Genomic DNA, 58,500 nt, shown 5'->3' on the forward strand with positions numbered 1-58,500 from the left:
TTACGAGCCAGGGTTCTTCGCAAAAAATCTCAATTTGCGCACGTTGAAGTACTCGACTTCTTTTTGCTCTTCATCTAGTGCCAAACGTTACCTGTGCCAAGTCGACTCGAGAAGGGGGGGGGAATATAAATATATTTCAACTGCTCCTTTTTTTTTTTTTTTTCAAATATTTCTCAATCCAACCCTTTTTAATCTTACCTTCAACATGAACTTACACATGAAGTGCTTTAATCAGGAGTGACTGTTAGCTGTGCAATTAACCTCATTCAGACTGGTTGGAATTCGTCCTTAATTGAGCGACCAAAAAACAACAACAACAAAAAAAACGGTTCGACAGAAGCTTCCCTAATTCCCACAAAGTGACCTGCTGCTAATTTTTGTCCTTGGCATGTTTCCGCTTCATCAATCAACCTGTGAGCCATTCTGTGCTTCGGCATTTACTTCAATTCTTCCCTGATTCCTGCCTGTGCACTAGAGATTTGTCTTCGTAAAAAAAAGAACTTTTCAAGCCATAGCTTGTATAGCCATCCTTGTCATGACAGTTAATGAGATTAAAATATTTTTACGAATTTGATTTATAAAAAAAAAAAAAACAGGTTCAAAAGTATATTCAGGGATACTCTTGAAGCCAGTGACAAGAGTGCGTTCTGCCATGTTCACCAGCATATAATGAGCCATTAGTAAGTTTACATGAGTTTTCCACTAAAGCCGGACACGTTAGAAGTAAAAATACTAATCAGTACTGTAAATCCGGAGGAGAAAATCACTTGTCGCCCTAAACGTTTTTTTTTCTTCTTCTTTGTTTTTCCCCCACATCTGGATAAATGACTCGTATACGGACAGACCTGCATATTTCCCGACTTGTTTATCAAGTCACCATTAACACATGCTGCTTGATAGCTTTCAGATGCTTCTAAAGTCTTCGGGATGAGCTATCTTCTTGTATAAAAAAAAAAAAGACAAGCACTTCCTCAGTGCTTCATTTGTCAATCACATTTTTTGATCTGAATTATTTTAATAGTCATACCGTGTCGTCTCAAGAACTTCCTAAAGACGCTGTATTCACGTATGCAAAAAACAAAACAACAGTTTTTCCAAGCTCTTTGTGTGTTTCACGCTTTTATTACCGTTGCCACAACCACAAAAAAAAAAAACACAAAAAAACTGCCCCGCGGATTTCTTTACATGATGTCATTTTACACGCGTGCCATAAATTTAAACTGTTAGCTAAGAAGAGACTGTCATTTTTTTCTTACTTTTTTTCTTGAAAGAATTTTTCACTTTAAACAGTGCCATGTTATAGAAGCAAGAACGTTTTTTTTAACCCATTTAATAAAAATACACTGAATATAGAGATTATAGAAATATAACCTTACAGTAGACTTCAATATACAAGTTTACACTGGAAGAGAGAAGTTTACACGTTCCCGCCCTTAAGGTGGACTAATTGGGCGTCCAGACAGTTTGTTGGAATGTGATGGTTCATTTAGACAAGCGTAAAATATATACATACGTATTAAAAGAAACAATAGTTTAAAGTGTGTTAGTGATTATTATAATATTATATATATATATATATATATATATATACATATATGGTTAAGATTTTCATTGAAATTCGTGTCACGAATTTCTAATAACAAACCGTTTGCACAGCTAAATTTATTTTTTACAATTTAAACTTTTACATATGGTCTATCATATTCAGATGCAAAAGTTTTTTTTTGTTTTTGTTTTAGATTAAAATGAAATCCGTAAAACATTCATTTTTTATGTATAAATGGAATAAGTGATGTTTTTTTATTGTTACAGGAAACGTTGATATTCTTGTAGTATACAGACATCATGCCGTATAATTCCATGTATTCTTCAAATTTCAACTTGAAATTTTTTTAAATTAGCAAAATTTGTTAGCTTAAAAAAGTTAGGCGTGCATTTTGCATGGCATTTGAGGATAAGCTAACGAATTGAAGGAAAGAAGCTACCGTCTTGTATATGTTACATGTTGTCAGCGTGCCATACAGCTTTCTTTCCCGACACACCAGCATTTTGTATAATTAAGAACTGATTTGTTCAAAGTGCTACTTTGTTCTTGAGAAGCCCGCGTCGTCAAGATGCCGTTTGCTGCCATTTTGTGTTTTTTTCTTTTTTTGGACCATGTGCTATTCACAGTGGCGGTTAGTTCGGAACGCCACTCGGCCAATGGCAGGCCACTGTTGCTTCTGTTGCGAGGTTGGGGCAAAGGAAGCCCGCCCCCTATACTGAAAGGGAAGGCGAAGGAGGCGGCGGCCATTGCAGTGGAACCAGACGTAGCTGAGATCCCTGCAAAGCCTCTTCCTCAGATCATGCTCCCTCGCAATATGACAGCCGATGCCCTGAAACCGCCGCTAGGGGCTGCGCAGGTGGCACCGCCGCCGCGCCGTCTGGTGGATGTCGACGTATGCAGGGGATACTACGATGTAATGGGACAGTTTGACAACACCTTTAACTGCACGAAGGGCACTTACATCTACTGCTGCGGCACTTGCTACTACCGCTTCTGCTGTGAGCATCAGCGCAACCGGCTGAACCAGGACGGATGCACCAATTACAACTCGCCCATCTGGGCCAACACACAGGTGCCTGCCACTCAGCCCCCAAGCCGTTCGGATCCAGACTTTGACCCTTTGCAGCAGCAGAGCAACAATACAGTTTATGTCATTGGTGGGGTCATCTCTTTCACGTTGGTCGTGGCCATCGGGGTGAAGGTGGCTTTTCGCAAGGTCTCCCGTAGACCCAGGAACCGAGACCTCAACATGCCCAGGTGAGTAAAACATTTTTTACATATACTGTCTATAAACAGAATTCTTTGTGTCAGTTTCTGTATGGTAGACTTCGCCGTTCTTCTATTAAGCCTTTTTTTTACTCTTTTTGTCAGGGCACTCGTTGATATATTGCGTCATCAGTCCAGCCCGGTACAGCAGAGTGAGAGGAACAACAGCACCACCATCACCTCCAGCAAAGCCGCTCTGGGCCGGCAGGCTAAAAACCATTACACACCCGTCATCCAGAGCAAAGACAACCGGAGTAAGTATTGTGCATATAATGCAGAGTTTAAATAACATACATACAGTGGCTTCAAAAGTACTGGAATAGCAAGGTTAATTGTTTTGTTTTTGCTGAACACTAAAGTCATTGAAGTTGAGATCTGAAGATAAGTAGAAGATGATGGATCAGATTTTAAGGTTCTATGTCCTGATATTTACAACTAGATATGTTAAACAACTTGGAACATGGAACGTTAGCTTGAACCCATGCATTTTTAGGTGATCAGAAATATCGGAACATACAGTATGATCTGGTATCACCGTGACGTCACAGTGGCTTAGGGGTTACCACTGTCACCTTGCACCTCCAGCGTCTGGGTTGGCCTATACCACTTATATCCCATATACAGGGTCGTGGGGAGCCTGGAGGCTATCCCAGGAGACTTATGGTACAAGGCGGGCTACATCCTGGACAGGGTGATTTGGAAACGCCAGTTAACCTAATCTGCATGTCTTTGGAACGTGAGAGGAACCCGAGTACCTGGGAAAACCCACCAAGCACGAGGAGAACATGCAAACTCCAAGCACACAGACTCCGAGGCAGGAATCCCGAACCCCCAACCCTGTGAGAAGAGACACCTGTAAGAAGCTGCATTACAAGCCTGGAAGAACATCATACGCAAGAAGAATACAACAGTTGTCCTATTTAATTAACTTCAAGACGATCAAGACTTCCAAGACTTTTCCTTACATAAACATAGTGTGTGATCTGCCACCAAAAGTTCTGTTTACAATGTTGTTTAACACACATAGATCTAAATATCAGAAAATGAAAGCTGAAATTGTGACTTACAATTTGTAATAATAATAGTTGACTTACATAACACATGTAAGTATCAGACCATCACACCCATATTGGGTTCTTCCACCCAAACTGCTCTAACAAAGTTGAAAGTATAGGATGTCTATACTTTCCCTTCGCTTGAACTAAGAGGGCCAAACTTGCTCCAGCATGACGATTTTCCCCGTGTACAAACCGAGCTCCAGGAAGACAGGGTTTGCCCTGAACTTAAGCATCCTGCACTGAGATCTTGACAGATCTCCACCCCACTAGACACATTTAGGACGAACTAGAGCACAGAGACCTCCTGTCCCACCATCACCACCCAACCTTACGAATCCTCTCGCAACTGAATGAACACAACTCCCACAGCTACACTCCAAAATCTAGAGCAAGGGCTTCCCAGAAGAGTTCAGGTTATTACAGTAGAGAGCGACCGAATTTGAAATGGAATGTTTAATAAGCACATATGGGTGTGATGGTTAGATGTCCATATATGGTTTGTCATCATATAATTTGTTCAGAACCCAGATTTATTAGAAGCTGGACTAATTATTATCAGTCCAGTTTTTTCTGTTTAAGTTTAAGGAAGCAAAAACTTTAACACATACTCAGATTAGTGACATTATGATCACCTGCCTAATATTGTAAACATTAAAGCACTTTTTGTAAGTCGCTCTGGATAAGAGCGTCTGCCAAATGCCTAAATGTAAATGTAAATGTAATATTTAGTAGGTCTCACCTTTCTACTGGAACCAGCTTTATGCTTTTCATCCATTTGATCTACACTAACTCTTCCACACGGGCCAGCCTTGTGCATCGAAGAGTCCTTGGCCACCCATGATCCTGTCGTAAGTTCAACGGTTTCCCTTCATTGGATCAGTTTTGGTATGACTTGACCACTGCAGTCCACAAGGTCTGCAGTTTCGGAGTTTCTCTGACCCAGTTGTCTAGCCTGCTCATTTATTCTTCTTCCAACACATCAACTTCAGGAACGAGGGTTTACTTGCTGCCTAATATATCCAACACACTTCCAGCTGATATTGTAACAAGACATTAGGGCAGGTGTAGCTCAGTGGTTAAGGCATTGGACTACGGTTCGGAAGATCCCAGGTTTAAACCTGTTGGGCCCTTGAGCAAGGCCCTTAACCTTTAAATAACTCAGATGTATAATGAAATAAAAAATGTAAGAGCGTCTGCCAAATGCCTAAATGTAGAATGTTTTAAAAATGTGAGAAGGGCCACATTGTAATGGTTAGAAAACTGGGTCAGAGCACCTCCAAAACTGCAGCTCTTATGGGATGTTCCTGGTCTGCGGTGGTTGGGAAAACCAAAAGTCACCCAAGGAAGGAAAACCGGTGAGCTGGAGATGGAGTCATGTGTGGCCAACGCTCACTAATGCAAATGGAGAGTAAAGGCTGGCACGTGTAGTCCGATCCAATAGAAGAGCTAGTGTATATCAAATTGGTAAAAAGCTTAATGCTGGTTCCAGTAGAAAGGTATCAGAACACACTGTGCATTACTATTTTGGTGGCAAAGGGGGAACCTACTCAAAATTAAAGCTAGTGGTTATGACGTTATGGTTGATCAGTGTAAATGCATAAATACATGCATGAGTTTGGAGGAGTAGAAACATTAAGATCTGGTTTTGCATTGCTTTTTTGCAGTTGGGAAACACAACATAATCCAGTCTGGGTCTAGCCCCAAACACACAGCTACTATAGGTAAGTCAAAGAGTAGAAGCTGTGTGTCTATCTATTTTGTCTCTCTTTAACTGTGAAATTAAATAATACAGAGATGATATTGCTTAATAACAGACAAGGCTGTGTGAATGGGAAAATCTTTTTTATTATTCTGTCATTTCTAAGTATGACATGACCCAACTCAAACCAGAGAGACACAAACATGATGGAGAGAAAAAAAAGAGAGAAATGTTTCAGTTTAAAAGAAAAAAAAAGCACTTACACAGCAGTTAGTAAAGTCACCAGAGAAGTTACAGTAATAGTAATTAGCCAACAGTGAAGTAAAGCTGCCAGCGGCTTTATAACTCTATTTCCCTAATGAGGTTTTTTTCTCCTGTTTCAACTCAGCATGATCAAACTGTTACATATGCAGTTTGCATTTAAATGTTTTCTATATATAAAAATAATTCACATTTACCTCCGTTATACATTGACAGGTCAGTATTCACCAACATTGCTGATGCATACTGTAGCTGATATGTTACTTTGATAGAACCAACATTTGTTCCTGAAGTTTTGCCTAGTTTTTGTAGTGTGGATGGTGTTTAGCTTCAATCCCATCTCCTCTGTTTCATCAGAGCGTGTACCACGGATGAACAACGCCCAGCTGACCTCACCAGGACCGCTGATGTCCAGCAAGACCAACAACACGGGCCATCATTTAACCTTCTCTCATTCCTTTCACGACCTGGCCCAGCTCCCTCCGGCATATGAAGCTGTTATGAAGCCTGATATTAATCGTTATTCCTCCCTCAAGAGACTAGGTGAGTTGTGTGAATGTATTTAAATAAATTTGGACATTAATGGCCCGATTGCAAAACTGTACCTAATTTGTCTCCCGACTTGACGCAGAAAAAGATCTGGACGATTACACAAGTTATTATACCTCAAAAAGACGAGCCAACGACACGCCACCTTCCTTCCACTCCTCCCAGCATCAACTGCATTGGGGCGGTGATTACACTTTAGGGGCAAGGGGTACGCTGCCTTTACACACATCCCGACCCCAAGTACATGTACCTACCTCTGCGTGCACACCAAATCCTTACCCTTTACCCCAGTCACCGTACAGTCCTACCTTTACGACAGTAAGCCAGCCTCCACGCCGAGTGATGTCTCAAGACCAACTGCTGGCCTTGGGGGAGGGAAACACCCTGTCTTACTTGTCGAAGAACCAGCAGCACCAGTATTACAAAGCCATGGCCACCAGCAAGAGTTCCAACTCAAAGGCACTGAGGAAGTCCCACGAACGCCTCCTGTTGTCGCCTGAGGAAGGAATGATGGGAAGCGCATTGGGTGACTACGGAGGGATGATGTCTCACCTCAGCCACCAAAAGAAAACGCAGTCCCAGCAGAACGTCTGCGTGACCCCGTTACTTGACCGACACCACATGATCAAGATGAATTCGCACCCGACATCCGGCTGTGAACCGGAGTTCACATCCATTGTCGGGCATGGCCATGGAACCGGCACTCTGGGGGGTTGGGGGGACGGTCATGGTTCTGGCGGCGCTGCCGGATCGATAGGCCAAAGTACCCGCAGGATGGCGTTTGCTGCAAAGCGGCAGAACACCATCGAACAGCTGCACTTTCTCCCCGGGGCGGGCGGAGGAAGTCAGGCACTTTGGACAGGAAGTAAAAATGAAGTCACGGTGTGAGAACAGGGGTGAGACATAAGAAGGAAGAAGAAGAAGAAGAAGAAGAAGACAGAAAATGAGGGATCAGAGAAAGATTATACATATTCGCTTGAATGGACGAAAGGACAAACACACGATGGGAGCGTATAAGTTCGAAAGACGTGATGAGATGTGCAAAACAGGTAGGATGGAGGAAGGGGGAAAAAAAGCATTCGATTGAGGAGCAACGCAGTACTCGTGCTAGGAGAACTCTGTATACTGCTAGAACAGATGGGAGGTAATTCATGGTTCTGGAGATCCGTTTATGCCCCTTGCTGCTTGTTGCTAAGAAACAGGATAAAATACACCCTTGTTATATGGAGGTATTTTTAGGAGGAAACCATGTGGATAGTTAAGATTCCTAGTTTTAACTCATCTGAATGTGTATACAGTATATACATGTTCTTAGACCCATTGCATCTGCAACTATTGAGCCATACCTTTAGTTAAAAAAAAATGTAATAAGATAATAATAATAATAATAATATATACAACAAGAATGAAAAACATGTTGGAGGTTCTCTCCAACACGAATCGTCTCATATGATTTTATATGATGTAAAGCTTAATAGTACTGAGGAAAGGACTTAATACGTTAAATACAGACTGGTGTATTTATGACGATTGCGCTTTTACAGTATGAACTTTCCAGATGTGATCATGGCTTCACAAATAAATATTGATGTGCAGTTTTAAGTGAGCGATGAGGACCGAAAAAAAAAAATTTAAAACAAATCGAACATTTAAACGATTTAAATAGCGGTCCAGCAGATGAACTAATTAAGAAGCTGTTCAGCTTGACTCTTTTTTTGTAATCCAGCTTGGGGTAGATCTGGATGAAACGTTTGACTAGAAGCCTCCAGTCACATTGTTTTTTTAAGAAAAGGAAAAAAAAAATTTGCGATACCATGGCTTTATCGTGGTACTTTTTAAAAGGTGCCTCTGAGAGCAATATGCGCTGGCCCATGAAAGAATCTAAAGGCCTTGTGGTCTGCAGTTAGACTTTTATTTATTTAATTTTTTTTAAAGTGTGGCAAAATTTTTTAAAAATCTATTTAAAAATAAAACAGCCGCGCCCTGATTTATCAGGTCTGACCATTTAAAGGAATCCTACATACTACATACCGTATGACCTCCCTAGTCCTGATTCCTGACCTTCGGTCTGTTATTGTAGAAGTGTGGCAGAAGATTAATAAATTAATTATGAGCATGCTTTGTCGTCAACAAAACTGCAGACACAATTTGTAACAGTTGATTACTGTATTAGGGGGACAGGGAAAGGGGATGGGGACTTGTTGGACTCTTTATTCCAAGGGCTATTCTGAAACTTTTACCTGTACGTCTCCGCTTCTGTGTGTGTATATGTGTGTTTTGTTTTTCTTTCTTTCTTTCTTTTTTTTAATGAACATGTGTCAGTGTAAACGGCACAGCTCTAGAATAAAATGCAGAAAAACAACAGATATAGCTAACTATGTAACCTGCCAAGTTGAATACACTGTAATATATTAAGATACGTGTTATTTTCTGATAAACACGCAGGCTGGTTTTGGTATATTCTGAAAAGTTTTTTTTTTTTTTGTCAAAGAACTGTATATTTCTTCACTGTATACTCACAGGCACTCACAGGCAGTTGTGTATTGGATGCCTGCGACACTTCATATGCTTGAATTAAACAAAAAAAATTATAATAAATGAATAAATAAACAGACCTGGCCTGAAATATGTCCGAAAAATATTATCCTGAAAATGAATATTTCAGCTTTTTGAAAAATTTATTCCGATATACAACGTACAAGAATTTTATATCAATTTATACAGTATTAAAAACGAACAAAAAAAAAAGACTGAAATCGATTCTGTGTTAAAACCAACTATCAGTGTTCACATCATAGTTAATGTTAGCTTCTTTTTGCTTCCATTTCTGTGACTTTCCTTTTTTTTATTCTTTTTTTTTTAGTTACTATACGACTTCCTAGTGGATCCTATACTTTGTAATTAATGACAAAAAGAAGCAATTAAACTGAAAAGAGGAAAAGCATGACGATATCAAAAAAAAAAAAAAATGCCAGTGTTGATGTCATTACTGCTGATTAGTGATGTCAGGGTGTGTATGTTTCTTCCTGTTTGTGTGTCTGTGTTTCTGTGCCTGCGTGTATTTCCGAAATCTGTCTTTTGGAATGCTGAATCTCACATTTTATCTGACTTTTAAATCTGAATTGTCAGACAATGTGCAAGGAAAAATTAAACCCCGAAAAAAAATACTTTATTTTCTGTTTAGACAAGTGTCCTCTTTTTTTCCATTTTTTTTTTATTTTGAAATGCTTATAATAAAGTCATAACATTTTCTAAACCTGGATTAACTAAAAATATTTTTAAACCTTTGATTTGGGATTTTGGTTATTTATTACAGACACACAAAGTGTAATATTCAGATTGAAATTTTTCCAATACAGTATCAGTTCAGTTTTCACATCGATCAGCCATAACAGTAACACCGCAAAACATTATTAACACATTAACATTGATTATCAATTACATACCAGCAAATGGAAATGTATGTATGTAACCTGGAAACGGATCGTGTGCACCCAAGGTGCCCATGGACCCAACAAGCCCATGGAGACCAAAGTCCAGTCTGTCTGGTCCAAACTCAGAGAAATGCCAATGAAAAAAAAAAAAAAAGTCAATGCTGGCCAAAATAGAAAGCCAACAGAGCACCACAGATCACTGGTCATGACGCCAAGCAGGAAACAAGCCCAAAGGCCACTGACCTGGCCTTCAAATTCCCCAGATTCCAATCTGATCTGAAATTCCAATCCATGTTGGCCTCACCCTACAACCCACACCACCCAAAGGATCCTTTGCCAACACCATGGTGCCTAATATCACAGCACACCCCTAGAGATCTTGTGGAGTCATGCCCTGAGGATCCAGAGCTGTCCTGGTGGCAAAAGGAGAACCTGGGTAGAATGTTTCACTTTGTAATGTTATGGCCGATCAGTGTATTTTATATGTATAACCGATTTTAAAGATAACCCCAGAACTACAAGTGCCATTTTACTGGATTTATTAATGCTGAAAGGTTGGTTGTTTTTTGCAATAAGTATTTTTTTGCATATGGCCTCCACACCACCAGATACCAGGTACCAACTGTATTATCGCCAACCTATCATACCTATCATATTTAATATCTGATTTGTACATTATTGTACGTATATATATTTTTTTTATATTTCTTACAGGATAAGAAATGTGGATGTTTTTATGGATGTACAGTGCTACAGAGAGGAACTACAAGATCAACACATAACATAACATTTAAACCACTAATGTGAAGTAAATGGTATTGATTGTTTCCTTGAATATTAGTCAGCAAGTAAACGATAATTTCTCAGAATGTGTTGGAAGCGTAATCTGAATAACTTCGTCAAGAGCCAAATTGTGATGGCTAGAAGAATGGATCAGCCAAGGATCTCCAAAACAGCAGGTCGTTTGTGGTGTTTCTGGTATGCAGTGGTTAGTACCTACCAAAGGCTGTCCAAGGAAGGACAACCCGTGGACCAGCAACAGGGTCATGGGCAGTCAAGGCTTGCTGAAGTGCATGGGGAGTATTATATAGTCCAGGTATGCAAGTTCAATCATAGAGAGCTGCAGTCCTGCAGAATTCAGCTCCAACTCTGAAAAAAAAAAACCCTGCAGCCTTAGTAATCTTTAAGATCTTGATGAGCTTGTTTAGGGGTGTTTGATTAGGGTTGGAGCTGAACTCTGCAGGACCGAATTTGCCTACTCCTGGTCTAGTCCATCTTGCCCAAGATCTACAAAAAAGCTACAGTAGAATCCTGCCATTCGTTTGGACCCCTTCATTGCAGTGGTACTCCACTCCACCAGCACATTCCAAATAGGGTTAAGGTCAGGACTCTGAAAATGTTATGATTCCTTATGCTCCCAAAACCACTTTGTGGATTGGAATGTGAGTCTGTGCCATCAGGAAAGAAAAACTCCATGGATGTGATGACCTGGTCATTTAGAACATTTATGTCATCATCTGATTTAATTAATTTTTTTTTATAAACTGAAGCAACCCCAGATCATAACACTGTCTCCAGCGGCTTGGTTGCATCACTCCAGGTGTTTCCCTTCCTACCCCATCAGAGATGCCCATCAGTATTAGTGTAAACTCATCAGACCACATGATTTTTTTCCTTTGCTTCAAAGGGGCAGGTGTAGATCAGTGGTTAAGGCATTGGATTATGGTTTGGAAGATCCCAGGCTCAAACACCACAACCACCAAGTTGCCACTGCTGGGCCCTCAACTGCTCAGATTTATAATGAGATAAAAAAAAAAAGTAAGTTGCTCTGGATAAGGGCATCTGCTAAATGTAAAGCCCAATCTTTACATGCCAATCTTTTAAATTGAAGACTTTATTTTATTGATTTGACTAACACATGGTTTTCTTATGGCTGTACAGCCGTTTAGAGAAAAGTTGAATCATTGTTTGATTTAAAGGAGTGGTGGGAGTACAACCTTTTTCATTTACAACTGATTTTTTCACTAAGATTTTTGACACCAATAAACTACAAACCCTTGAGCTAGACCGAACAGATGGGTCATTCATTTACATTTACATTTGGCAGACGCTCTTATCCAGAGCGACTTACATTTTTATCTCATTATACATCTGAGCAGTTGAGGGTTAAGGGCCTTGCTCAAGGGCCCAACAGGGGCAACTTGGTGGTTGAACCTGGGATCTTCCGAACTGTAGTCCAATGCCTTAACCACTGAGCTACCCCTGGCCATTCATCCAAAGACTCCTGGCTCTATGCAGGCCCAATGTCTAATAAAAGGGACATTCAGAATTTGTTCTACTTTGCACTATTATTTCTTTTTCTGACATTATTATTTTATTATAAATGTTTTATAGTGTTATCAGATCTCTGTACTTCAATGTATACATAATATATACAGTGGCAAGAAAAGTTTGTGAACCTTTTAGAACTTTATAGATTTTTGCATTAATTTGTCATCAATTGTGATCTGATCCTCATCTAAGATTATTAATAGATATAATGTGCCTAAAATAATTTTTAGTCTTTACTGAATAAACTTCGACATTCATAGTGGACAAAGTAAGTGAATGCTCGGAATGGACCCCCCAATGTTCTTCTTAGTAAGTAGCGAATTCCTTTGTGGACACCCAACTTGTTCAATGTTTTATATACTTATGGCTCATGAACACAGATGTTAGCCAGTTCCAATGATGCCTTCAAATCTGTGACTGTCACTCAGGGTTGTTTCTTTACCTCATTGATGATTCTTTGTTGTGCTCTTGGGGTCATTTTGACTGAACTCCCTGTGTTTCCATTTGCCTAACTGTAGACTGGTGAATTTCTAAAGTCTTTGAAATCACTTTGTAACCCTTTCCAGCTTTATGTAATTTCTTATGAAGAATTCTTGATTGTAGATCCTCTGAAAGCTCTTTTTTGGTGAGGCATGGTTCACGTTGGCGTAAGTTGGAGTGGTTTTTATTCAGTCAAAGTAGCTATAGTCCACACCCCCAAACTCTTTCTTAAGAAAGACTCCTGGTATGCTAACACCTGACTCCAATTATCTTTTTTTGAGGTATTTTCCACTAGCAATATGGATTTTTTATGGTTGTTCTCAATAAACACATGAAAGATCAACATTTTCTCATCAGAATCACATTTTATGACGAGCTAATGCAGGGTGCAGTGGCGGCTCAGTGTGTCAAGGCTCTGAGTTACAGATCGGAAGATCAGCGGTTCGAGCCCTGGCACCGCCAGGTTGCCGCTGTTGGGCCCTTGAGCAAGGCCCTTAACCCTGTCTGTTCCAGGGGTGCTGTAAATTGGCTGACCCTGTGCTCTGACCCCTGCCTGCCAACAAGAAGCTGGGATATGTGAAGAATTAAAACATTTTCCTGCATATCGTACTGTGTATGTGACAAATAGAATATGAAATTCCAAAAGGTTCCCATACTTTTTCTGCAAAACTCTATCCTATCAGTCTACTGTACAATCTTGGATTTGCCTAGACCATGTTTTGTAGACTTTTTAAAGTCATGTCCCCATTACACACAGTTCTCAGCAAGCTTCTTCTCCCAAAAAAATAATAAAATAAGAGGATGATTTGCCCTTGTATTGATAACAAGTCAAATCAGAAAGAAGTATGAATATCCAGTCCCTCTTGTCCAAACACCTGCAGAGAAAATTACTTTTGGTACACTGAATGAGATATTGATTACTGTGCCATTATTCAAACACCCGAATTCCTTTGTCTGTTTTGTCATGGAGGTTGATCCATTAGAAGTACAAATTGGAGTGGTCGCATCACATCAGTGTTAACCCTCGAAAAATCTATGTACTAATTATTCTCACAATCAATAACTTCTGGCCATTAAGCTGACATTTAAGGAGTGGCAACAACCCCTCAAAGTTGTTCCCCTCCTGTTCCTGGTCCTCACTAATCACCAACATTTTGGAGAAAATCACATCAGCCCATGACTCAGCTCCAAACAAACAGGTGTACCTTTTTTTCAAATTTTTTTTTTTTCGTTTGTTATTTAACCATCTCCTAAAGACCAGGTTGGAAAGACAAAAACGCAGGTACAATGTCTCAGTTGTTAAATAAAAACATATCGATGAAGGAACCAGAAAAGAATTTGACCTCCTGGCTGCACCAGGTTGTTAGCCATGCCACCTTTTAAAGAAGTGTACTCATTAGTGGAAAATGACGCTGATCAGAGTAGCGTCATCTGTAAACTGGGTGAGTTTAACAGACAGGTAACAAGAGATGCAGCTGTTTGTATCTAATGAGAAGAGCAAAGGGAAAAGCACAAACCCTTGTGGCACTGCAGCTTTAAGAATCTGAACGGCTGACAAGGAACCCTTCTCAGCTCATAATCTAGTGGCATGTGAAGGACGGGAAGCTGAAGGTGAAGGATTTTTTTTTTGGCAGCTCTGTAGCTGAAACCCAAAAACAGCATCCAACATTACACATTACGTAGACCCCAGGAGAATCCAGATGTTGGTGGATGCAATAAATACCCATGTTGAAGACATAATCGGTAGATGTTTTGGCAAACTTCAAAGGGTTGAGTTTTTTTTTTTCAAACAACTTAATCAGAACAGATGTCAAGGCAATCCTTGAAGTCAGTGATCTTGTAATTTTGGCATCACAATTATTGTAAAGGTCTTGAACAACCTGGAACAATGCGCAAATCCGGGGACTCATTAAATAGGTCTGGGAAGATGTTTGCCTATCAGTTAATCAGTGTAGTGAGTTTACAGGAGATGATGTTTATGTTCAGGTTTTGATTTGAAAGGTTTCCAATATCTAAGGATATTGGACGTGGTAAATTACTGACGACGAGCATTTTTAGATTTATTCGTAGTTGTATGGAAGATAGCGGGATTTTCATGGTCTTCAGAAGGACTCATTTTGCAAAGCACATTTATGTGTTGAAGAAATTTGTTACAACTTGCAGACCTTTAATTTTTGCTTAAGCTATACATTATTGTTGGGAAACTCAAACCAGTTGTCTCTCAAACCAGCAGTGGAACTGGTTTACCTGGTTGCCCAGGTGGGATTTAGTTTCACAGATGGATGACTTCTTTTTGTAAACTGTGAATTGTTGAATGTCTTTCTGTTCTGGGTTTTGTTTAGTGGATTTTCTTTAGGTTATGTGGTATCCTCCCATTGTCCAAAAGCATGCAGGTAATGCATGCCATTGTATTGAGTCCAGATTAGTTCTGTCTTTGCACTGAATGCAGGAGAACTCATGAGATTCTTGAAGACGTAATATTTTTACTCCTAGCACTTAAACAATCACAGAAACTGCAGAAGTCAGTCTTCTGTGGTGTGGATGATTGGCACCTTGTTTCTAGTGGTATGACAGCTACTGGATGTCAGTAAATGATCTCCTTGGCTGGCAATATCTGCTCTTCTGCACATACATGAACTAACCCTCCATCTACACTGTGTTTCAGGGTCACCAATAAAAACCAAGTGAAGACAGCGATAGTTTGGGAATTACAAAACCAGGCCAGTCAAACAGAATGTCCAATAGAATTTTAGTGCCTCGCCTAAGTCATATATACTCTGCATATCATGTAGACATTCTTATTATAACCTGGACCCCACATACACACTTTGCTCCAAGTTTTCATACATAAGAACATTTTATCATACCCAACATTTAAACAGTCAGGTCCACAAATACAACCCCTCCAAAAGTACTGGAACAGCAAAGCAAACTATTGTTTTTGCTATGCACTGATGTTAATTGGGTTTAATGAATCTGAAAAAAAAAAATCAGAATTTCAGCTTTCATTTCCTCATATTTACCACTGGCTTTGACAAACAGTTTAGAACAATGCACCTCTAATTTGGACCCACCCATTTTTCGTTTCGTTTAAACAATTAATAGCTCTGAATGAATGAAAATGAGTTACTGTTTTGAGCCCTGGGTTTTTTCATGAAGACTGCATTTGCTGTTAAAAGTTTGCTATTAAAAGTAAACATGCATACCTATCTATGGGGGAAAAAAGCAAGCCATTTTGAATCCAAGAAAAGGGGGAAATCAAACCGATCCATTGCACCAACCTCCACAGGGCAAATGTGAAGGTATCTCAATCCAACGTTTGAAGAAGACTTTAAGAACAGAATTATAGTGACCATATAGATGCAACATTAGCAAAAGGAGGCAGCATGGTAGCTTAGTGATTAGCACCGTGTCCTCACACCTCCAGGGTTGAGGGTTCGATTCCTGCCTCTGTGGAGTCTGTGAGCAAAGTGTTTGCATGGTCTCCCCATGCTTATGGGTTTCCTTCCACAGTCCAACGACATGCAGATTAAATTGGTTTTCCCAAATCGTCTGCAGGGTGTGTGAGAGTGTGTGCCCTGCGATGAATTGGTACCCCACCCTGTGCCCTAAGTCTCCTGGGATCCTGTAACCCTGTATACAGAATAAGCAGTAGTATAGAAGATGAATTAATTAATGAACATAAGTAATTGGCAGTTCAGTTTGGAATTTGCAAAGACATACAAAAATTAGCCAGAACATTCCTAGGAACTTAGTTAACCTCTTGCAAAAGTGGCAAAAAAGAAATAATTTAAACCATACAACCTCATTAGTCAAGCAGAGTGCAGGGAGTTTATGGCTTGAGCTTGCATGGCTGCTTCTGGAATGGGCTCATTAATCTTTATTGATGATGGAACTAATGATGGAGCGGCAGAATAAATTTAGAAGTTTACAGAAAAATTCTGTCTGCCACATTTGGTAATGCACCAAATATAGTTGAGAGGCACCTCAACCCACAGCAAGACAGTGTCCCAATGATATACTTGCCGTTCCAGTACTTTCGGATTGGACTAGATTTAACATTAACGGAATTATAGTTATTTCAACTGTTTCATAACACTTTATAATCATATGGCAAGAGCTTACAGCTTACAGCTCATAAAAAACAGTATCTCAAAATATTAGAATATTAAATTTTGATTTAAAGAAAATTACTATTCATACTGTATAAATACTATTGTATCACGGGGCCCGTTCAATACAGTACTGTACGTGCATGGGGAAGACTGCTGAATTAACAGTTGTCCAGAAGGTGATCATCAACATCCTCCACAGGAAGAGTAAGCCACTAAAGATATTTCATTGTTAAAATAGCTGGCTGTTTGCAGTGTCCCATATCCAATCATATTAATGGAAAGTTTACTGGAAGGGAAAATTGTGGTATGAAAAGGTACACAAACAAAGAGGAGCCTCAAGAAGATTATCAATAAAAAGTCAATTCAAGAACCTGGGAGTTGTTGATCACTCTTTCGGCCAAGTCATTTGCTCGTGTTAGTCTACTGTGTTTTATTAAGTCCAAAGTAAATGCAGCTATCTATCAGGACATTTTATGGAGATAGCAATTAGTACCTGCCCACAGTGCCAAAACTACCACTAACTGATTGACCAGTGAACTCGCCTGACTTGATCTCTATAGAGAATCTATGACTTATAGTCAAGCGCAAGATGAGAAACACATGATGCACAATACAGACCAGCTGAAGGCTGCTATCAAAGCAACCTGGTGTTCAATATAGCCTCAATGTAACTCATGCTGAAGGAACCCCAGCCACATAAATTAACATACTGTAATTGGACATTTCTGTGTTGTAAATCCTTTTTGATTGATCTTAGGAAATATTCTAATATTTTGAAATACCGATTTCTTATTTCATTTTCATGAGCTGTAAATTGTAATTATATAAGTTATAACCAAAAGGGCATGAAATGTTTCAGATTTAACTTTTCCACAATACATGTATTATAGTTTTTTTTTTTTTTTTATAGATGTATTGTAAATCCAACATAAAAAAGTGGTATGTTTATTTTAAGCTTTAATTTTCTGGGAAAATAATGGTGTAGATACAATGCACTGCTTTTAAATAGATGGAGAAAAATACCAACGTATATTCTACATTTTAGTGATTAAACGTTCGTGAGCAGTGCCTGATATTCTGTCCCATTCCTAAAGTTGGTTATTCTTGGTCTGTATTTTCAGAAGATCCAATCTACACCAGTCCTAGTGGTTAAGACAAAAGATAATATAAAGGTTTAATATAAATATGATGCAGGCATGTAAAATTTGGTTTTGAAATGTGCCTGACGAATGCATGGTTCAGTTATCCCAGGCATTGCAACAAAACATTCATACTGGGAAATCTTGAGATTGAGTCATGATGAAGCCACAGCCATCCATGACCAGCAGTCCATAATGACTTTACAGGCCCCGGGTAGCATTCCTCTCTCCCCTGTTAATAACAGAACTAGCCAATCCTGAATATCTGAGAGCACAGTTAGTGCTTTCCTCCAAGTGTGTCTCCAGCTGCTCTGTGTTGAAGCGTGAGCACCAGTTCAATACGACGTGTTGACTAAAGAGATTGTGATGTTTAAAGGAAGCTTGCGTGGGTCTTCTCTCTCTTGAGTTTGCAGCTGTTGTGAGATTCATCCGACCCTTTGAAACAGCACGTGAGAGTTTTCTAAAATGAAATCTTTTGTCTGTTTACTGTATATTAGAATAGAAATGTGGGCATATTTAAACTTGGAAGTAATTGTAGAATACTCATTTTTACTTTCATTATTTCTATTTTCCATTTAGTTCAACTGTTCTTGTTCTTATTTGGAAGGGAAGGAAAGTCACAAATCTAACACCCAACTGAAAGGCAATTAAAAAAAAACCTGAAACATTTATTGATCACTTTTATGGAGTATTAGTGAACCTGGCAAGAAACTTATCAACCTGCAAAGATGATCTTTCCAGTTTGACAGACCAAACTGGATTTTTTTTTTTCCAGCAGAGGTGCGCTTGCTTTTTGTGATCACTTTGAGCTGCCACCTTTAGAACGACACCGGCTCTATATAAATGAAAATGATAATCATGTTTATCTAGATGTACTCAACATGCCCTGGATACACCAAATCTGGTTTCCTTCCAAGTTTCTCCTCCACACTACAGTATAAATCTCAAAAATATACAGTGTATACAGTAAATATAGCCAATATATATAGTATACAAGTATATAGAGCATACACAGTGCGATACAAAAGTCTTGAGCCACCGTCATTTCTTCACGTCGAATTACCTTGAATTATGTAGATTAAATAAGAAAAAAAAATATGTTTTTACAACCTCAGCAGCAACCTCATTTCCCTCCTGTCTGTTCCAGCCACCCAGCTTTCAGCATAACCAGTATACTGATCAACTGTCACCATCTGCACCTGTTTCTCACTGGTCCGTGCATTAAGTTAGATGTTTTTTTTTATGCATGAATGATTCATAAAGTCACTCTGTGTCAAAAAATAACTATTTACATAAAAAAATTAAAAAAAACAAGAACGTCTGGCTCTTTGGAAGCAAAATATAAAGAAATGAGGGGGGCTCAAGACTTTTGCACAGTACTATATAATGTAACCTTTTCTTTCCTGCTCATTTCTTTGCCCTCGTCCAGCAGGTTGCATAACTGCACTTATTTCTACCTGGTTTCAAGCCTGCAGTCCTACAGTATTTTAATCACACACCACACACATTATAGCGTGTTTCTCATGGCTAAGTAATTTTATTACGGTAACTGTTTACAATGAGTTCTTTGTAAATTGCAGTAAATAATAATAATTTAAATAAATAGAAATGATTACATTGGGTATCAGTTGACTGAAAGTGAGGAGTGAGGAGTAATACACATAAAGCAGTAATGCAAAAGTAAAATAATAATAATAATAACAATTATAATAACAATAATACTAATAATAATTATAATACATTTTATATTATAATGTCTGTAGTATGTCAGTGCAGTTAAATGTATGCACCTGTGTTTTACATACAGGGGACTCTGGATGGAGTAGACACCCTCACACTTATATTATCGTCTATACCACTTTATTCTTGTAGGCATGGAGCCTATTCCATGAGACTTAGAGCATGAGGTGGGGGACACCCCGAATGGGGTGCAAACCTATCGCAGGGCATGCACACATATTAATAGATGGATAGATAGATAGATATAGAGATAGTAAAGAGATTCAACTTTACTGTCATTGTGCATTGTACAAGTACATGTACAGAGCCAATGAAATGCAGTAAGCATCTAACCAGTAGTGCATAAGTGGCCTATTCACAATAAATAATGTTGGCATTATTTAAAATTGGGCAGTTTGGGAATGCCAGATGCAAACTCCATGCACACAGACTTGAGGTGGGAATCGGACCCCGACCCTGAAGGTACAAGTGCCAACAACTAAGCCACTGTGCTGCCTATATATATATGATATATATATATATGATATATATATATATATATATATATATATATATATATATATATATATATATATATATATATATATTGATTGTATATGCAATACTATGTGCTTTTTCTGCTTCAGCTTCATTCTGCTCATTGTGTGTAGGGTCAAGTGCAACCTGAAGCTTATCTAAGGAAGAGGGGACCCTCAATGGAGTATGAAAACACATCAGGGACCCACGCACACACACAAACACACACAATCACACACACACAATCATACATTCTGGACAATTTAAAAACGCTAATCTACATACAGTACATGTCTTTGCATTGAGATTGTGGAGGAAACAAGGGAACCAGGAGGAAGCCCAGAATGCACTGAGAGAACATGCAAACTCCACACATACAGACATCTTTGAACCCTGCAACCCTGGAGGTCTCAGGTGATGGTGCTAACGACTGGGCAGAATGCCCCCTTTTTACATGCATTTTTAATAGAGAAGTTTCTGAAACCAGTTTTTTTTTTTTTTATTCCTACTTAGGTGAAATTATACAAAAATTGCATAACTATATTGTCCAAAACACAGTACTGGTGCTGATTTTATTTATTTATTTTATGTTATACAGTACATATAATACAGAAAATGAGTGTGCCATAGAAGATAATGCTAAAGTTTACTAAAGAAGCTACTTCTAAAAATAATTTTAAGTTGCTAACTTCAGCCATTTGGGAGAGATGATTTTATATGCGCCCCCAAAACGGCCATTTTTCAGCATTATTCTGTCTCGCTTCAAACAATAATCATTTAAAATGTAAACTATTAATATTTCTTTATGAATATTGCTATTAAAATTGGTGAAAGCTTCTAGAAGCATATGACCTATAAAAAAAATTGTTGCTTAAATTAAAAGCATTCCTGTTTTTGGTAAAAGCATAAAAAACTAAAACGGTAGTGTCCGTAACCATGTCAAATTTATGTTGCAATATCTCAACAATTTTGCATTTTAAAACAATACATGGGGTGCCACGGTGATTTAGGGGCTAGCACTCTCGCCTTGCACCTCCAGATTCCGAGGTAAAGCGGTATAGACAATAAGTGAGAACAATACACTTTTTCAGGTTTATGTCTTTTCATGTGAAATTTAAATTGGCCAAGTTTCATCTGAATGGCAATTAAGGGCAGGAAAAAATTTTAATTAAAAAAAGTCATGGACACTACATAAAAAGACGTGTACAGTATTTGGCAAATGGGTTTCGTATATGCACGTGTATGCATATTTTCCAAAAAAAAAAAAGAAAAAAAAAAAGCATGGCACAGGAAATATGAAGCGTTATGTATTATGAAAAAAAGGTGTTATATGATGCTATTTCAATTTTTTCACCTAGTTGAGACTTTTTTTTTTTTTTTTTTTAGCAACAACACCATGTTTTGGTCCTTATGCAATGTTACAGTATTTAGTTACAAACAAAATGCATGGATCATATGTGCATTATATGCCGTAGGTTTAGCTTGAGCTTGCATGGGTGTATGATTTGGATCCGCCCCTAAGCACTGAGTACTTCTCAATATAATACTTGCAACAGTGCATGGTTTTAATTTATTTATTTATAGTTGCATGCTTTATGTCTTTGCATAAAACCCACCGAAGTGTTATTATTCGATTAGTGGAAGCAGGACGAATAATCCGAGTTGTGTTAACCGTGTAAAGAGTGTATGCATGCTTCATGAGGAAGCTGCTGAGGGAGGCATCAGGGGCATTCGCCATTTTGAGGGGCAGGGTCAAGAGAGTGCTTCAGAGAGCGCGCGCGCGCGCTCGCGAGAGAGAGAGAGCGAGCGAGTGAGAGAGGCGGGGGATAAGAGCAGCAGCAGTGTGGGTAAAATGGCTTCGGAGCTGGGGCACTGGGTGGAATATTACCACCATGAAACGTGGTTTCATTCAAAAATTAGTACCCCCCCTTTCATCTTATTATGTCAAGTAAAAAAAAACAAAAAAAAACTCGGTTATATCATGAACATTAAAACGCTCATACATACTTACTTACACATATACATACATACACATTGTTTTTTTAAACGTATATTTATTTTTTAAGTCTTAACACTTTACGGTATTTGGAAAACCTATTACTTTAGTTTTGGCTTTGATAAACTCTTCGACGGATGATTCGTTTTTACGGACAATACAAGCATTAAATCGAAAATACTTGATAAAGCAATTCTATGTTCGTTGTTAGGATTTTAATCAATTTATGAACGATATTGATTATAGTTTTAATCATGTACAGTGAATACATTTTAACGCAAATAAATCTATAAATATGTAATTTAAATAATAACCATAACATATCTGAATATAGCCGGACGTTTTATCGTGCGACACTGGCCGGAAGTAGATCACTGCCCGGAAACGACCACTGTGAAACGAACATAAGCGCCTACAGGAAGACGGGGACATTAAAAAAAATGACACAGTGAGAGGGGAAAATATTTGGCTAATAACCCCGATTAAAGCCAAGGAGAATCTTTAAGAAGGACGATTTCGATGAATACGCGCTTTAAGCGACCCGGGGTAGAGCGATCAGTTTGCATTAGCCAGCAAACCGAGCGGAAATCGGGTTTGGTTAACGGGGCGACAACAAGAGCTCTCGGGCCAATGGAGAGGCCTTTGAAACTGTTTTCGACGGGAGGATGAGGAAAAATGACCCGCTAACCTGAAATCGGAAACCGCCTTTGTGTACATGTAGGTTTCGGCGCCTTTTTCTAATTTCTCCCCTCATTATTTTTTTTTGTTTTGCATATAACTTATTTCATATTGTACTTAAATCTGCTTTATGCTATGCTAAGTTGTACTCCGAGTCGGATGGATTCATGAAACAGAATACCGTGTTTATTTAGCTAGCTAGCGTTAGCTAGCTAGACTGAGAGAGACAGTTAGCACTCTGGCTAACTGCTAGCGAGCGCACTGGATTTATTTTAGCAGGTTAATTTAATTAGCACTATATGTACACAAATACTTTTTGAAAAAAAAATATTTTTATGCACACGCTTTTACTATATTCGTAGCATTTTACGTCTATCTCTTGCTGGGGATTTTCTTATGTATAAATATTTGATAAAAATAATATTTTTTTAGAGGGATATAATTTATTAAAAAGACAAACGAAAAAACCCACCCCTATTCCCTTCAGTCGCTCATTCTCTACCAAGCTTACAAAACTCAGAGTAAGCGGAGTGAGAGCACCGACACTGCACACTCCAGCACGAGTTGGGTGAGTTCTCTCTCATCAGAGTCATTCACTACAATCTGACTTGTTTCATTTTTTTGTTTGGTTTTTGTTTTACACAAATTTCTAATCTGAAGCAAAATATTATGGATCAGGAGGAATGGGAATCAGCAGTCACCTCCTGATACGATACGATGTTATCACGATACCCAGGTGCCAATTCGATTTAAATTGCATTCTATAAGCATCACGATGTTTATAAATATTCTGCTCCGATATTACATTTCCACCCCTGATTTAGGTATATTTTAAACATAAAAAAAAAAAAAGTTTAATGAATGTTTAAACACAGCCTGTGTGCTCACTATCAACAGGCATCTGACGTGCTAAAACATTGTCTTTTTTATAAGATATTTTTTTAAATATATTTTTTTATTTTAAAATATATCTAAACTATTTAATTTAAGTGAAAAAACTAATGCAAGAAATTTCATTCCTACCACATGTCTAAATAGTTCAGAGTGTATCACCTGTACTAATAAAGTATATTATTTATCAATATTTTATAAGGAATCTATAATATTTTAAACAATAAATATATTAGAATAAAAAGGTGATGTTTTAGCGCTTCAAACGCCTCTTGACCGTAAACGCACAGGTTGAGTGGTCCCCTTTTTTTTCTCGAGTAATTGGCGCCCGTGGTGTTGAAACTGGTGTGTAACAAGTGCATTTGAAACAAATTGCTATATTGGGTAGTTTTACAACTGGTATTCATGTATATCTATATATTAAAACTATTCAGTACATATGACGGTCATTATAAAACTATAATGATCCTATACATCATTATATCCTTGTGTGGAGGACAAGTATGACGTTTACATCAAAAGCTCCTAACTTTGCTATTATTTGGTAATATATTTTGACATATTTTTTATATTGACTAATCAGTGACACTTCAGCATAAGTATTTAATCAACAGATTTTCTGTTTAACACTGAATATGATTCATTTCCCAGTCCACAAAGATTTATATGCATTTAAAATTTTAGTAGTCGATCCCTATCAAACCCCCTCCCCCCCCCCCCTTTTTTTTTTAAGAAAAAGCAGAATTGAATTTTCTCACTCACTGTTTTCAACATCATGAGTCTTAATGATGAAACATGCTATGGACTAAACATGCATACAGCGTGTGTTTATTGCCACAAATGGCACTTTTATTCTGTCGCACTGGAAATTTTTATTTTGGGGAAATTCAACCCAGACCCCAAAACATCAAAAACATCATGTATGAAGCAAGTGTGTGTGTGGCTGAGAGCCAATTCAGCTAAAAAGCTATTTAGAAATGCAGAGAAAAATCGATTCAGTGATGTATGGTGATTCTTTGGTTCATGTTTTTTTTTTTTTTTTTGTATTTGAGGCAGTACCTTGTTGCAGTTCCTCTATGATCCTACAGGTGATGCATTCTAAACGTATTGGCTGTCTTCCGTGGTGGAAGCTAGTTATTTGCTAAGTTAGCTATAGAAATCTAATTCTTTATTGGTATAGAGATCGAATCGTCATCTGGGTATCGTGCTAATATTGCTTCCTAGTGATTCCTGTCCTTTCTAGATATTTACAACATGACGTGCACACTGAACAACCGTAGGGTATTCGTGTGGACTGTAAACTTTTTAAAAACTCGCTGTTTTTCACAGTGTACAGATGAGAGAGGGAGAGAGCTGGACTAATTAAAAGGATTTAAATTATAAAGCAAGGGCTTTGGGGCCTTGACACCGCAGTCAGGGGGTAGTTATACAGCATTGTTGGTGTATAAGAAAATATAACAAAGTTCATAATAGAGAAGTGAAAGACATTTAAAGTAATAATTCATTTTTTGTTGTTGGTGATTTAAAGTTTTTTCCATGATCATATGTATTATTCACATAATTATACATAGATAAATACAACTACAGTGAACCTCTTTATTTATTTTTCTTTTTTTTTTTTAAGAAAGATAACCTTCCTCTTTATATGGTGTACATTTTATTTATAAACTTAAAATAATTAAAAGAAAAAAAAAAACTTATGTAAAATGTCATCTCTTCACTTTTTTTACTCTTGTACCGCACATTCTGCACATCCTATATAATTTGTACGTTTTATACATTTCTATTTTTAATTCCACTTTATTTTTACCTCATAAATTTGTGGAAAGTACATTCATCCCAAATTTTTCTATCTTGGTGAAATTTTTCTTTTGTTGCATTTTATCTTTCCGTTTTTAAGGTAACAAATAGTCGTATCAGCATCTCGCTGTGTATCATACTGTGTATGGTTCTGTACATGATGAATAGAATTTATATTTGAGAATATTTTGGTTTGAGAATATCTCCTTTTCTTCCTAATTTCTTCATATTTGTCTTTCTGAAGCCTCATGGACAAAGTTTTTTTTTTTTTTTTTTTTTCTCCAATGCAAAGATTTCATAGATAATATCGTAACGGTTTTCAATAATGGCACAAAAAAAAAACTAAAGGTGATGTGTCCACAAACTTTTGGCCATGGTGTGTGTAATGTGCATACCTCACCTTTTGTTTTTTTCCCTGCATGGTTTGGAGCACACATTTATATAGAATGTCTCTGTATGTTGTATTTCCTTTTTTTAAAATTATATATATAGCACGAGTCAACAAGTTCGAAATCAACGAACACATTTGGGATGAACTGGAACCCACCCCCAGGCCTCACTAATGCCCGGCTTGTGCCTCAGCGAGGCACAAATTCTCTCAGCCTTATTGGATAACTCGTGGTTGTTATTATAACAGTATAGGAAAAGAAATAAATCTGGAAAAGGCTTTTTAACAAGCACATACGGGTGTGATGATCAGGTGTCTACTTACTTTTGACCATATAGTTTATTTGTGTGCATAGTTATTTTTATATTCAGGCACTAGTGTGTGTGTGTGTGTGTAATGGTTCTATAATTATAAAGTAGTTTTCTTTTCGTTTTTTTTTTTAAATCATTACTTGTATTTGGCTTCTGAATAATCCTGACGGTTTGTCACAAGACAACATTAATGGAGCCACCAGGAAACAAACAAACAAAAACTTGTTTGGAAGTTTATATACTTTGCTTGCTGCTGCGCCTGCATTTCTTTAATTCTTGCTGCCCGAGCAGTGATGAAACTCTGATTGTTGATGCCCGAGTATGTTTCTATGCTACATATTATCTAAATCTTTATTGATTCTCTTTTTTTTTTTTTTTTTTTTTTTTAAACTAGAATGAGGTTGCTGACGGCGGACAGAGGCAAGAACTACTGGATCGTATCACTGCTGTGCTCTTGGTCTTCCATCTTGGGACTTCATCCCATTCTGCGGACATTCTGGCATTGCTTCTCTTGCCTTTTCACTGTGATTTAAACCGACAACATTGACACACAGATGGGGACCGTTTCTTTAAATGCCTGTGAGATAAAAAATAAGTAAGGGAACATTCCCTCGCCGGTAAGACATCAGATTACTATAATTGAGAGAACTTGAATAATTGAGTTGTGAATTGTTTCATTAACCAGTTGTCTTGTTATTTTTATTTTTCACAGCAGCGACACGGGAACGAGAAGGAACCAGAGGAGTGTCCCTCAACACTGAGGGAAATGTTCCAGTTCGGAAAGTACCCTATGGACCTTTTAGAAATGCTTAGTGGGCACCAGGCTCATCAGTTCAAAGGCCTAGGGTTTGAACGACAGCTGCAGCATCAACAGCAACTTCAACACCAGCAACAGCTTCAGCAGCAGCAACAGCAAAGCGAGGCTTCTGGAGCCCTCCTCTCCGGGCTCAGCTTAGGTTCCCTTCAAGGATCTAGAAGCAATGCGTTTTCAGATTCCTCGTCGATTTTTGCCAAAATGAGCGCGCCGCCTCCGCCCATCCCTCAGCAGACGCAGTCTTCTTCCTCGCAAAGCTCTCGCAAATCTAGCAAAATGAGCAGCACCGGCAGTTCGGCTTCCGGGTACCCGCAGTTTTTGCGCCCTTTCCATCCCGCGGAGGCCGCACTTGCGCAGGAGCCACTCCACCCTGGGATGGGGCGGTTTGATTTTGCCGGAGGCAGTAGCTCTAGTGGTTCTGGAGTGATTGGAGGAGTTGTGACGTCTGCCCCACCGCCACCACCGCCGCCCCTGCACCCTGGTCTCTCTGTGCCTCAGCCATCACCAGGCCCATCTTCTTCATCGCCTTCTCCATCCAGTTCAACCACCACCTCTAATAACCCCGCTACCAGCAGCAGTACCGTAGCTGGACTGGTTGGGGCTCAGTCTGAGGCACGTAGCCTACACCAGCAGTTCAGTTGCATGCTTGCAGCCAATCAGTACTTCCTCTCTGGAATGCCTCCCAATGCTAGTCTCGAGCAGTTCCTAGTTCAGCAAGGTCCTCATAATCATCTCAGTCTCACAGACTCGAACACAGGTCTAGCTCCTCCCCCAGCACTTCACCCCTCTCACACACATGGCCACCCCACCCCTCAGCCTCAGCAGCAACAGCAGCAGCTAGCACCACATGCATTGTCTCACCCTCACAGCCATGCCCATCCACATCACCCTCTTCACACTGCCCCTCAACCGTCGCCACTTAGCGGATTCGACTTTCAAGGCATCCCTGTCCTTTCCTCCAATCAGCTAGCTTCCCTAATGCAACAGGAAACTGGTCTTCCTCTCCCAATTCCACTCCATCTCTCCACCCCGAAGGATGATGGGAAAGGGGACGGCTCATCTGTAGCTGGAGGAAGCGGAGGTAGCGGCAGCAGAAGAAAGAAAGCAATGGCCGGATACCTGCCCCAGAGAAAATCCGATGGCAGTAGTGGTAACAGTAGCAGTACTAACTGCCATAGCAACTCTGGGGCACATGGGCATGATGGGTCTTCTGGCCTTGTCGGAGGAGGTACAGGGGTTGGCATGAGAGGTCTCGGTAGTGACCCGTCTTCGATCCTTTCCCCTTCAACACCTTCCTCCTCCTCTTCTTCAACTGTCTCTTCCTCTGCCCCCTCCTCGAATTCTGCCTCCGTCTTGGTAACGAACGTCTCACAGATACCCAAATCCGATAATCAATCCTCCATGACGCCCACTGTTACTTCGCCCGAGTCTTATAACTGTGGGGAGTGCGGCAAATCATTTACACACCTCCCTAGTCTCCGTAGACACATACGTACCCACGGAGATGGCAGTAACGGCCCCAATAACAGCGTTAACACGACCCCGAATACAGTCCATCAACATCAGTCTGATGCAAGTCTCCCTCACTCGACACAAGACGGCATATCTCAGCAAAATGCCCACCATCAGCACGAACTAAATCAGTCCAATCCAGACCCTTCCTCTTCATGCCCAAGTCCTGATAAGACGTACTGTTGCAGCGAATGCGGGAAAGGTTTCAAAAAACGAGGCCATCTCCTTCAGCATGGCGTTATACACTCTGGTGCACGACCGTATGCCTGTTCTACTTGTGAGAGATCTTTTAACCGGCGCGAATCTCTAACCCGACATGAGAAAATTCATGAGGATAAACCCTACCGCTGTCCGGCTTGCGATCGCTGCTTTAGAGATAGCACGGGTTTGCTTAACCATGCCGCGTCCGGTTCGTGCGGCAAACCGGGTAGGGGCTCGAGTTCAAGAAGCAGCGATGGCTGCTCTGTGAGTTCTGACGACAAGGTGGAGAGTAGCGAATACCAAGGTGGACAGATGGGAGACGAAAAGGAACTGGGCTACCCAAAAACTGAGGGAGGCGCGACGGAGATGTCATGCGACGGCCTCTATCCCCAGGGGAGAGCAGGGAATTCAAATCCTGCTGACAAGCCGGAAGCGAAATACAATTCGCCGTATTCGAGAGATCCCTACCAAACGTCCTATAGGGTTGATGATTATCGTCGACCACCGAGTACCCTGACCTCATACTCTGGAGACGGCTCGTGTACCAACAGCTTGTCAGGCCCCGCTCTTAGAAAAGCCCCTCTGGCGCCGACACTTCACCCACATCCTCCAAATCAGCAACAGCATCACCATCATCAACAGCAGCCACATCTTCCTCTTTCTTCTCTTCTCGATGATTCAGAAGACGAAGTTACCAGCAGTGCCATGTCCGCCATAGCTGCAGCTGCCGCTGCCTCTGTGTTACCCGAAATAAACAGCAACGGCGGAAGAGAGGAACGACGAGATATAATCGGTGGTTTATTGGGAGGCCTTGGCTTTGGGTCACTCGGAGGCCCGTCTTCTACATCTGCAGGAAACGGAGGAAATGACGAGTGTTTGAACGGATCTATGATGCCTCTTTCTCATCCTGCTCAACAGCAGCCTAATTCGCAAAACGCCACGCCTAATGCCAAACCGAAGCGGCCAAGAAAGCCCAGACAAAAGAGGGAGCCTAGGCCAGGTGGTATCCCTGGAGAGGGTGTAAAGCGTAGACGAAATAGTCAGAACGGCGCTCGCGGGGACGGAGCAGAAAGGCCATATTTATGCACTGTTTGTGGGCGTGGCTTCGGCAGACGCGAGACCCTCCGCCGGCACGAGCGCGTCCATACGGGAGAAAAGCCATTCCATTGCGATGTTTGTGGCAAAGATTTCCGTGAGCCTTTCCATCTTACTAAACATCAGACTGTTCATTCAGGGGAGAAGAACTTCAAATGCTCTCTCTGTGGAAAAGATTTCGGCTATGCGCAAAGTCTGAAAAGACATGAAAAGCTGCACCTCCGAGGCGATTTCAAGCCGAGACGGAGCAAAACCAAGTCGTCTACAAATCAAGGAGGAGCGGTTCATCAAGACGCAAGTCAAGCGGCCCCTGGATCGTATTACTCTTATTCTCAAAACAAAGCTCAAGGATCCAGCGCTAGCACATCCAACCAGCCGCCTCCTAAGCTTTATACGTGTGAAATCTGCTGGAAGTCATTCCGCCACCACTTCCATTTGACCGCCCATCACCAAGCCATTCACGAGCATGGCGGGGAGAAACTTTTTTCTTGCGAGGTGTGCGGAAAAGCCTTCGCTTACTCAAACAGTCTGACGAGGCACCGCTTGTCTCAGCACGGTTTAGCACGCGCCGGACCGCCCACCCAGCCAACAGGAAGCGGATCCGGCGGAGGAAACGGGTCGTCTTTAACAGAAAGCGAGGCTGCCACTAACGTCCTTCTCAGTCTGGCTCCAGAAACCGGAAGTCACAATGTTCAGCAAACACATTCAACCATCGCCCACACGCAGCATCTTCACTCTCAGTCTGCTGGATATTCCCCGCTCTTCTACACACCGGAGTCAGGGCTTCATAATTCAAATCGTAGTGCCCCATCACACCCTCAGCACCCTCACTACTCGCACTCCAGTTTAGGGCCCCTTTCCCATCAGCAACCCGTAAGCGGGAAGGGACAACAGATTTATCAAGGGATTACAGGCAACCCCATTCATTCTGCTCCCTCTCACGTTCACATTTCATCTTCTCCGCTCCCCATTTCTCCATACCACCAGCAACAACAGCAGCAGCAGCAGCAACAGCAGCAGCACCCGTTTCAAATGCAGCCCCAACATCTGCATCATCAGCTTCTACAGGCGCACGGAGACGTCGGTCTGAAAAAGAGAAAAAAAAAGAAGAAAAAACCCCGATTCGGGAGCGGCGGATTCGATGAATTTGAGAACGCGAGATGGCTCAGATTTTTGCAGAGAAAAAAAAACAAGCTTCAGCAGCAACTTAGACGGAGACGATGGATAGCCCAGTTAAGATGGGCGAAGTATACTGGAGGAATTGGGATTCATTTAGGGCTCGGGACGTGGCGTGCGGGCAGGCTGAAAGTGCGTGGTTTGAGGTCGTTGATGGTTCCTTCAAGGTTCTTCACCTGCCCCATTTGTCCTTTCACCACCTTTACACGACGCCTAACCCATTCAGTCCACCGTGTGATAAGGCACCCGCCGAGGAAACACGGCTGTCGGGCTCGCCTGCGCTGTATAGTCTGCGGAAAACGTTCTCGAAGGCTCCTCTCAGCTCTCCGCCATCGGGCTCGGCACCTTTCCCAAGGATCTTTTTCTTGCCCCCAGTGCCCCTCACGGTTCTGGAATGCGGCCCTGCTCCAGAGGCATAAATTTGCTTGTAGGCGAGTTGGCGGAGGACGGAAAACACCAAAGGGGACTTATTCTCAGAAAGGAGAGTATTATCTGGAAAAATCGGGTGGCATCGCAGAGTACAGGCACTAAAGTATTTTTTCAAGCGGAAAGAAAATAGAAAATTATGACCGTCAAAACTGATGAGTTTTAAAAATCCTAGAGACCCCCCCCCCAAACACACACAACACACCTAAATAATGCACAGTGGAAGTTCTGACTTTGTTGAAAATCCACTACATATTAACAGCCCCACACACACAAACACACACATTATTATAGATGGTCTCTGGTTTTAGCCAAGGGAGTGCCTCTTATAACAACATGAACATTTAAGCCTGTATCTAAACAAGTAAAAGACAGAATACATCCATCAAGGACATGGATCTGAAACATGGTTTCTCCAAAGGGGAAGAATATTTTAGATTATGGGACTATTTGGTAGCACCTTTGTTGTTATAGTAGCATCTCTATCCTCTTAAAAAAAAGAAAAGAAAAAAAAGAAACCCACATTCATTCTGTATTTTCGTACATTTTTTTTCTCTTTTTGTGCTGCAAACATGAATGCAAACCAGTAAGAATGACCTAATCTCAACAGTAATTTTTATAATGTTTTCCCCGTTCCCCCCTCTCTAAATGACTTTCACCTTATTACATTAAAAATTACGGCAGTATAGTCTTTTTATTTTATTATTATTATTATTATTATTTTAAAAATATATGTACCCTTTTCTGTTTTTTTTTTTTTTTTTTTGGTGGCCTATGCCCTAGCCGCCCCCCCTCCCTTGTGTTTATTATAGAAATGTGTGTCCTGGGACTAATGTTGCTGGTTTGAAAGGTTGTTGAACATAATTGTCTATTGTTTTTAAAAGGACAAATCTACTAAGACACTTACGTTTTCAAACTTTAACATTTGAAAACTAATACTCATTCTTGCTTCGAAAAAGAAAAGAAAAAAAACAAACACAAAATGTAAGTCATTTGAAATATCGTTGCATAACTGATGGGGTGGGGGGGCACCGTAGCTTAATAGATGCCATGTTCCATAAGTTTAATGTCACCTGTTTTTTAAGAAATATGTAATTTTGTAGGTATTTCTATGACAAGTGTTATATCTTCGGTTGTGATGACGGATCGGCGCGAGTAGGAGCAGAGAGACCAGTCCGTAACTGTAAAATGCGTATTATATTTTATGTATCAATTTATTTTTTTTGCTTTTTTTTTTTTTTTTTTTTTCCAAGAGTGCAAGTTTTTTAATCATTTGTACTATTTGTGGTTGGGCGTGTATGTACGTTTTAAGATGAGGGGAATATATATGTATCAATGTGATTTTATTTTATTTTTTCCTTTTTAACCCTTCACCCACCCCCCTCCTTTTTTCCCCCAATTGTCTAATCTAAACAAGTATAGCACAGGTCCCCAACACTATTGTATACATTTCAATACTTTGCTTAGCTCCTCTGTCCCAGTGTAATCTCAGTAAACTAAAACATGATGTATAAATACTAAACTATTGTTTTTATTTTATTTCTGTTTTTGCTTCCTTGCTGCACCAACAAAGAAAGAAAGGAAATCACACACACACAAAAAAAAAACAATAAAAAAAACTCTCTTGACAGTCACTCAGGATTTAGTTTAATGATATTCTGGAAGAGTATAAACCCTCACCCGTGTTCTTTATTTGTTAAAGCTTTGCGTTACGAGGCAGGCGTAGACGACAGCGGGGTGTTTAGAAACGGTTCAGAATGGACCAGGTGGCACGCACCTGGCGCTTGCATTGCCGCTGCTTCGGCCTACTGGAGCTGTCTCTATACTCACATGTTCTGGCACATGCCCTTTGCAGTGCCATACGCCATTAGAGGCGGGGAGGAGAACGCCTGCGGGGTTGCCGTGGCAGAGGCACACAGCCGTCTGTTCGAGTTTCTTGCTTGCTGGAAAGTGGAATCGACTGCACTGACTTCACTAAACCTATTTGTAATCACCAAACTAAGCTAAAAAAATACACATTTGCAGTGTTTTCCAAACGTATTCAGTTTGACCAGTATTAAAAATAAATGCATTAAACTGCATGACACAATTTGTTCACTAGATGGCGGTAAAAGCTCAACTTTAAACTGCTTGAGTATTGCTGAAAAAAAATCCACACAGTACAATTCTTAGTTATATATATATATATATATATATATATATATAAACATATTTTTATATTTAATATGTCTTAAGTGTAATACAGAATATTTTCATGACACACACACGTGTGTGTGTGTGTATATATATATATATATATATATATATACACACACACACACACACACACACACAGTGCTTTCTCCTGCATTTTTTTAAGGAAAACATCATAAGTCACAAGTATTAAACGATTTAGACAAACTACGCCACCTAACGGAGGGGTTTTTAAAATATTTGCACGAGGTTCTGCACTAAATCCATGGAGCTCACCTCACCGTGTGGGGTTTTAGTCTCAGCTCACGCGGCCATAGCAATAGCGCGAGCACAGGAGGCGTAGCTAGTGTCTTAAATTGCACCAATGGGACGCGGTGAAGCGCCAGCAGTGACCTACTTTCGTCCAATCAGATCGCAGGAAGGCTGCCGGTAAGGTAGTAACCGCGCGTGCACGGGCCATGTGCTGGAGTTGGTCCACGAGGTGTTTCTTTTTTTTTTTTTTTACCCCAATGGGCAAAATGTTTGTGTGGTTTATGGAGGAGTTAACTGATAATGATCATTATGATTTATTATTATTATATGGTGTTTGAATGTAAATCAGTCTATATATTTTTTCTTTATCATACTAATTTATACATGGTTAAACATGCACATTATTGCTTTTAATGCATGTTTTTACATAGTTATACGTGGTTAGACATGGGCCTGGTTGCCTTTAGTGCATGGTTATGCATGGTTTTAGATGATTGTACATGGTTAAACATGAGCATGATTGCTTTTAATAGATGGTTATACATGCTTATGCATAGTTATATATGTTTATGCATGGTTATACATGGTTAGCATGGGCGAGATTGCTTTTAGGGCATATCAGTGTGTGGTTATGTATGATTATACAGGGTTATGTATGATTATGCATGGTTATACACGAGCCTGATTGCTTTTAATGCATTATCATTCATGGTTATGCATGGTCATGCATAGTTATAAATGGTTATACATGGTTTTTCATGGTTATACATGGGCCTAATTAAAAGCAGTCAGGCCCAAACACTTCTATTATTATTTGCTCAAAATTCAGCCAGAGAGAGTGCACATGACTTCAACTAACATAAACATGAGCAGTCTGTGTTAATGAAACCTGCAGCCATAAGGGGTTGCAACATAAAAACCTTCACCCTTATGCTGTCAGTAACATCAGATGTAATGACATGTGGGTCAAAAGATTACATGGCTCACAAGTAAAAAATTTATTTAAAAAAACATTTAATAAAAAGTTATTAAATAGCATTAACAGAAATCTGACAATGATCAAAATTCATTCACCATGGACAGGGTGCTATTCCATTGCAGGGCAGCAATGATCAACAATTCCTACCAGTATTAAGATTTGTTCACATTTTATTATTATTATTATTATTTATAATAATAAATATTATTATTATAATATTAATGAATAATAAAAAAAAATGACACAGTGGCTTAGTGGTTATCACCACTGCCTTGCACCCCCGGGGCTGGCAGTGCAAATTTCACCTGTGTGTGTGTGTGTGTGTGTGTGGAGTTTGCATTTTCTCCTATTGGGTTGGGTTTTCTCGAGAAGTAGGCTGATTGGCGTTTCTTGCTTTTGCCCTTTGATTGGTTGCCACTCTGTGGAGAGTGTCTCCTGCCTTACTCAGGATAAGTTAAGTATAACGGAGGCATCTTCTGTACCACATATCCTGTATATATAGCCTAATTTGCATGTATTTGGGAGAAAACCCAAGGGCACAGGACGAACATGCAAACTTCATGCACATAGACCTGAGGCGGGAATGAAACCCGCAGCCCTGGAGGTGCGAAGCCGCAGTGCTAATCACAACTCCACCATGATATGGAAATGTATAACAATAATACAAAACATTTTCACATGCTCAACAATGGCAGCTTAAAGATTGATCTATGTAAAAAAATGATAATAAAGTCACGCTAGCAATTGCAATGTGTTGTATAAACATTGAAATAATTTATCACAAACCAGGCTCATCTTTGGGAGACGCTAATGATTATTAATGGATATGCAGATACAACAGTCACGTGACAAGGTGGCAAGAAGCGATCACGACATTGGGAACCCAAACAATTAAAAAGATCCTTCTGGGCAAAATTTGTAAAAATCTTTCATCCTTTTGTTTTTTTTTTTGGCTCTGATGGTTGTTTTAAAGAAACCTTATAATGAGCTCTCAGGTCACATGATCTTAGTGCCATGGAGAGGAGGTTGGGCCTAATTAGCATACTAAACCAGGCTGCAGAAAACAATTTAGAAATAGTGGATATTATTTTATATAGACAGATGTGCAAGGCTAAGACACTAACTTCATCACTTGTAATATTTATAAATGTTCTCCTTGTCTATTTATGATGTACATTAATTATAATAATAAAATATTTTTTATTAATAATAATTAAATATTTTAATTATAATAAAATAATCCATATAAATAAAATATATGAATGCATCACTAGACAGTTAAAGGGTTAACTCAACTAACTCAAACAAACCCCCCCCCCCACCCCCCACGCCTCCTTTCCGTATCAGGCGCAGTGACCCTGATACAGCCACCCCTCCCTCCCTCCCTCCCCCCCGCCCTCGTCGCTGACGTCACGAAACGCGAATTCGAACACGCGCCCGCCCCGCCCCCGCCCCGCCCACTCGTCATAATTTATGCATGAGCGACGCCCCCGCGCGCTCCGCGTCCCCGTGAGGGGTGACGTCACGAGAGCTCGCCCGTGTTCGTTCCAGCTGACCGCCGTAAGAGCCGCGGTCTCGAGCGCTCCGGAGCGCACGCGATGGAATAGAATAACGACAGCGGCGGAAGAAGAAGGGGTGGAAAAAAAAAAAAGGAACAAACAAAAACAAAACGAAAACGGTGCAGAGGATTACAGCTGCTGGGTGTTAAATAAGAGTTGGAGCGACTGGAACCTGCCTCTCTCTCTCTCTCTCTCTCTCTCTCTCTCTATCTGTCTATCTATTTATCTGTCTCTCTATCTGTCTAATAGTCGCAGCTCACTCGAGGAATTATTTTCGTCCATGCCGGAAGGAGCTCGAGCTCAAATCGGTGCCAAATGTCAGCACAAACCCGGACTAAAGCTCCTGCAGAGACGTCAAGAGTGTGAGCTTTCATTCTTTATGCAACTTTTGCGTTCAAACCTTTAAAACCAATGAGCAAAGTGCTGCAGATCCTTCATCACAACAACAACAACAATAATAATGGATTGATTTTTGGAGGGCTTCGAAAGCAAATCATTCTGGATGTGAACCCTCTCCTCTTCTTTCTCATCAATGATCAGCAGAAGGGAAGCGAAGGAGATCAGCTCTAAACCAGCACTCACAGGCTAGTGGGTTGGATTTAAAAAAAAAAAAAAAAAAAATCCTACTTTTATAATATAGTCAGGCTATGTCCAGACCTCTTTCTCAGCTTTTACCTCCTCCAGATATTCCCTCTGGGGGTAGTGCACAGTTCGGCCCGGCGTCTACTGCGCCCAATGGACACCTGGGCTCGGTGGCCAGCCTGAAGTCTCTCCTCCAGCTTCCCATTAAAGGAGACAGCAGAGGGAAAGACTGCTGCGAGATGATCGGTGAGACTATCTCTCTATCTGTGTGTGTGTGAGGCCTTAATCCTGGTCTAAATGGCTAGTAACAGCATAATTACTGTACTACACAGCATGCCTATGAAAAAATATTTCATTAGCAGCTCTTATGAATGTTGTATTTCTTAAAGGTTTAAAGGTTAATGCATTTTCTATTCCTCCTATATTACAAGCATAGTTGTTGTAGATTTCCTTGTAGCATCTTCTATAGGAAAGAAAAACAATGCATGCATGTCATATACAATATAATATGGTAAGCATCATTTCTGTAACGTTCAAGATATCAGATATATGTGACCATGAGAACTAAACAATAATAATTATTGTAATAATAAAAAGTCTGGATAGAGATGTCTTGCAGACGTCATTGCTTCCTGAGTTTTAAAAAAAGACATCTGGGATATATATATATATATATATATATATATATATATATTTATAAAAAGCGCCGTTCTGTAGGCATAGCTGAAATTTTCTCCTGAAGCTTTGAATATTGGCTCTGCTTGCAGAGCTTCTTCTTCTCTTCAGCCTTTATTCAACGCCCTCATATACACCCACGCAGTCTCCTTTCCTCACTTCTCGTCCTACTCCTTTTCAATCCCCCTCCTCCAATAAGTACAGCTCTTTTTTAAATAAAAAAACAAAACAAAAAAATCAACCTCTGACCAGCTCACTTTCATGCTTCTCTCATTGATTGTCGAGTCAATATTTTGGAGTCATGGGCAATGTGCTATTCCTGTTATTGCTCTCCTTCAGCTCCTGGCGCAGAGACAAGGTTTCTACCTGGTGTTGTGGTTGTTGTGGAGTGTGTGCTTCCTATCCTGCAAGCTTGTGCGGTTTTGTGACGAGCATCTCTGAAGCATTTAGGAATCTTTAGGAAAGACTTTGCGGCTTAGCACCTTTAGGGTTCGGGTTCGATTCCCACCTCAGGTTCTGTGTGCGCGGAGTTTGCATGTTCTCCCCATGCTTGGTTGGGTTTCCTCCAGGTACTCTGGTTTCCTCCAACAGTCCAAAGACTGCGCAGATTAAGCTAATTGGCGTTCCCAGTGTGTGAATGTGTGTTGACCTACATTACCATGGTCGTAAATATGGAAATATACACAATAGTCACCATTGGCCTTCACAGTCCCTAGTTGGACTACCAAGATTCCTAGATGGCTGAAAGGATAGGAAAGGCAAAGGGAAATCTTTAGAAGATGGCAGCGCATCATCCTAATTAATATAACAACCCGAATATCTGTTTCCATTACAGATCAAGACAAACCCCTGGACTCCGACGAGGATTCGTTAAGTGGAATCGGGACCGGGACCAGCGGCTCCATGCGTGCCTCTTCGCAGACTGCTTTCTTGGGCCCGTTGCTGTGGGAACGCTCTCTACCATGCGACGGCGGCCTGTTCCAGCGGCAGTTCATGGACTTGGAGGAGTTCCTGACGGAGAACGGTATGGGGCACATGCCACTGGGGAGCACCTCTGGCGCTCAGGCCCTCATCCCCTCGCAGGGCATGCAATCAGCCATTCCAACCCAGAGCTCTTCACCGTCTCCCGGGTCCTCATCAGCCTCGTCCATCTCTTCGCTCTCGTCCTCGTCATCCTCGTCCTCCCTTCTAGGACTAGACGTGCCACAGGTCCAAACTACAGGAATGCTGGGAAGTCCCGAGTGTCTGCACGGTAAGAGTTAAGCAGCGGTCATGCATTTACGTGAATTGTCATAAATATTGTGTGTTTTAGGACTTTTTTTGGAATCGATTAGCCTGGAAAATATGAGATATACGCTTCATGACCAAAAGGTTTCTGCACCCATGTTCTACAGTATTTGAGCATTCCATTCCCAATTTAATGTGCTTTAATGATTCTCTTCTGGAAAGGGTTTGTGCTAGAAGTGTTTCAAGGCTCTGGGGATTATGTCTTTATTGTCAGCCATAAGAGCATCACCGAACGCAAGGTGCTGATGCTGGGACATCAAAGAGCCTCCAGTTCCAGTTGCTTCCAAAGGTGTCGAGTGGGCTCGAGGACACCCTTCCACTCCAATCGTAACACTTAAAGACATAACATCTTCACAGAGCTCGTTTTGTGGACAAGGACATCGTCCTGGTTTCATGCAGTGACATAAAACAAAACAAAACAAAAAAAAACACATATCGGTGTGATGGTCGGGTGTCCGCATACTTTTATTCACACCGTGTGTAAGTGAGTGTATTTAGTTTATAGGCCTATGGATGTAGTTATGTGACCGCAGATGTATGTGCACTCAGGCTCAGTGGTTAATGTTGCAGTGAGGCATAAACTGGCTTCCCTGAGGCGTCTGGCTTCTCGTGTCCAGCGCAATAAATTTTTAGAACTGGAGTTCGCTTTCTCCGAGCCCTAGTTTGAATGTTAGAAAATAACACGCGAAAAGTTATAGCATATATGGTATTTTGGCATTATGCATCATTTTCATCGTGTATTATGGAGTGTGCAGGGTATAACTCGAAATTTTAAAAGCGGTGAGTATAAAAGAAACGAGATACAACAACAATACGGGTAATATAATATCGTGCAACACCTACACCGAACGATTCCCTTTTCCTAAACAATACCGAGTGAGATAAAATACCTTTTAATACCGAGTTGCATTACAAAAAGGCCCGAGGTTTAGTATTTTAAGCTTAAGAGCTTATTAATAATACTTTTCACAGATTCATATTAATAATCATATTCAATAAGAAAAAAAGCTGCAATGCTTCAAAAGGATTATCTACCAAATCATACTAATAATTATTGTTGTTTAATGTTGACCGAGCTTTAATTATTGCTTTGTTTATGGTGTTTATTCTGGATTATTAAAACAAAACAAAATAAAAACGAATGTAGAACACATTCAGAGGTTGTAGCTTAGAGACTGAGGTTCAATGTTGCAGGAACATTTTGAATTCCAAAAGAGCCGCTGAGCAAACACGCTCTGTCTTAAATCAAAAATAAATCTGCAGTTAAAGATCCATTGGAACAGAGTTTGTTGTATAGAAAGCACCACGTGAAAAAAAAAAGAAAAGGGGGGGAAAAAAAAAGAAGGAACAGCTGAGGAATAAAGCTGGGAAACAGAAAGGAAAAGAAGGAGAGAAATGGCAAAGGGAGGGGTGGACCCGAGCAGTGTGTGTGTGTGTGTGTGTTTTCTTTGCGTGTTTTTGAAGCTTGTTCCCTCGTCCTCCCTCTTGCTCTGTGTCTCACACGTTGAGGCCATGTGCAGGCGACTCGTCACGTGCCGATGCAGAGAGCAATGAGGGGAGAGAGCAATGGGAAGGGAGGGGCAAGAGAACAGTGGGACGGCCCAATGTGTGTCTGTGTTGGGGTGTGTGTGTGTGTGTGTGTGTGAGATTGCAAATCCCTTGTAGCTGTGACTTTCAGAGATAGCCTGGCAGACACGTGATACATGATAAACACTGTAAACAGACACACACCGATATAATAGTATAATAAAGACACATGGAATTGTGCATGTGTTCAGCCTTGGTCCTGTACGTTTCCATAATAAATTTTATTCTAGTACATACCATAATATACAGTGGCATTAACGTGGTACTTCAGATATTAACTTCATGGAAGGAACCACTGGACTTTATTGTGAGTAACTTGGTAGTACTATAGTATGGACCACAATATTTTGTACTTATTGGGTACCACACTGGCTACCAAGGTTCAGTATTGATCTAATACAGTGTGTTTGTACATACTGTACCATAGTAGATAGGTTATTTCATACTACAGTGGCTCAGTGGTTAGCACTGTCGCCTTGCACCTCCAGGGTCCGGGTTTGATTCCCACCTCGGTTCCTTTGGGAACTCCTGTGGGTTTCCTCCCACAGTCCAAAAACATGCAGATTAGGCTAATTAGTGTTCCCAGATGTGAATGTGTATGTGAATGTTGACTGGAGGTCCTACCATGGTTCTACAAATGGGAATAAGTACAATGGTCACCATTGGCCTCGACGGTTCCTAGATGGACTACAATATTATTATTGGTCGGACAGTTTGGGAAGTTCGCCAAGTAGCCCAATCTGTATGTCTTTAGACTATGGGAGAAAACTGAAGGACCCAGAGGAAACCCACCAAGTACAGGAAGAACATGCCACCTATATGCACACATACTACTTGTACGATATGGTGGGAATCAAACCCGGGCCCTGGAGGTACAAGGCGACGGTGCTAACCACTAAGCCATCGTGCTGCATCATGCTCGGGTGTATTGGGAGCAGTGACAACTCTAAAACGTGTAGAACAGGTGACATCACACCTTAGTGTATCACAACAGCCTTGTTCTGTGTGTTTTTTTGCTTCTTGGCTGACATTGTTTGGACAAAGGGCTTAAATATTTTAGGACAAACCCTATAGAAGCCTTTAACCTATTTAGCAGCTTAAAGACGCTAGACAGAACAAACAAGGGAATAATGTTAATTGTGTTTTAGTTAGTCAGCTAACTAGCAGTGAAATTCGACGAACGTCAAACTATTGTGTCTGTAGTCCAGATAGGGAAGGTGGAGGTCAATGGTGATTATTATTGGATTTATTTCCATTTTTATGACCTCTGGTCCACATTCACACACTACTAGAAATTTGGAAACACCAATAAGCCTAATCTGCATGTCTTTGGACTGTGGGAGGAAGCCAATCAAACATGGGAGGAACATGCAAACTCTATGCACACAGACCCAGAGGCGGGAATCGAACCCGGACCCTGGTGGTATACAAGGCGACAGTGCTCACCACTCCACCACCGAAATGACACGCCTCCAAAATAAACATCAAGGTAAAATAAAAAAATAAAAAAACTGAATTGTTAGCAAAACTCTTAGTAAAGTTTGGAAATCCCGCCCTCTATGTTATGATTGGTTAAAATTTTTTATCTTGTTTATGATTGGTTAGAAACCGAGAATAAAGTCAGGACTCAAATTAGTACAGTTAAGCACAATATTTGTAAATTATTAAATCTCAGTGTCAGTCGAAAACAACATGCATGTACAATTAAGTGTTTTATAGGTACTAATTATGATGAATGAAATAATAAAAAACAAGAATGATCGCAAAAATATTATCCAGCCTGTATCGGCGAGCTTGCGTGATGTTGAGAAATCCTATTTTCTGCGTTACGATTGGTTTTGAGGATTCAATCTTGTCGAGGATTGGCTAGGAACCCAGAGCGTGAGGCGAGGATATAAATTGTGTTTTTAAGCGCAGGTTAAAACACCTGGAGGTATTTGAGTCATTGAGGGTTTCGCGAGATTTCGCAATGAAAGCAATGCTTTGTTTCTTTTAACGTTTTGCTTATGGGTTAGTAGATTTGTACATCTGAGGATAAATGCTGGAACAGTTTACCCTAACGAGTTTGTGAGGTTCTTCGAATGTAGCTACTGTTAAGGGAGGGTTTAAAATACAGACTTTGAATAATAATAACATAATATATAGGATAGGGGCCTGAAACCTATCCCAGGAGACGCCCCTTGGACGGGGTGCCAATCCATCACAGGGCACACACACACACACACACACACACACACACTACGGGCATTTTGGGAACGCCAATTAGCCAAATCTACCTGTCTTCGGACCCACCAAGCACATCTAAACCCCATGCACACAGACCCCGAGATGGGAATCAAACCCAGAACAGATGAGAGATGAGATCAAGGCGATAGTGCTAACCACTAAGCCAAAAAAAGTGTAACTGTCGTACGGATAACTGAAGGATATCCTGAAGTATATCTGCCTCCATTAGCCAAACTTTAATTTTACACATTCGTTATTCAGTATGTATAATGTAAAAAAAAAGAACAAAACCTTTAGGATTATAACAAATCCTGTCTTCTAGCTAGCCTACTGACGTCAGCCGTTAGCTTAGTAAGCTCTTAGTAGTATTAGCAGCAAGCTAGTTTGCTAATCCCAGCATGCTAGCTAAATTACGAGGCTTGAGTTTACAGGCTGTCTGACTGTCAGCGATGTTTAAAGCAATGATTCATGTTACTTATTGTGGAAAAAAACAACAACATATATTTTATTCAACATATTAGGCGGAGTGTGAATGGCTACGGTCACATTGAGCTAAAATAAGAAGCTGACTGGCATCACACACTCACACACACTCACACACACACACACACACACACACAAACACTCAGACTTATCACATGGTGTATGATGAACCGAAATCCTGAATGCAAAGCTGCTGCAGCTTGTGTGAAATAGGACAGGATTTAGTATTTTTTTAAATGGTGTTCATTTAAGAAAAAACAACAACAACAACAACAACAAAACTGAGTTTCTAAATGAGAGTCGCACTTGAAAAATTGTTTGATTTTGACAAAATAATTTTGCAAACTGATTTTTATGTGAGTTTGTGCGAGGTAACCCTTCACGTAACACTTGTGCGAGGGGCGTTCGAGTCAAACCGGGACTTTTGATGAAGAATAACAGAACACACTTCTGAGAGTAAAAACTAGCTTTATTTCTCTATGTAATCCCCTGTTGCACTAATGCACTCATCCCAGCGTCTCACTAGTGCTTGGATACCACAGAGTGTTTTGCCATGAAATGCTGGCCTCCCAGGAACTCCATCAATGGCCCAAACATGTGCACGTGCAAGTGGTGTTCGTGAATGATTGTGTGTTCAGTTCTCCACAGACGGATGCGTCTCTTCCGCGACACGTTATCCGTCGACTGAATGTTCACGGGAACGTCCGCGGTGGGCTCCGAGCCACAGTCGGTCTTACGCCTTCTTCGCACTTGTGCACAGCTCATATTTAAGTCTTTTGCAGTAGTGTAGCTCAGCAAACAATGGACAACTGTCTCTGTCCATCTGCCGCCGATAAGCAGATTAGCAACTTGTCTCAAACCGCATACTTATGTACTGTTCCAGATCATTATTCAGTACTGAACCAATTCTAAACAGTTTTTAAATTTATTATAGTGCTGATGTAAAAAAGAAAAGAAAAAAAAACGATCTTGATTAAAATATTTAAAATGAGTAAATATGCTTGATCGTAAGGTCGGTGCAATCAGAGTGACGATGGGAAGTTTAAACAGAGACAGAGACCTCTAAGGAAAGCTGGAGGACTAGGGGATTTTTTGTCTCTGTTCTGCCTATTGCTTTTAAGTTCTCCGGATATACCTAAGATATTCAGTGGCGGTCACATGACCATCGCTTCAGCGCTCACATGCAAAATCAAGTCTAAACTAGACTCCTCTGCTTTATATATATGTGTTTTTTTATTTAATAATACATCGTCCAAGCTTTTAGGTACCCAGAACGTCCATAATGTCCATTTACTTTATTTTATTTTTTTGCCTTTCCTTCAAAAACGTTGAGACCCCTTGAGTTATGAGCTGCCGGGACATTGGCCATGATTATATGCCATCTTCGGTACCTGGTTATTTATTTATATTTTATCTTATTTTTTGCCTAAACTGATCGATACACGTTTGAAATGTCCGTAGTGTATGTTATGTTGCCCTGCAATTCAGAAACCGTTTCCATTTAGCAGCACTTTCGTTTCCATTTATCTGGTGAAGATGGTTTACCAGCTGGACCAGTTTGGCATGCTCTGGTGACGGCTGGGTAGTCAGAGTAAGCAGGAATTTTGAACCTGGGTGTTTGGGCAGTGCCTAGTAAGTTCTTTATACTAGTCAAGGGTTGCCATGGATCCCAGAAACACCCCAGGTGGGGAACCATCACTCACACCTAACTAATCCGGGCCCAAGCCGAGGATCAAACCCTGGAGCTGTAAGGTGGCAAAACAGTCTACAGTCTACAAAATCAGAAATGAATAACATCTGGATACGGACTGTACATGTGATTTATGCCTTTATTATGTAAATTATGCAGCATCTTGCATTATGGTAATACAAATTAAATTAAAAATTTAATTAAACTACAGTATCTTTATAAGTAGAAATGAGGTTATTTTTATTTTTTTCTTTGAGAAGTGGAGCAGAGAAGAGGAAAAGTGTAAAAGTCATGGCTTGGAAGAAACAAAGTGCTGGAGTCCTGTGCTTGGGTTATGTCTGACCCCTGGTGGCCGCATTGTGTAGCTGCACTCAGGCTGAGCAAAGTACATGCACATTTACAGTGATTTGTGTGGCACAAAGCAATCCAAAATAGAAAAATAATTCTTAAAAAATAGAGGAATAATTCATGTTATTTAACAATAGCCTTAAATATTTGTGTAATTAATTAATAAATATATTTCATGTATTTTTTTCACTCCATAAACATGACGGAGCCCCTCTGGTGACATGGTGGAGGGAGGGGAGAGTGAGAAAAAAAATTCTGTCCACTCTGACTTACTACTAAAGATACTTTGTTGTGGCGACAACTTAATAACTTTATGACGTTTAGCTTTATTTACTCACTGACAACACAGCGTCACTCCAAATCAACAATCATCCTATCACATCTGGGACGTGAATGATCTTATTAGCACACGTTCTCAAGTCATGGCCACAACATTAGTATCTCATGGGTATGCGTTGTACTATTTTGTTCTCATGCCATAGTAAGTCGTGTCATTTTTTTTGACACCAAAGGGGCTCACGTGATTAATATTGTGATGATTATCGTTAAAGATGGTGAAGAATAAAGTTCAAAAACATTGTAAACGTAAACATATATCCATTTTTTTTTCTTTTGTTGTGCATTTAATCTATTCACGGTTTTATGTTTTACTTTTTCACTTTTTGAAAAATTCTGAACTCTCAATAAAAAAAAAACACAAAAGCTGAACAGATGTTAAAAATGTTAAAATTATAGTTGTTATGTAAGTTAGGGGTGAACGTGAATCATCTGGGGGAAAGATGAGCGTTTCTTCAACCCAAGTCACACGTTGATCAGCTGCAGATTTTTGGATCTCTTTAGTCTCACATACTTCATTTATACACTCTGCTCAAAGAAATCAGATTATCTCGACCACCGCGTCCTCACCATTTTTTATCTCGTAGATCTATGGATCTTAACTGATGTACAAACTAATGTAGTCACTCGGTTTTGGAGGTCGTGTCCAGCTGTTTACTGTCTCCACGTCCTCTTTAAAACTTTGAAAGCTTAAGCGGCACAGATACGTGCCAGCAACACTGCATAAATCAATGACAGTTAAAAGAATTATGTGCTTATATGGAAGCCTTGCCAGTGTGTGTGTTAACAGGGAGGCTTCAGACTTGGTGTATTTGGGTTTACACAAGGATATGTCGGGTAGAACGAAAGATAGCATTACTTTTATAACGTGTAAATTTTACCACTACCGGATTATGGGAATGACGTCGCAAAAAAGTAGAATTTAAAAGATGATATTATTCTAATAATAATAATTATTATTATTACTATTATTATTATTAAATTTCATCATGTGTTCAAATGTTCAGAACAGACTCTCTCTTTTACTCACTGACTTCTGTTTCCCCCTCAGGTGGACAGGCCATGCAGCAGGACACATCTCCCAGCTCCTCCTGCCCACCCCCACCAGTACCTAGCAGTGGCGCCCCTGCTGCTGATGTAATGGTCAACTTTGACCCCGACCCTGCCGACCTGGCGTTGTCCAGCGTACCTGGTCAGGAAGCATTCGACCCACGGAGACATCGCTTCTCTGAGGAGGAACTCAAGCCTCAGCCCATGATCAAGAAGGCCCGCAAAATGTTGGTGCCCAACGAGCAGAAGGTAGGATGTGTGGCCTCGCTGGGTATATACAGTACATAGATGCCAATAAATCATGGAAGTAGCTTACGAGTATTGTACAAAAAATAGACACTGCAGTGCAGTGTGTAAGTTGATGAATAAAATGTCTAAAGTCAGGTATATTGTATGTGTGTATGGGGGGAGAAATGTTTCAATAAATCAGTCTGGAGGCACGCTGATAGAAAATGTCTGTCCTGTAAAGCTGTCCTAATGGTGAATAATCTTAATTTCGGAAAATCCTCAACAAAACAGAGTTCACAGTCCAAAACAGTGGAAAACAGCTCTAAGACAAAATGGTGTCCAAGATTCCCCTCACTGTTTAAAGCTACTGTGATTCATTTCCTTAGGCGCGGTAATGGGTTTTGGACATATGATGGCAGTGTGGGGAAAGGCGACAGAGATTTAGTCCCCATTAGTGGATTGGTATGCTTTACATTGTATATTTGCGTCAAAGGCGTATAAGACTCACTTCGTCGGACTTAAGAACAAATCTGACTTACGAACATGCTTCCGGAACAGGATTCGTTTGTAAGTCAGGGACAACCTGTATTCTCTGTGAATGAATCGGCCATGTCAGTTCCGTTTCTAGGACAGCTGGGCTAGACCACGCCCCTTCCACTAACACACCTTAGAAACCTTATTATGTTTGAAAGGATTTGTTTTCACCATTTCGGCCAAGAAAAGTGACACTCCCTTTCCCCCTGGAATGTTTTCTAGTTATTTATCACTTTTTAAATAAACTCTACAACCTCATTTTTTAAATCCTAGAGTTTTCTGATTGAACCAGTGCTCAATATGGAAATGTTTGGTAAGCCCGGTTAACCCTAATCAGCCCAGGGTGCAAATCTTTACTCTTAAGTATTTGTAATTAAACTACATTTTAATAAAATGTGAAGTACAATATCCTGACACCTTACTCTTCATCCAACCAGGCCCTAACCACTCATCTTTGTCTTCCCCAACCTTCTTTCTTTTTTTGTCTTTGTTTTCCTCCTCATTCTTCAATCTATCCCTACCGAAGGACGAAAAGTACTGGAACCGACGTGTAAAGAACAACGAGGCGGCGAAGCGTTCACGTGACGCGCGGCGCCTCAAGGAGAACCAGATATCCGTCCGCGCGGCTTTCCTCGAGCGGGAGAACGCCGCCCTCCGACAGGAAGTGGCCGACATGCGCAAAGAGCTCGGCCGCTGCCGCAACATCATCAACAAATACGAGAACCGCCATGGAGACTTATGAAGACGACATTAGATGAGGAAATAAATGAGTAAACGAAAGAATTAGCATTTTACTTGTCTCTTGAAAAGGCAGTTTAAGTGCAGGGCCGTCAAACCACGTTTTCAGAAGGTTCTGCTCCTGAACATGCACTAGAACACTTGGGAATCATGTTTCTTTAAACGTGTGGGATTGCGCGTGGCTGGACCGGATCGGTAATCCTAGTGAAAGGGAATGCTCACTAGGTCTAGAAGAAACACTGTTCGTGTTGATTTATTATTATTGTTATCAGTTTTGTTGTAGTTTTTTTTTTTTTTTTGGCTGTAATACTACGCTAAACCCTGAGCTTGTGTACATTTTTACAATATCAACTCAATATTCAGTGTTGCTCAGACTCTATGAGCATTTCTTATTCTTGTTATTTTTTCTTAGAGGTGACGTTGGTAATATTTTCTATGACAAAAAAAAAGACCTTGTATATTTTTTAAACTTAATGGACAGTTAAAATTGCACAGAAAAGAAGAAAGACAAGAGGAGGATAGGACAGCACAAAGATTCAGGAAGGAAAGTTGTATATTTTTATACTTAGAGGAGCAGACGGGCAAAGAGATTTTGGAAATAGTTTTTTTCCCTCTATATTTTATATAAATCTATCTATATTATGTGTGGGTAGGGATATTTGTGAAGAAAGAGGGCTATATGAAGTTTTTTTTTTTTTTTTGGAAATCAGATTGCTTAGTGTCGCTGGATCGAGAAAGTCTGACATTGAATTTAAAGCAAAGCTTACACGGATGGATCGGGAGCTATGAGCTGACGGTGAAGTATTACAGCAAACCAAGTGTTTTGAAATTACACTACGGATTTATGACGGCACCTAATTTTTAATTTTTTTTTTATACATGTACAGTTCCTTTTTCTTCAATTTTTTTCTGTTTTGTTTTGACTAGAAAGCAAAACTGAGAAAGCAGGAGGTCTGGACATTACACCCTTGACACTACATTAGAGCATTAGAGGAATGGATGTACAAATAATACGATTTTCCATGTATATATTTAATTGCTCAAGCTTTTATTCCATTTAAACACACAACCCGGACTTTTTGAATCGCATGTGCACAAACCGGACGTCTTTCAAGTCGACACACATAATCTAAGTTATGAGTTTCAGTACAGTGCTCCCTGATTCCTTACATAATCTCTTTCTCACATGTTATGTTTTTTTTTTTCAAGACAGTGATTCTGTTTTTTTTTTGTCCAAGTTTAGTTTTTATTCAGTGGGTTGCATGGTAGTGAGTTTCTTTCTTTTATTATTATTATTATTTTTAATATACTCTTAACATCAGCACGGAAAAAAACCCCATTCTGTCCTTTTGGTACAGATTCCTTGCACTGCTAAAGATGTCTGTGTTTAAAGATAAAACGTATATTAAATCTATTCAAAGTATTCTGTAAATTCCCAAACTACAGTATATTCTAACAAAAATGATTGCACCCTGATACTACTGTAAAAAAGAAAAAAAAAATCAAATATAGCTACTATTATATAAAAGTTATAAATGACCTATATAAAATTCAACTATTCTGTCACTAGGTGTGTGTGTAAATATTAATATATGTGAATATGTGATTGTAGAGGTAATTTGCATAAATGTAGTATATAAGGAAACCTAACGCTGCACAAAAAGTACCTCCACCCAAAAACGAATCAATTTGAAAACAAATTTTTAATAGAATAAAAAACTATATATATATATATATATATATATATATATATATTTTTTTTTTTTTTTTTTTTTTTTTTCCTTTTTTTTTCCTCCTTTTTTTTTTTTTTTTGAAATATGTAATTTAAAAAAAAACGTTTTAAGGTTTTCATTTTGTCCACTGTTTCATCGATATACAGACATCCATATACAAATCGGACTCGCTTTGGGGACGATCGCTACAAAGCCACAGTACCTTGAAAAGTATTGGCACCTTTGACGTACACGCACAAAAATGTATATTCAAATACAAATGTTACAAATGCAACTATGTAACGTTTTGGTCTTACGCTGATGTTGTTTTATTAAGTTTCATTTTTATAGTTTTTTTTTTTTTTTTTCATTTCTACACAAATCCTGCTTTCTTAATTATTCGTACCCTTACAATCTCCCAGGGCAATAAGAGCACAGAGTCTCTTCCTGGAAAGTCGGAGGCACTGACGACTTAAGGACTCTTATCTCCACACCTCCAGGACATGCAGAACTCTTTACGCTCCTTTGTACATCCCTCTTCAGTTTCAATACGGTTTGAGTTCAGAGACTGAGATGATTTTTATGTTTCTGTGTTAAAACCCTTTTAACCCCGTGAACCTTCAGGCTATTTTCTAAACTTTCTTTGCATGGGTCTGACAGTATGAGCTCAGTGGTCCAATTCCTGCCAAATTAAAAGATTTTATGTGATTTTTTAAAATTTTATTATTTTTTTTTTGTAATGATCCTAGTTGTTTGGTGATATTTTCCCCCACTGTTTGGTGTCTCCAGTATTGTAAGCTCTTTTCCCCATGATAATGTATGATTTTTTTTTTTTTTTTTTTTTTTTTAAATGTGCAGCCACATATTTATATCCCAGGGAAACAACATGTTTCAAGGAAACATAAGTTCATGTGCAAATGCAAGATAATAATAATAATAATAATAATAATAATATAGTCAAGATCTTAAGAATGTTTTGAATATGTTTGCATTTATATAAAATATTCCTCAATAATTTTGGCACATATACCTCTGAGACAAAAAAGAAATATATATATATATATTTAAAAATACATCTAATGAGAATTATTTTTCTTGGAACAAAGATAAATAGTTTATCTATGAAAGTTTTTTGCTAATTTCTATAAAGGGTGCCAATAATTATGGAGGAGACACTATATAAAAAGCTCCATGTTGATTTGCACGTCATGTAACTTTTTTTTTTGTGTTCATTTTGAAAAAACACATTGTTACACTAAGTATCGTTGCTAGTATTATCAGTTTTGATAATATTCAGCTGACTATTTTCTTGTGATGAGATTTCTAATGAAACGCTCATCTCCGCCCGTCGCCATCTTGGAAAAACTCACGTTGCCATTTGACTGTTCATTGTTGGCACCATCAAATAAGACTCGTTTCTTGTGTGTATGTGTGTGAGTTTATATAAGCTGATAAAAAAAAATAACTGATTTGTTCTCCTGGAGGAATTGAATCTACTCCTTCTGCCAGCAATGACTTGGTGCTGCTTTTCCTCCCGCACATCAATGGAGTATGATTTTTTTGTTATATAAACTTTCTAGAAGCTTAAATTGAAACTTTTTTGGCAGTGCTATTTTTCTATATTACCCTGAACACACGTTAATGGAATTTCACAGGCACTGGTAGCTTATCCTCTTTTTTCCAATGACAAGTTTCTTACCAGTTGTTATTGCGGGTATTGTATTCATCATATTTTGCCTCTTTCCACATGGAATATTAACAGGTCCCTGGTTGTGACTGTTATTAACTACAAATACCAAGCGCATACAAGTTTTAAACCTAATAGAACCAATAATATCTACTGTTCTATGTTTTGGAGATGTTGGGAAATGTGTTTTTTTTTTCTTTCCTGACGCACCAATAAACGAATGCCATTATTCACTGATACAAAATGCAGTTTGCCTTTTAAATGTTGTTATACAGTTACAAAGTGCAAAGTCTTCCATTTGACTGAACTGAAATATCTGGGATTTATGAAATTTACTGGATTCACCACTGAGTGCCAAAAGTATGTAGCCAAATGACCATCACTCCCAAACAGTTTCCAGAAAGTTAGAAGCACACAGTTGTATAGAATGCTCTGTGTATGTTGTAACATTACTGGAAATAATAAACCCATCATCACAATGCCCCTACGCACAAAGCGAAGTCCAAGAGGATTTGGTTTGCCGAAGTTGGGCTGGAAGAACTCCAGTGTCCTTCAGAGAACCTTGACCAAACATGAACTGAAACTAAGGCCTCCTCACCAAACATCTCACCATCATGCTCTTGTAGGTGAATGGGCAAATCCACAAAAAGTGCTAAATCCAGTGGAAGGCCTTCCCAAAAGAGTTAATTCTAAAAAAAAAAGTTATTCTAACAGCAAAGCGGGGACTGGAATGGGATGTTCAGCAAGCACATGAGGGGGTGTTATGGTCAGGTGTCCACAAACTTCCAAAAAACATGGCCTTGGTCTTATTTTATATATTCGAGCAACACATATTGCATTATACTTTTCACACTCAATAGACTAATAACACATTTTCAGACATATTGCACTACCATGATTTCTGCCCTTTATACACTTACTTCCCCACCAGCTCAATTTTGATTATTAATTATATACCAGTGAACCGGTGACGGGATCATGGGCACACAAGGCTCATTTATGCCCACAGGGACAAAAGGCCAGCATGTCCTGTCCAATCTCACAGAAAGCACAAACACAACCAGTGCATCACAGCACATCAAAAGTGGGGACAAACATGCCAAGAGTTCAAGGTTGTTCATCCGGCCTCCAGACTCCCCAAATCTCAATCCGACCAACAAGTCTCATCCACAATGGCCCCATCTCTCAAGCAATAGCACCCAAGGGATAATCTGTTTAAGACACCAGAGCACACCCGCTCAGGTCTTCTGAAGCCATGCCTCGAGGTACCAGAGCTGCCCAGGTGGCCCAATGGAAACCGAACACAATTGTATTAATATATAAACGTAAAATAAGCCATTTTTTGTCACTGCATTTTGGATCACTCTTCCAAGCAACATCAATGGTCACGATATTGACCGGCGATCAAGAATTAGGTGGCACATGTTCAGTTGTTCAGTCATCTACTTTCTGAAGGACATCTACCAGAGATGAACTGTAATGAAAGAAACAAGGACAGCTTGATGTTATAGATGAGATTTGTCTCCATCATAATCACACTGTACGTACAGGAGGTAGAAAACCAGAGGAAAGGTACACGGACTTGAGGAAACTATACATAGACAGTGCGAATAGATTTATCTTGAGCAGAGTCTTTATGGCTCTCGGAAGATGAAGCTCAAGGCGAGAGACTTTACCATCACTCACATACATCTGGTTCGTGGCAGCAGTGAAAGATCCAGTATATTGTATAACACTGTATTTCAGCTGTTTAACAAACATTGATCTTTTATTCCTTCATTCATTCACAACTCCATAGGTTTTAAATTGTGATGAAATAGACATTGCACTTTTTAGTGACCAATAATGTAAAAAACAAAACAAACAATCACTGATATAACCCGATGTAAGCACTACTCCCGAAAAATCACAGGGCAGCACATTCACTTGTTTTTCATGGAGAGACCAAGTGGTCAAAAATAGGAACTGCAACAAATACTCATAGATGTCCATCGGGGCCAGGATAATGCTGCCCCATGCCCTGGGGAAGGAGACGCACCAGACAGATAGTTACTGACAGAGGTGCCAGACTTAGCTAGGTCAAAAATTTGTGAAACAAATAACCTCCATTTTTCAATGTTAGAGTTTCAGGTCTCTTTGTTCCAGATGTTTTTTTAAATATAGATCAGCTGGAGTTTTTACTGAAATCTGGCAACGCTGGTTAATAAAATGATCATTAATGTGCACTACTCGCTATTCAAGTACAGGTGTATTTAAAACTGCTCAAATTGAAATGCTACATGTTCTGCTGGATGGTGGCAGTTTGTCAAGTCGCACCTACCTATTATAAGGTTAGTAGTCCACTGTGTAGGCTCACAAGACCTGCAGCTTATCCTGTGAAATGTAGGCCACAAGGCAGGGTACACCTTTGGTACTTTAGATGGAGTGCCCACTTTCAGACCATTCAGAAGCACTCACAGACTCACACAACCAATCGTACACTATGGGCAGTTTGCAATCAACTTACCGTGAACTTCTTTGGACTAAAGGAAACTCGAGTTCCCAGAGGGAAACTACCAAGCACATTGAGAACGTGCAAACTCCCAACACTGGAGGGTCGAGGCCACTAAACCACCATGCGATAATCCTTTAACTTAACTTTGTTATACTCTTATTAATGTTGTCCTGTCTGCATCAATATACTGTATATAGAGAAAAAAAACAATGCTTCACCTAGGAGAAAATGAACATAGCCCATCCTAACTAGAGGACCCACATGAAAAGGGCTAGAGCAAGTTGAACTCAGCATGGACTGTAACCTGAAAACTGTTTGGATTGTGTTGCTGTGCCACCTGAAGAAACATCTGGGGTCACATATGAAACGAGATACAGCGAAAACGAGATACAGAGCTAAACACGTTTTCGGAATATGACTATGTTGCTATGTTTGTGGCGGCATGGCGGCTTAAAGGTTAGCACTGTCGCCTTGCACCCCTATGATCTGGGTTCGATTCCCTCTTCGGGGCTGTGTGCATGGAGTTTGCATGTTCTCCCAGTTCTTGGTGGGTTCCCTCCCACAGAACAAAGGCATTCAGATTAGGCTAATTGGCGTTCCCAAATTACCTGTATTGTGTGTGCCCTACCATCCTGCGATGAAGTGGCACCTCGTCCAGGGTTTCACTTGCCTCATTCCCTATGTCTTTGGGATAGGCTCAAGGCCCTAAAGCCGTATAGACAGTGAGTGAGCGAGTGCGTGCTATGTTTGTCAAACGAACCCTTGACAACGTTACGTTAAATGACATCTGTAAACAGGAGACGCCATTATTTTTCACTCGGTGCATGCTAATGTTCTGCGCAATCATGCTAACATTGATTAGCGGCAATTACCTACAGTATGTTCACTGCATGACGAGGTTCTCTTTTTAAAAACGATGCCATGTGTGGAGCTAAACGTTTGACTTTTTAGCTTTGACCTCTAGCTAAGCTCTTACATTCCTTATCCCTTTCTTTCTCTCTCTCTCTCTCTGAGTCTTTCTTTTTTCAGCTCACGCTGTGTCCTTTCGCTGATATTTTGCTGGCGGGCCTGTTAAGAGACTGCTCACACCTCTCAATTGGTTGTTGCCATGGAAACCGGAATTGTAACAGACAGAGACTGTTTTCTCCCTGCAGAGGTGGATGAGGTGAAGAGCCAATGAACGGTGAACGTGTGTGTGTGTGTGTAGGTTTCTGCCTGCCTGCCTTCTAAGATAGAGAGATATAGTACGATAAAAAGAGATGTTAGACAAAGCTAAAGAGATAAGACAGTCAGAAAGATGTTTTCCCCTGTGCATGTGTGTGTGTGTGTGTGTGTGTGTAACACAAAGAGAGAGAAAGAGAGAGTAATAAAGCTGTGTCTGTCAGATGAAGCCTCCTCTCGGGAGAACTCTCAGAGATGACTGTTGTTCAGCTGTGTGTGTGTGTGTGTGTGTGTGTTTAAGGCATTTCATTAGCTTTGTTATAGGAGTCTTGGTTACATTAAATAGCCCTTATTAAAATCGAAAGAACACACATGTGCGCCTGAATGATGCGTGCATGTGTGTGTCTGTACATATGCTACATGCACATGACTCTGTGTATGAGTGTGTGTGAGTGAGTGTATGTGGGTGGCAGCTGTAGCTGAGAGACATTTTGAGAGTGATTGCTCATTTAAAGCAAAGAATAGCAGCTCTCTCTCTCTCTCTCTCTCTCTCTCTCTCGCTCTTTTTCGCAGTCACACACATGGATGTATGTACACACAAGCCGAGCCATCACAAAATATCTGTGAATGCTGGTAGGACATGCAAGTGAAGGCTAAATCGATAGATCGTTCGATATGATCAGTGCAAGAGAATTCTTGGGTGACTAAGAATCGGTAATTGTGCGGAACATCCCATCCTTTTCGCATGTTCGTGGATATAATCAAAAGTATGTGGACGCCTGACTACTTTATGGATGTGTACGGTTCTTTCTGGGAAAATGTCTCAGGAGCACAAAACTGTGAAGGGTTTTAAACGCTGTAGCATTACAGTTTTTTCCCTTTAACAGGATAATGGGCGCGTAATCAGGAGCTAATCAAGCCCCCTTGTCCAACATAATTGCTTGATCTCACTAATGCTCTTGTAGCTGCTCCGGAAGGTAAAGTGTAAAGCCTTATAAGAAAAGCGGAGCTCATTATAAGAGCAAAAGGAAATTAAATCTAGACTGGGATGTTCAAGAAGATGCATACTGTATATAAATGTTATGGTCAGGTGTCACGTAAATATTTGGGCATAAAGTGTATCTCAAACAGGAGTAAAAAAACCCATTTAAAGAGTCACAGATGCACTACATCTGATATTTTATATTATACTACTGTAGATGTGCCCGGGACTTCATTCAGGTAGAATTTAATTGCACACCCATCTGCGCCATCTGTTGAATTTTGGAATAAATTAAATTTTTTACGTGTTACGGGGAAGTGCACGATATTGAGGTGTGCAATTGCAATAAGCATGTATTAAAGAATGAACAGCAGATGAACTAAAGATACACCTGTGAAAACCGCATTAAAATTCATTCAGTCGTTTTTACGTGATGCGTGCACAAACAAACAGACAAACAAAAATTCTGAAAGCAATCTTAATGCGTTCTATTACTTATCTTACAGTACGTCACCATGAATAATTTTTCCCCAAATATATTTAATGTACAGACATGCCAACTTTACAGTTTTATTATATGCATAGATTAGAATATATATATATATATATATATATATATATATACTGACACATCCAATATGATACAATATGTACAACTAGATACCCTTTGAACTCCATTAAGTATCAATGTATTCACCAAAGTATTGTGGTAAACCCCATAGTACTATCACAGTACCCACTGTAGTACCACAGTACCACAGTACCTATAGCATGTCACTCTATAAAGTCCTATGTTCTCTACCATATTCACTCGCTCAGATTAAAGCTTACTGTAACTATACAAAGTACAGTACAGTGCTATTTAAAATAACTTTATTTGCATCAAAGGAAACTTGCAACTGAGACAGAATACAACTGTGTAGTTAAGATGCAAGAGCCTGGATCAAGAGAGCAAGCAGAATTAGCTTGGTAATATCATGATATAGATTAGTAACTCAATGTCTTCTAATCAGTAAAAGAATGACTAAAGCGCTGAGCTACGACTTCCCCTAATGAGTGGCCTTGCTTTGTTTTGGGTTCCTTTGATGCTCTGAAATTGCAGTGTATGTGTGGGCTGTTTTCTGATGGGATGTATTGCATTTGTTGTGCTTGAAAAATGGAGGGTTGGAATATAAATTTTTTTTTTTTTTTATGAATGCAAATACCAATGTAGCACTAAGCTTTATAGGGATGTAATGTTACTGTCTTATTCATCCATCCATCCATCTAGGAACCACTGTAGTCCAACTAGGGACTGTGGAGGCCAATGGTGACCATTGTATTATTCTCCATTTTGTAAGACCGTGGTAGGACCTTCACTCAACATTCACACACAACAGCCAATTTGAGAATTCCAATTAGCCTAATCTGCACGTCTTTAGGCTGTGGGAGGAAACCGGAGAACACCCACCGAGTAGGGGGAGAACATGCAAACCATGCCCACAGACCCGACATGGGAATCTAACCCACCGCTCTTGTCTTATACTATTTCTTTAACAAGGTAACGCAGGTCACCGAGCCCCCCCAAAATGCTCCTAAGCAACAAGCCAGTTGAGGGTATTTTCTTATATGAGGTCATTGGACTTCATTTGTTTGATGAAGGAGGGATGAGGGAGATGAGGTGTGGGGATGAGGGAGACTAATTGTTTTTTTTAAGCCATTGGAGACTAATTGGTTTGTTAAAGCCATAAGCAATACAAAAATGAGAAAAAGACAAAAAGGCAGGAATGTAGATGTAACATTTTCAGAAGAATTTCTTTTATATACTCCAAACTAAGGCCACGTCCACAACTAGCTGGGTATTTTACATTTTTTTAAAAAGATTTTTCTTCTTCGTTTAAAAAAATTATTCTGTCTACATCCTATCTTTGTTCACATGAAAATGCAAAACGCCCTGTTAAGTGCTGTTAGGGAGCCTCCTTAATCAACAGGGGGCCAATCAGAAGCTTAGACAAAATGTCATCATTTGTAGAAGTCTGACCGGGTCTTGTCCGAAACCGCCGTCGCTGTCTGCAGGGTCTGTGTCGTTGAGAAAATTAAAAAAAGAAATTTTATGGAAGTGTGTATGTGTGAGAAAAATGTGTCTAAATAATAATGAGATAAATGAATAAATGATGAATGAAATGTCTCTGATGAGCAAGCCAAGGGTGTGGCAGGGAACCAGACTCAACAGGGAACCCATCCTCATTTGGGTGATAACAGATAGAAATTATATACCATCATGTGTGTTATGCAGCTGAAAGTGCAATATAACAG

General features: G+C 39.9%; 3 protein-coding genes across 5 annotated transcripts; all 3 read left to right on the forward strand.

Annotated features, from left to right (window-relative positions):
* Positions 1 to 1,819: 1,819 nt before the first annotated feature.
* On the forward strand, positions 1,820 to 9,562 carry shisa7b (shisa family member 7). Of its 2 annotated transcripts, XM_053490112.1 has the most exons (5): positions 1,820 to 2,803; positions 2,918 to 3,066; positions 5,535 to 5,591; positions 6,188 to 6,373; positions 6,462 to 9,562. In XM_053490112.1, exons 1-5 carry the CDS (start codon positions 2,115 to 2,117, stop codon positions 7,265 to 7,267), a joined length of 1,887 nt encoding a protein of 628 aa, XP_053346087.1. In that variant the 5' UTR covers positions 1,820 to 2,114; the 3' UTR covers positions 7,268 to 9,562. The 2 variants fall into 2 exon arrangements, with proteins under 2 accessions (XP_053346087.1, XP_053346088.1); XM_053490113.1 differs by lacking the exon at positions 5,535 to 5,591.
* A 12,959-nt stretch (positions 9,563 to 22,521) lies between these two features.
* znf865 (zinc finger protein 865) lies at positions 22,522 to 32,944 on the forward strand. 2 transcript variants are annotated; one of them, XM_053489801.1, is made up of 4 exons: positions 22,522 to 22,847; positions 23,296 to 23,376; positions 26,593 to 26,815; positions 26,911 to 32,944. In XM_053489801.1, the coding sequence occupies exon 4, from the start codon at positions 26,965 to 26,967 to the stop codon at positions 31,525 to 31,527; it is 4,563 nt and encodes a 1,520-aa protein (XP_053345776.1). In that variant the 5' UTR covers positions 22,522 to 22,847; positions 23,296 to 23,376; positions 26,593 to 26,815; positions 26,911 to 26,964; the 3' UTR covers positions 31,528 to 32,944. The 2 variants fall into 2 exon arrangements, with proteins under 2 accessions (XP_053345776.1, XP_053345775.1); XM_053489800.1 differs by lacking the exon at positions 23,296 to 23,376.
* Positions 32,945 to 36,370: 3,426 nt separating this feature from the next.
* On the forward strand, positions 36,371 to 48,548 carry dbpa (D site albumin promoter binding protein a). The gene is made up of 4 exons (XM_053489802.1): positions 36,371 to 37,233; positions 38,498 to 38,914; positions 46,671 to 46,918; positions 47,958 to 48,548. The coding sequence occupies exons 1-4, from the start codon at positions 37,053 to 37,055 to the stop codon at positions 48,171 to 48,173; spliced, it is 1,062 nt and encodes a 353-aa protein (XP_053345777.1). The 5' UTR covers positions 36,371 to 37,052; the 3' UTR covers positions 48,174 to 48,548.
* The last annotated feature ends 9,952 nt before the right edge of the window (positions 48,549 to 58,500 follow it).

The sequence above is a fragment of the Clarias gariepinus genome, chromosome 28, assembly GCF_024256425.1.
Source record: "Clarias gariepinus isolate MV-2021 ecotype Netherlands chromosome 28, CGAR_prim_01v2, whole genome shotgun sequence".
Classification (NCBI taxonomy): Eukaryota; Metazoa; Chordata; class Actinopteri; order Siluriformes; family Clariidae; genus Clarias; species Clarias gariepinus.

Coding starts and splice junctions, on each gene's coding strand:
- znf865 (XM_053489801.1), top strand. CDS start 26,965: ATGTTCCAGTTCGGAAAGTACCCTATGGACCTTTTAGAAATGCTTAGT.
- shisa7b (XM_053490112.1), top strand. CDS start 2,115: ATGCCGTTTGCTGCCATTTTGTGTTTTTTTCTTTTTTTGGACCATGTG. Junction 2,804..2,917: donor CGAGACCTCAACATGCCCAG/GTGAGTAAAACA, acceptor TCTTTTTGTCAG/GGCACTCGTTGATATATTGC. Junction 5,592..6,187: donor CAAACACACAGCTACTATAG/GTAAGTCAAAGA, acceptor CTGTTTCATCAG/AGCGTGTACCACGGATGAAC.
- dbpa (XM_053489802.1), top strand. CDS start 37,053: ATGTCCAGACCTCTTTCTCAGCTTTTACCTCCTCCAGATATTCCCTCT. Junction 37,234..38,497: donor AGACTGCTGCGAGATGATCG/GTGAGACTATCT, acceptor TTTCCATTACAG/ATCAAGACAAACCCCTGGAC. Junction 46,919..47,957: donor TGGTGCCCAACGAGCAGAAG/GTAGGATGTGTG, acceptor TCCCTACCGAAG/GACGAAAAGTACTGGAACCG.